Source organism: Siphateles boraxobius, unplaced genomic scaffold, assembly GCF_051911475.1.
Source record: "Siphateles boraxobius isolate OS27281-9 unplaced genomic scaffold, OSU_SipBor_1 25, whole genome shotgun sequence".
NCBI lineage: Eukaryota > Metazoa > Chordata > Actinopteri > Cypriniformes > Leuciscidae > Siphateles > Siphateles boraxobius.
The window spans coordinates 10,622,720-10,694,808 of NW_027508866.1; the positions used below are offsets into that span (position 1 = coordinate 10,622,720).

Here is a 72,089-nt window from a genome sequence, read left to right on the forward strand (position 1 = left end):
CATGTTAGCAGGATTTGTATGGGTGATGCAAATATGGGATAAGCTTTCAGTTCTCTTTCCCTCAAAGTGAAACCGAGTAAATTCTTCATTTCTTATTTATGAGGTTGCCGTTGTAGCAGGGTAAATGTGCTTAAATTCACACATGTGACACATGGCTAAACATTCATTTAAGTTTGAATGTATAACGGTAAAGAGGTTGACCCTGAATTGTGAGCAACGTGCAAGCCACCGATTATGTAACCTTTTTATGTTTAAGATTATTTAAAGTATAGTGATTTCCATAAATTCAATTTTTAAGTGATTCTACATACCAGTTTATGTTCTAATTTAATTCTGACCCTTAGAATCTGGTGAAAAATATTTTTCACTTAGCTGCCATTTTTGTGTGTTATTATTGTTGTTGTTGTTGTTGTTAATTTGCTGGTTCTGAAGCACATACTATATTTAGCCGATTTTATAAATGCTCATTACATTTAAAAAATGGGAAAGCAGTGATTATGTTTGTACATACAGTCTCTAGAATTTAAAAGAAACTAAATAATTTAGTTATTTGTACTGTAATAAATGGACATGTCATGGTATGTTCAATAACAAGAAATTACTTTTTACTCATTTACTATTTTCAAAGCAAAGTTCAATCAATGAGAAGATATTATAGATGGAAAAATAGCTTCAAATATTTGTCCAAAGAAAAAAAAAGGGGAACAAGAAAAACAGCTCTATTTAATGCATCCTATCTGTGGGACATAGAGGAGACACATACATTACTATTTGAAGATTAATACCAATGAAATGCATTTATGCATTGTTTGCCAAGAATTTTAAATATACATATAGGCTACAGTTTCTGCATGTATTGTATTTCATGACCAGGTCAATGGTTTTGTCCAATGTGGCCCTAAAGAATTGTTTAAATGAAGAACAAACACACGATTAAATGATGGATGTCTGTTTTCAGTCCGGTCAGTGTGTGTTCTATAACTATATGTTTATTGCTATGTGGATTGTCCTGTCTTAAATTGGAATATCTATAAATTACAATGGTTGATAATAGAAAATCTTTTATCTTTGTAGTTAAGATTGATTTTATGCATTACAGTTTTGGCAAAGTCTCTGAAAAGCTGATTTGTGAGGACCTGTGCTGCTAAATAACTGTGACGTCAATAAGTTAAAGTCTCGCTTTATTTTGTGGAAGTACACTTAACCAAATTATCTATCGTGTGGAGATACCAGGTTCCTGAAGCAGCTTTTTACAGGATATGGGGGGGGGGCTTTATTCAAAAGTCGGAACAAAACGTGAAAACAAGCAATTACTGGAATGGAACCGTGTCCTTGTTCACTCAGTGCAAATTATCTTCAGACTATGCATGATTTGACATTACTGTAGTAGTCTAGTAGTCCTGAAAGGCTTTGATTTCCTGTTTAAGTCTTTTTATTTGTTTCATATGGAGTGTGGCTTACTGTTCTCTTATATTAATGCTATTGTTATTTCCTGATTTGCTGGCTAATCGCGAGTGAGATCTAATGCCTTGCCAAGGGCAGGCTTGCTTGTAGATATGAAACTGCTCCGTCTGTATGGGCTTGCTTTGCAGGTAGTGTAAAAAAAAAAAGAGAAGATGAATAATGAAAGAAAAGACAATCTTGTCACATTTACTGACATTTTTTTCTTCCGTGCAACACAAAATGAAATCTTTAGCAGAACATCTGAGCTGCTCTCTTTCATACATTGAAAGTGAATGGAGACCAAAGCTGTACAAAAACATATTCAGAGAATAACGACTTAAAACTTTCATATGGCTTTGACCCTGGACCCCATTAACTTTCATTGCATAGAAGAAAGCAGCTCAGATAATCTGCTAAACGTCTACTTTTGGGAAAAGAAAAGATATAGGTGAGTAAATGATGAGCGAATTTTCATTTTTGGTTGAACTATACCTTTAGGTCTTGGCTTAGTGTGCCTGTTAAATCATACTGAAACAGTCTGTGGTCTCACCTCATTTAACCCCTCCCGTCGATGATATCACGTCAATACAGTTGATTGGTTAAGCCAGGCGGTTGTTTTCATTCAAAAAACGCTTTTGTGTGTGGTTCATTTTGTGCCTATTCAAATACAACTTGCTGTAAGAATTGTATTGATAGTCATGAACTCAGTATATGAGCTCAAAGTGAGTGTCGGCTAACTGATTAACAGAGGAATGCTTCCTTTCTAAATGCAGCAGCATACATTTCCATCTGACAGCATCTCCTGCTGTTCCTTAAGAACATTCGTGAATAGTCAGATTAAAGAATATGCAGATGACCCTGTTTTTTATTAAAGTACTTTAAATGTGACTGATGGTGACAGGCCAAGACAGATAAGAGAAGTAGAGAAAACAGTGGAAGGATGGGAAAAGAGATATTCCTGACAGGAGAAATCAAAGCTAAAGTCGACTAATGTGATTGGTCAACTCATTCCAGTGCTAATAGGGGACATTACTAACTGACCACCCTTGCTATTTCTGGTACGCTCACTGGCTTAAAATTGTGATTATAAATAACTAATTTGCTGTTGCATTCCTGGCATGGAGGAGTTAAATTCTTGTTCTTTTCTGGAAAAGCACAGAGGGCAAAGTCACCTGTTCGAGAGGCATCACCGGACAAAGACAGCATTGAGTAGAAGGTCTCAGGATTGAGTCCCCATGGAGGGTGACTGGGTGGCGATCGAGCTTTTTACTGGAATGTTAGTAAGAGCTGTCTTACTAATACTGACCATAATAATATGCAGGACAATAATCAGCCCTTTATTCCCAGTATTTATGAGTAGACAGATACTGGATTAGAATCACAAGGGGATGAATAAACCGATTGCACATCCAGTTGCACACTTGCAACGTGGCATAGTGCACTACAGAAACTAGGCTTTGTAAGTGTTAAACAGTGAACAAAGGTCTTTAATTGTCTTACTAAGACTTTAACCAGCATGACAGAACAGAATCTATCAATGACTTATTTCTTTAGATGTGAGCGAGATGACAGCTTTATCTGCAGCTGCTGCCCTAGGCCTCTTTTTGTGCGGGAAGCCGTGCGAGTCATTGCAGCCCCGTCCAGTTGACAATCTGAGTCATGAGCCTGTTTTACTGTCCTCTTTCAGGTAGACATGTTTAAACTGTGCAGGGGGGTCAATGTTGGTCAATGTTAGTGCGAAAAGAGGGATTTTTTGGGGGGCTGGGTTGTTTTCACGCGCAGCAGTTTGAATTTAGAAGAGTGTTGCACACCACGCAGGAATTTTGAACATTTGCATAACAATATATAGGTGCTTTTTTCAGGAGTTTTTGAACAGTTTGAGATAAATCAGAACCAAACCTGAATCACATGTCAGTATATTTTGTGCATTTAGGGGAAAATGAGGGGCATTTTGTTCAATTCTTCAGCTTAGAGAGCTCTAGATGCATGTGTTCTTTGTTCGTGCCATACAACTAAGTACCGTTAAACTAAGTTTTTTAACAACACCCTCCTTGTTGCATGACCCCACAAGAGTGGTAAATCCCTTTTCTCGCATGCAAGTTTATTTACATTGGAAGTCCATTACATTTAAATGTTTTATATCTGTGTATATTAAAGAATCTTATTTATTAGCTAATTTATCATCAGAATGACATGATTTTGGCAGGAAAGTGGAGGGGGAATGGCTCTGGAAATATGCTTTTTGATTGTTCCAGAGAAAGTATATGAATGCAAAGTGCATTTCAGTATATTACAAATTCAAATACATATTGTAATTTAATGCTAATGTTTTAACGCATCTGAAATGACAAAATAAATGAAAATAAATTAAATAAACTAGCGTCAGGCTCTTTTCTTACTTGAAATGAATAGTATGAAATGTATAAATGGTAACAATCTATAAATCTAAGATTTATATTTATAACTACATTCAAATTATAGTGAATTGTGCTTAAAAAAATAATGTGATTTCTTTGTCATATTGTTGGTTCATGATATCATATTGTTGGTTTAACAATAATTTTTTTGGTTTAACACATTTTCAATTATAGTTATCTGCTTTGGGTTCTGTTAATCTATTCGTCTGTGACTCGGGTGATTGGTTAAGTGACATCCTGTTGAAGGTGAGCACGGTTTACCCGCAGACCTAGAGCTCACCGGAGAACTCAACCTACAGCTGCCTCACTGTATGACTGTACAGAGAGCACCGTTCCTGTGCGGTTACAGCTCTGGAGGTGTGTGAATGCATTCGTCTCGTATAACTCTTCTGCATATTTCAGAATAAAAGTTGTGTGCAGACGAAATGTCATTATGACAACCTTGGCATGCTTCTGTCGCGAGCAACAATGCAGGTGACAATAGGCTGGATTTGGTTGGATTTCAGGAAACTTTCAGTTCTTTTAGACGCTAAAGCTCGTTGGCATGGACTTGAGCCTTTCCTCTGTATAGCTCAGCCCTCCATTCGACTCGGTTTTGCACTGCCGAGTTCCACGAGCAAGCTGGTATGCTGAAATTTATCAGATCTCTTTTCAGGACATCTTTATACCCAAGCTTGTACCCTCCTTAAATTCCTACGTGTAACCTTAAAATTGACCTAATTGGAAGCCAATTATTTTTCCTTCCTTTAGTATTTTCTCAGTAGTCCTCCTATCAGGTTATTCCAATTATTTTTCCTCCTGTGTGATATGCGACAGCAGATCTTCATGTTTGTGTTGATATATGTATGTTAATGCACCTCTGTTGCTGCTATCTTTGTGTGTGTGTGTTTCCGTTTCAAAACTCTTGTTCTTAATCATCACTCCCGTCAAATACAAGTCTCGAACCTATATCATGCGTCTGTAAGTTAGCTACTATGGCAGAGCAGCCGCAAGTGCGTCAACATTGGATGCCGTTCTGAGTGTTGCTCTGACGTTTAAATATCCTGTTTACTTGTTTGCATGATTTTCATTATAACTAAATTGACCTTTAATGAGCGTAATGTTTATTTATATGTTATTAATAGCATCATTGGTGACGTCTTTTCCACTTTAACTGTATAGTTATAGAGCGTCTCCAGTGCAGTGGTCAGCTAGAATAGGCAGATTGCAGACTCACCAGCCAGTGTGTCTCATGACCATGCCGAAGTGCCAGTGTTTTGTGATTGAGAGGAAGGGAAGGGCACTACAGGGTGGACTGTGGCAACACCATCGTCACATCCTCCTGAACTAGACACCCAAGCTTTACCCCAGCCTGGCCTTGCCCGCACAGTCATCCTGGGCATGTTTGGTCCTCCAGTGAGTCAGTAGACAGTCCACCCTTATGATTTTCTGAATTGTGTTCCTGTGTAATCAGAGCTGGCTTTGAAGGATGCCTGATGTCTGGTTGATCTCTCGTGCCCTAGCTTGTTGCATGGGTACATAGGAACGATTTATGTCAATTGAAAATTTCAGCTGATATTTTGGCACAAACAGCTTTCATCGCTGGTGCTCTCTTCCAAAACCAAGTGAGCAACAGAATTGGAGACAGCATTTTAGCCTTCACAAGGACATGTGACCAAAAATACCAAAAAGCCCTCACCAAAACTGAGAAACATGTTTTAACCAAATTCTAAGGCAGCGGTGAAGAAATCTATATATGGCTCAATGACACGACGTGCATATTTGTGTGTCCAAGTGCATCATTTCCTTTAAAAAAAAAAAGTGATGACTTTAGAAATGTGACATTTTAATCTATAAAACCTATTTAGTTTTTAGTTTTACGTTTTGTTATCTTAAACACCCAAAATGTCAGGTGATGCAATTGTCCGAAACAAATAAACAGACAAAGAAACTATTTAAAATGGTGTCTTAATAATAAAAAATGTAAAACTAAATACTATGGCATCATTTTGCATCAATTTATAGACAAGTAGTTTGTTTAGGCATGGTTTGTAAGGAATTACAAACCTGCGCACATATATTCAAACGCACATAACTATAGAATCAATTCTTAATGCGCATGTGAACGCCATCAGCGTCTATCACAGGTTCACGTTTAAAGTCTGTTTAGAGAGAACGGTGTCGTCTTAGTGGCCCCTAATTTAATAACAAATGATCATTTAGACGAAAGTGAATCAATCAAAACTAACTTTAGCTGGAAAAAACATTTTTCAAGAGCCACTATAAAACCGAACCAATCTCTTTTACCTTAAATTATATGTTTATCTATGTAAAGCTGCTTTGAAACAATCTACATTGTTAAAAGCGCTATATAAATGAGGATGACTTGACATTTTAGCGTTTGTAACCTTTCATATAAACCAATTCTATAGTTTAAAGCTGTTGAGATAATTGAATTGTATGTCAGGGCAGCACAACTGCAAACATGTCTCTTTTATTATGAACTGACAAGGTAATAACAGTAAACGTGATAATGCATCATGACCTCAACTGATCCTTGTGGCATGAGTGAAAAGGTTTGTAGATCTGCTTAGTGTATTATATCTATGTTAAATGCTGTTTTTAACGACTCATAGTGCTCTCTATTCCAGTGCTGTTGTCTAACTGACACCCTGTAGAAAGTAACATGATTTAGAGATAAAGAGCATGATAAAGTAATTTTATGCGAAACCATAACCCTTTGTCTACAGATCAAGTATATTAGGAACACTGAATCTGAATCATCTTGGAGAGAGTTTCATCGTGCGGAGGGAAGTGTTTACGGGAACTTGAATTTACCGACTAAAACATTCATTTCTACCTCACATTATACTATAGAATGGCTTCAAAACACTTATAATATAGTGCGCGAAAACTTTGTTGCTTTAAAAAGTTTTTGTGCCTTTTGTGGTTCTTAACAATAATAAAGAATTGTTTACGTGCAATATCGGATTTGAATTGGTCCGGTCTGACCAATACCCGATCCGGTAAAGAATGCTAGAGTAATGGATCGGTGCATCTCTAAAATGTTCCAAATTTGTTTCTTATGATGTTCCATGACAGTTCGGATGCATCCTTAGTAGACAGCTGCCTATGTATGCTGTAGGTTGCAAGGCAGGTCACTAGTCTCTGTGTCTTTTATCAGATTATTTCGGCCTTTTGATTGATTTCACAGCCTGTCGATGGATAAACTAAAAGTTTTTGGCTCTTTAGTGGAGGTGTGCGAGTTTGTAAGCACACTTGTCTGCTTTGTGTACGTATGTTTGTGTGTTCGAGGTGACGAGTATCTAGCCTGTGTGGTGGGAAGTGACACTTGTATGAGTTTGCTATAATTACTCATTTTTTTCCTCCTCTGAGCAGGCATAGAGCCCCAGAGGGGAAGAGATCAGTATTCCCTGTCTCCCAGTCCCAAGCTGATAAGTCTTTTCCAAAATAGGAGTGATCTCACCCCTCTCTTTCTGTCTTCCTCTTCTCCTTTGTTTAGTCTGTTTTTTTTTTTTACTTCATTCTTACTGTTTAAACATGGGACTGGCGCAGCTGGTGGAGAAACAGGAATGAGTGTGAGCACGTAAAGCAATGTATGTGTGTGTGTGTGTGTGAGAGAGAGAGAGAGAGAGTGATTAATACCCTGAGTTTGGGGATCTCCATTCAGAACGCGTCCTCGTGGTTTGCTCATGAGGTCATTGGGAAAGATCCTCATGTAACATGGAGCTAGTTTTAACTGACACCAAGAACCAGACCAGAGGTGAACAGCAGTGCAGTTATCAATTCCTCCTCAGAGCGATACCTTCTTTTGTTTTAAAATAACTGCACTGTAAATGATTATAGGACAAACTGATCGAGGCCTTTTTTAAAAACCGCTTACTCCATTAGTGCGTACAGATGTTGTCTATGTTGGGAAGAAGCTGTAAATGTCAGTGCTTAACGTACACTGGTGCATGGCCTCCACCCTTTATTTAAAAATGGCTGTCCTCATCAGCTGGCGGCAATGTTCCCTCTAATTTTTGTTCTTGCTGAGCACAGCCTGTTTTTATTGGGCGTGTCCCTCATCCACCTGAACAGAGAAATATAAATGATATAATATACATTTGAAATGAATTAAATAAATGTATATTATTAATCAGATTTTAAATAAAATATAAATGAATGAATAATCTAAAAATAATGAATTAAAAAATATATAAATCATGTGTATATTGAATTAGGACAAATTATTATTATTAATTAATTATTAATTGATATTATTATTATAAATTATTATTCATTTATATTATTAAATAATTAATTAATACAAAATCAGATGAATGCATATAGTATATACACAGGCAACATCTTTGGCTGTTTTAAGTCTGATTAATAATCGGAATAATTCATTCACTCCAACCTTTTTTTTTTTTCAAACTCTGTTTTCTTCAAGATAACTCATTTTGTCATGATAACATTAGCCAAGATCATAAAACAAGATAAAGAGCAATGATGCACTGCCTTTGCAGATGACATAAATTCTCTAGTAATGCAACCTTTATCTTGCGAATTAGTCAGCCCTGCATATTTACACATACAATTTCTCACAGCTTCAGTTCTGGACTGAAAATCGATGGTCTTGAAGTCGAAATCGCATCCATTTATTTTAACTCTGATTCCTTAAATGTCAAGGTTTTTCCCACTTTTTTTGTTTTGTTTTGTTTTGTTTAGTTAGTCTACATTCTATGCAGAATTTGTTCTCATTTGCGCGGGAGCGACATCAGAAGTGTGCGGCTGTGCACGAGCACAGCTTAGACGGAACATTGACTGGCAGCTTTAGAGGGGACCTGAGGTCAGAGGTCACCTGTGACTCAAGACTTGAGGAATTCAGTCTCAAGGAAATGAATAGCATGGGGGGGAAAATAAGAGACAGAAATTGTAACGGCTACAGGAAATGATAGCTCATTAGAATGTGGTCAGATGGTGACTGAGAATTATTAACTGTTTTATAGAGAGACGAGAAAAAAAAGGAAGCGGGAACCTGTTTACCTCCAAAAATCCCCATGTTGTTTGTCTGTTTTCACCTTCCTGCATCCTGATCCTATAGTTCTTCTTGCACGATGTCGCTTCTGAGTATGTTTTTTAGTCAACTCTCCAAAAATTACAGTGTGTAAAACACAAGTGTTGACAAGTAATTCAGTTAATGGTGTTACAAGACCTCTTTTTTATTTTTTTTGCTCTTTCCTTCATTTATTATTATGACCAAATTGAGCAAAAATTGTATGCTAATTTTAATACTTTTAAATTGGTAAAATATGAATTTGCTTAGTGCATTTGCAACAGAACATGGATAATTTTATTCATTCAGGCAGGGGATTTCTAGTTCCCAGTATGCTTTGCATTGGATTTAAAAGGCAGGTTTATTGTTAAAATTAAGTGTTTGGCCTATTTATGTGTTTTTGAGCAAAATGAAGGAAGGAAAGAGACTTTGTTAGTGTGTAATGTTCTGTTATATTAAAGGGTTAGTTCCCCGAAAAATGAAATTTCAGTCATTAATTACTCACCCTCATGTCATTCCAAACCCGTAAGACCTTTGTTCATCTTCAGAACATACATTAAGATATTTTTGATGAAATCCGAGAGCTTTCTGACCCCCCTATAGACAGCAACAACCTAACCACTTTCAAGGCCTCGAAAGGTAGTAAAGACATAGTTAAAATAGTCCATGTGACTACAGGGGTTCAACCTTAATTTTATGAAGCGACACTGACACCGAAGAGAAGAGATTGTTGAATAAAGTCGTTATTTTACTTTGTTTTTTGCGCACAGAGGTATTCTCGTCGCTTCAAAACATTAAGGTTGAACCACTGTAGTCACATGGACTATTTTAACAATGTCTTTACTACCTTGAAAGTGGTTATGATGTTGCTAGGGGGGTCAGAGAGTATCTTAACTTGTGTTCCGAAGATGAACGAAGGTCTTGCAGGTTTGGAACAATAGAAGGGTGAGTAATTGAGAGAATTTAAATTTTTGGGTAAACTATCCCTTTAAGATTTATAGTAGTTTTTGGTATGTTCTGGTAGCTTGTGTTAAGGTTGTATACACGCTAATGTAACTGAAAATTGAGCTGTTTGCATAGAATTTGCAGTTAAGTTTGTTGCTAAGAAAATCCATTTCCTACTGTCCGCAATTAAATTAATTTCAGCCAGAGAATTACAGCTTCGAGCGTACACTCATGCTAATATGTTTAGCTAATCCCACAGTCTTCCTCTCCTCCACCATGCCTCACTCCTCAATAAAGTGTGTCAGCCTGTCATCTGTTGCTCTCCCCGTTTCTTTATTTTTCTCGCCCGATCTTGTTGACATTAGCAAAGACTTGGAGCTCGCTGAGTCAGAAGTTTGTGCGGTCAAACAGGCTGTGAGGAGAAGTTGTCTGCACTGTCATGCTCTAGATTTCACATCGCCGATGACCGGCATCCTCATCATCCTCTTCTACAGGATCATCATCCTTCCCTGCAATGTGTTTGAATCATCTCCCATTTCCTGTCACTGATGTCACCCAGCAGAGAGATGGACAGACACATAGGAGCCAGTACTAATGAAATGACCTCAGTCTGCTCACCTGTGCTTTAATGCTGGCCGTGACATCCTCAGCATCACTTAAAAGTGACTAATCCATTCTAATCAATATGGTGAACCTTGATAACATTGTTAGCTTTCTGCAGTCATCCTAGGTGTGAGTGACTAGGCATTGTGGGAGGACTTGGGTCTTTATCTGCTGACACGCTCATTAGGTGTATTGGTCTTTGTGTGATTGCCGTGTTTTTGTGTCAGTTTTGAGTTTTTTTGGTGATTTTAATTGATAGAATAAATGATATGAAGAGTTCAGATGTAAAAGCCTCTAAGTGCCATCTGAAATTTTCTTCCAGAATGATCATTTTTATCAAGCTCGTATATTTAAGTTCAGTAATTTCACTTGAATGACAATGAAAATTACCTATTAATTGTAATTTAAGTGAAATTACTCAACTTAAATATACGAGTTTGATAACAATGATCACTTGAAGAAAATTTTAGATGGCACTTTTGCATCTGAACTCTTCTTATTATGATACAATATGTTGTGAATTATAAATAATTAGTGCTTAATTTTAAAACATATAGATAGATTATATAATATATAATCATATATTATGTATTTAACGGATATGTATTTTTTATATAATAAAACATTTAAAAAAAAAAGGAAATTCTTTTTCAAATATAAGTGTTTTGCTGGCTTTTCACTCAATGCAAGAAAGCCGCTTTGCGAACAGATTTGATAAACTGATGCATGGCTTTCCTGTAAATCCAGCATAACTGAAATGTTATTTTGAATTATTGACTCATCATCCCTGGTCATTTTTAAATACACTGAACACAACATACAATAGTTTTAATGATTGATTTTGAACAATAATTAATTATTGATCTGTTATTGCTTCAGTATTTTAGATAATGTAATTCAGTTGCATGTGTGTTGTGCAATGTTAAGCCTTTTACTTTCATGAAAAAAAACTCATAAAGGAATTTTCATACATTGAATGATGTAGATGGTTAAAAATAGAAAATATGATGCAATTGCAGAAAAACAAGTCTCAACACATTAAAACAGTGTAACACGCATTTCAATTAATACAATTATTAGGGGAAATTACATGTTTATCCACAATAAACATAGACAGTGTGCACTGTAGACTAGAGGTTTTTTTTACAAAGTTAAAAAGAGGAAATTACACCTTTAGTTTTTTTCCTTGTTAAGACACATTAAAACAGTTTTTGAAAAGCAAGCAGTATAGGCCTATCTAATTGACTTATTTGCACTTTGTTTATATATGATATTTTTTTGCCAAGTTGATAATTGGCTTCAATTTTGAATTTTCCATTTTAACCTTTTCATACAACCGTTACTCACAGTTGCAAACATAACAATATTTATTTTATTTTTACTCACAAACGGGACAGAAACAACTTTAGCAATTAATCAAAAATGTATAACTAGTGTGTAGTGTTGGAAATATCTGAGGTTTTGAGGGGTTCATTCATTTATAGCATTTAGTTTAACATGAAATACATTTTTAGCAGATTTTTATCAACTTTTATGCCCATTTTCATATTTTTATTAGCTAACACATGCTACTGAAAAACAAATGCATTCCATCTCTCTGCAGAATTTACGTTACATGTCGTAACAACTCGAAATTAATTTTCCTCCTACTCAGATATGCACAAGAATTGTTGTTGTGGCTATACGTTGTTTTTCTTCTGATAACCTCATGATATACACTTTCAGGGTTGTTGTTCAGCAGAAATAATACTTTCCCACCATAAAATATGTTTTCACTCCAAAACCATGCCAGATATAATTTTGGAAACATTTCAAGTACTCACTTTTATTGCCCCTCATTGTACAAATCGCATGGGTTCCACAGTGAACAAAATCTGCCTTGAAAAAAGCATTTTCCAAGACATATCACAAAACATTTTTTCATCTGAAAATGTAAATATGACCAGATCATGCAATGTTGACAGTGAATATCTATCTCTTAGTCCGGCATGTTTTTCCAAAGAGATCTCTGCCCTAGAAAGTTCCAGAAGCAAAATGAAAATCCTTGTTTTATGGACATGAAGATAGTCCTCATGTTTTAGTAGCGTGCTTCTGACTTGGTAGGAGTGTAATATCTGACTCGTACAGGCACTGACTCACCGTGGCTCATCGGACAAGGCTCGATTGGAGCCCGCCAATTTCTCAAACACAAAGACACAAGTTTTTGATCTGACTCTTTTGTTCTAGCGCAACAGCATTTCGTTATACCTGTGCTCCAAAATCCCACTGACAGAAAACAAAACTAATGAAGGTTTAGATCTGAGATTATACTTCAGATGTGCTAATGCTAGCTTCTCTGTGTGTTTACAGTTGGTTGGGTTTTGGTATGTTCTCCTCTGAGGTGTGTGGGTGTTGGTTTTGATGGTGGATTTTCAGTAACGTCCTTATAAACCTGCATCATTTTGCTTCTCCTTTTGTGCTTGATGTGTTTGCGCTTAGTTAACCCACATCATGGGTGGATAATGATAGTGCTTTTGGTTAATGATTTAACAAAATAACCAGTATGAGCTCATCTATTGTTTATCCGTGAAGTTGCACTTTCAGAAACTCGAGTGGGCAGAGGGTCCTGTTTGCGTCTGTGAAATATCGAGTTCAAAGAGAACGTTATCGGGCACATGACCGTGTAAAGTGATAAAACAAAAGTCCAAGTGTGTCAATAAGCATCAGGTCATGGAAAAAAAAAAGTTTAATTCTGACTCAAATGTCATTTTATCATTAAATCCCCTGAAGAATTTTACTTTAAGTTTAAAAAAACTGTATGTACAATTTTTATTTTTAATTAATTTCCTTGGCTTGCTTGCAATCTCCTTCTCTTTTCCTTTCCGTGTGTGTGTATGTGTGTGTGTTGTTGGGGTGGGGGTGGGGGTGGTGGGTATGGGTAGGTAGTGACTGAATCTCATAAAAGGGTTTCCTAATATGGGCTGTCTCTCACAAAGCCCCGCCTTCCTGCTTTCAAGTAGGTGGGGTTTACACTCTCTCGACCAGTAAAGACACGCCATGGACTTACTTCCTCATTAATTGGCTGAAACCAGTTCTTACAGGAACCGCCGGTGATAAATGTGTGAGTTCTGAGAAATCATTCATTTCTTCCTTCAGCCTGGCTGAGGGACATTACAGGAGAGTGTGAGTGAGGATGGCTCCCTGTGTGAGCATGCCTTCAGGACAAGCTTTTTTTTTCTTTCTATTTGTCTGCGTATCTCTGCGTGTTTTTTTTTCTCTCTCCGTTATTTTTATTGCTTAGGATATGTAGTTCCCAGAACAAGCTGTACTTTTACAGGGTTTTTTTTCCCCTCTCTTATTTGAGTTTCTGTCTTCTGGGATAAACTCCGTAACAGCTCGGTCTCTATCTCCCTCTGTCTGCGAGCGAAGAGAGAAAGGAGAGGCAGGGTAAAGGAAACTCACTGACCTCTCGAGTCGGTAAGTGAAATTTATGTGACCTCTCCCCCCCCCCCCCCTTCTTTCTTTCTTTCTTTCTTTCTTTCTCCCTCTCCTGTACCGTCCCCTCCTCCTCTTCTTCTTTTCTGTCACAGAGCTCTTCCCCTGTTTGGCGCCTCTCTACAGAAGTCTTTCAGAGAGTACCTTGAGGCCCAGAGGGCAAAATTACAACAACGGACCGGACGGGCGGGCGGCTCGCAGGAGAGGTCACCCCAATCGTAAGTCCCATCACTCATACAGAGTTTCTCTTAAATTTACCTCATTCACAGACGTGGCTTTAGTTTTTTTGTATATTTGCCCTCCGTTCCTCCTTTTAATTTATTTCACGCACCCCTATTTCTTTTTTGTTCCACATCCTAATTACCTCCCTGCCCTAATTACCGCTTGGAGACTGGTTTTATTCTACTGTGTGATTCCGGTGAGGTGTTATTGTTTGCATGTGGCAGACCGTAGTGTCAGGGGCTCCGCGTGGGCCGTGCGGTGGTTGGTCGCGGGGGCCTGTTCGGGGTCTGGCTGAGGAGGGATGCTGAGTCACACTCCGAGCTCTTTGAGTGAACCGGACACTCCCCCGCGTCACACTAACTCCCCCCTCTCGGCTGCCGAACCCTGTTGAACCCAGCGCAGCCGGAGACGGGAGGGGCCCCTGGGAGTAAAAGAAGGGGGAGAGGGGGGGGGCGTTAGGAAGGGAAGCGGGAGAGGGGGGGTTGAGGCTGTACTCTCGATTCCTGCCACTGATCCCTCACAAGTGCGCACGGAAACAAAGAGCTACACCTTTTTTTTTTTACCTTCATCTGCCCGTGTGCAATTCGTTCATTTTATCTAAAGCGCTTTTCCAGCTCGTGTGTGCATGCGTGTGTACGTGTGGGAGGAGGAAATGAAAGAGTGAGAGAGAGAGAGAGAGAGAGAGAGAGAGAGAGAGAGAGAGAGAGAGAGAGAGAGAGAGAGAGAGAGAGAGAGAGAGAGAGATGAAGTTGCACAATGAGAGATTACGGATGTTTCTGGAACAATGTTCCTTTTTTCTGGTAACTTGAACCTCCTGCAGTTACTTAAGGAAAGCTGTGGGCTTGTTCAACCGACAGGAAGAGACGATGCCACTGTGCACGTGTCACTAAAGTAAATCTTGTTGTAAAGGAACGGAGAGATTGGAAAGAAAAGCACGTGGAGATGAGTAATTGCTTAACCTGAGATGTTTCTGATGAGTTAATGCAGTAAAGATTATGCATAATTGACTGCCCCCCCCCCCCCCTCTCTCTCTCTCTCTCTTACTCTCTCTCTCTCTCTCCTTACAGGTTTCTGAAGATGGTGATCAGTGTGGTTCGTTTCTCGTTTGATGCATCTTGAACTTGTGGCATCTAACAGCAAACACAGAGCTAAACTAAATCAAGAAACCCAAAATTTGAATAGCCTCCTCAGTCTGATGAGAGTTAACGCTAAAATAGGTTAATTTTTCTCAATTTTTATTGAGGGTTTTTCTGTATCATGGTTATCGGTTAACATTTTTACTTTTTAATGTGCTTGGTTAGCTGGCGGATTGCGCGGAGATACTCATGTTCTCAGCTCTGTGTCTTGCAGAGGTTATCTGATCCCATTGGTGGGGATGTTAAGGTGCGCCGTGGCTTATGTTCTGTGTGGTCTATTACACTTAAGGGACCAACTGCATTAATTTAGCTTTAAAATTAGTTTCATTTAAAAATTTGCTTTGAATCGCTGCATATTCCAGCCTATAGTGGTTGTCTGATACTAGATTCGAAAATCGATTAAATTAAGGCATCACAGGAAATGAATGTAAAGTAATGCAACCAACTCTTAAAGTCATTAAAAGATGGTATGCATATTGACTGGTGCTTGTATTCCATTACTTTTGTGAGCGTAGATCGTCTGGTCTTCTAAAAGCTTGGTGAATCATAATGTTCCTTTCGTCTATTTCGTTATTGTTATGTTTCCAGAGATCCATATGAGAAGGAGAAGGAGTGTGTGTGTGTGTGTGTGTGTGTGTGTGTGTGTGTGTGTGTGTGTGTGTGTGTGTGTGTGTGTGTGTGTGTGTGTGTCTGTGTGTGTGTGTGTGTGTGTGTGTGTGTGTGTGTGTGTGTGTGTGTGTGTGTGTGTGTGTGTGTGTGTGTGTGTGACTCACTACAGGGCCACTCCACCAGATGCAATAACACATTCAATCAGATTAAGAAGTGCGTTTGTGTTCAGGCACATATGTGCGTGGGTGGCTGCCACGTTTCGCGCGTTTAGCTTCTTATAGCACGTATTCTATACATCAGAAGAGCATCCGGTCCCGCTGGAGGACTGGATGATGCTCGCTGCTGTGAGAGATGCTCGATTGGATTTGACTAACGATTGGATTGTCTGGCAGTTGGAAAGGTAATCATCTTCCTTCTTTTATAGTTTGAATAGTTTCATTTACATGCGGATATCTATCTTAAAACTAATGCATTGGTGGTTTCCCCAAACTGCCCATTTTGGATGTCTCCTTTATTTAACACACCTGATTTAACATATCAGTTGACTATTAGAGGCTCTATGTCCTGAAATGGGTGTGTCGCATCTGAAATGTGCAGTGTTGGGGGCCACAGAGACCAGATGAAGAACCACTGCACTGGTGGCATAACATCAGGCGGCTATGCAAACGTCTTGTCCATTGCTTATTTTTACATCTTTTTTTCATTTTAATTGCTTGTGAAATGTTTTTTCGGTGCCTTTTTGTAACGCTGCCCTGGTATGTGAGTCTGGAAGCTACAGCCGTATAAAAAAATGGAACAGTGTGGAGTTTCTTTTGCCGTTACCTTAAATGAACCCTCCGCTGAACTCAATGCACTGCGCGCTGCTGGCGTAAAGGATGAGGCAGTGTTGCCAGATCTCGTGAGAAAAGCAAGCGAACTCAATGGCTCGAGTTTACTGATCAGCATCAAATCATTTAGATTACAGAAATAAAGAAACGTTTTAAGCAACGCTAACCTGACTGCATTAATTAACAAAATAATGTTTTATATAAGTATATACTTTTGCTAAATTAAACTGACTATTTAACATAAGTGGATATCTAAGTTAATAAACAAATTGAAATGTTTGCACTTTTTAATTAATACAAAATGAATATAAATTAAAAAAAAAAAAACAGACCAAGGAACAAGAAAATACATGTAGGCCTATATGATAATTTGTATAAAACAACATAACATTTGTTTTATTTGTTGAATTCTACAGTCATGTAACGTTGAAATCCTAAACGCGTTTGTTTTCTAGAAATAAACCAAAAAGGGCAACGCGCAATTTCCCGTATTTCTAATCTTCTTAATGAAAAGTGTCTTATAATACGCGGATATGGCAACACTGCTGGTAGAGAGGGAGCGAGAGAAGGGTAGCGCGCGAGAGAGGATGTGTCTCAAAATCTAGCGAGATAGTCTTTCGGGCGTTCGAGCTTGATGCCCTCAGAACGCAGTCTTGTTAGGCACCTCGCTATGATTGGAAACACAGTCAGGCTGAGACAGATAGGAGAAGCAGCATTCGATTATCTCACACAACATCCGCTAAATGAAGGGAAAAGCTTTCGGTTCTTCCATAACGGGATTTAAATCATTACATTGTTAGAATTAGTGACCACGCCTCTCTTTCATCCCCACCCTCTCGTCTCATCACTGGTAAGTGAGTTAATGCTTCATTATGTGTCTTTATTGGTGTGGATAAGTCTCTCCCAGTGTGTCAGATAGCTTATCAGACTGGTGTTGGCTGTTACATTCGCCCGGCGACAACAGTCTGTAGGCTGTCTGACATTTTGGGCTTTTTCATCCCCTCTAGAAAACATTCTATTTTTAATCGCTGTCGATGTTTTTGTTATTTTTTGTTAATTTGTATAACTATTTTTTCTTTTTTGCATTAATGAACAATGTTTGTTTTTTTCTTGATGTTGGTGTCTAATTTTAGTGTGGTCTTTATGTATGGGGTCGAAATATTTCCAATGTGTGTGTGTTTACAGAGAGCGTTATTGACGTGTTTTTGCTTGTTCTATAGACGTACGTGCATGTGAGTCTCTCCGTAGCCCTTCTCTTTAAAGGGCGTGTGTGTGCGCGCGTGCGCGCGCTCAGCACTTGGTTTTGTCCACTTGAATTTCTTTAGAATCCAAAAAGAACACACCTTATTGCATCACACTCTGTTATGACAGATCTTTTTGCCCATTTGCACTTGCTCTACAGTTTTTCCCTTTCTCATGCAACTGTTCAGTCGTTATCTAACATGTGCAACTGGTATTTGTTATTAGATTAAAAAGATGTTCATTCAGCAGTCCACCCCCCCTTGGCTTCCACAGTCGAGTCGTATCATTTCCTCTGTAACTGTTCAGAACATCCTGTACTTTTTAGGGAACCCCCTCTGCCATTCATGTTTGACTGTGTATGTCCTGTGTGTAAATCAATAAAGTTTAAATGAACTAAATGTCAGTCTGTGTCCTGGTTTTTGTGATTTCAGTTAATGAGTTTTATATAGGCCTATTTTTGTTATTTGAGCTTTATTATAAATTGTGCACACATCGAAGTTTTTGTTATGCACAGCAATACAACATTTCATTTTAAAAAAAATAATAAAATTAAAAATGTAAAGTTAAGATAAGCTATATTTTTTTTTAAGTAAAAATGAATTTAAATCAGTTAAAAAAATACTGGGCTATAAAATATATGTAAATATACATGACAATGAAAATAAAGATCAATAAAAAAAAGAATAGCCTAAACACTTAGCAAAGTGACAACTGCAAAAGAAATGGCGCAAATGTCATTCCCTTATGCGCCAATAAGAAGCGATAAACGGCTCAGAAAATGTGTACTGTATAATATCATATTCACATTTTCATCATGTGTCAGAATGAACTAGTTAAATCACTCTTCCTTCAGTGTTGTGATTCACTCAGTCACGCGCACTACAGTTACGGCCTTTGCTTGAGGGTTCGCCATTATGCAAATCGCTCATTCAAACAGGTTTTAATATTCAAATAAGGCTTGACATGTTCAGTTGTAGTTTTTAACAACCCCCCTCCTCCTCACCACCACTCTTTTGTATAGGTTGCACAATAAGGTGTTCTTGTTTGGCTTGTGACCAACACAACACCACACTTTTGAGGGATTAGTTAGATTTCCAAACGTGCATGAATAGTGTGCACTACCTCTAGTAACCAGTAGGGGACACACTCGAACATTTTGAATAATTTAAAAATACATTTAGCCTACAAAAACATTTTCCAATATAAAACGGACACATTAAAAGTATTATAAAAAATAATTATAAAACATATAGTAGTGTTCTCACACTTTATTGTGTTTTGTGACAAGAAGCTACATGTTAATGATCATTTGACACATTTTGTTAGATTCTGGGTGAAGAAAAACCCATCACAGTTGTCAAAAGAAAGTGTATTCATAACTAAAAGTCTGATGTCGAGGTGAATCAGGGGATTTAACTGTCACATGGATCAATGATGTGTTGTCACCGAACAGGAGAACACTGGCACACCCAGGTTGAGTCAGAAGAATGGTGTAAATGTAACCCTAACTGACGCAGATCCTAGGTATCTTTACCCAGGAAAACTCACATATGCATGAGCTTTGAATATCTGCACATGCCACAGAAACCCACAGGTATGTATCATTAAAAATAGCAGAAAAATTGAGAGTTTTATAACTCTTAACTACCTTCATCTCTCTCATTCGAAATTGCCACATTTTTGGGGGAAACATTGTACAATACAATCAACAACAGGAGGGCTGTTTTTAAAACGAACAATAGCCTACAGCTTAAAATAGCTTGATTGTAGTTATCAGCATCAACAACCTACATTGTGATCCACATTGTTTTTGTGTCAGGTTGTGTAAAGAATGAGTTATTATGCCTCTTTTTGAAAAAATACAACTTTGGAAATTCCCTGTAGCTAATTTGCATAGTGATTTTTTTTGTCTTTCTGTTTGAAGCATATGTGACACAAAGTGCCCATTGTGATCCATTCATGTGGTTTTATAAAGTAGGGAACAGAGAATTTTGGCTACCCAGCACTTTGTAACAATGTATAGTGTGTGAGCTTGCATCTTTCTTCTGAACATGCCTTTTGGCGAGCTTGCTGACTTTTGAACATTTTAAAGTAAAGGATAGGATAAAAGGTTTGAAATGAATTCCCCTCCATTCAACAGAATTACCTTTCACGATCACAAATAATCCAGTAGTGGCAAAAGGATTTAACTTTTCCACATTTATCACTACTGATCTCAAAATTCAAACAGAGGTTAGCCTACACTTTTTTTCTGAAAAACATATCTGATCAAGCAAAACAAAATACATGTGTCTCTTAACACAGATTATATTCATAATATTACAATCTGAAGATGATCACACATTCTATGTTACTGCCCTGTTGAATAGGCTAGGCCTACTATACAAAATACCTTGAATGCATGTATTATATGCAAGTCTAATCTACAGTAGCCTACTATACTTATATATTTAAAATCAGATAATAAAAGTGCAGTTATTTTATTATTAAATCAATTAAACGTGAAACACATGGGCAAATCACTGAAAATGCAGTAGCGGTGTGTGTTTGAGCTGTAACAGCACGAATGTTGAAGCTGGACAAAAGCAAAACATTGTCAGTCTTTTGTCGACACCTACTGGCAGTGAAGCGGTACTAAAAGTAAAACTGCTTCCTATACACTGGGAGTGACGTGTATTTCTATCTATACACCCACTTACCTCAGATACAAAACGACGTGAGTAAAATAAAAGATATTCGCGTGTTTAAATGAATACAAACGCTAATTAATTTATTGGCATTTGTTTTACACATTCAGGGACATGCGCACAGACGCTCAGTGAAATTCGCTGTTAGCCGTGATCGTTTAATTGCCGGTATTAGTTAATCTCTGTTATGTTGCGTAATGCGTACTGGACACGGTTATGGCGTCTGTGAGTCGTGTGGGAACATGAGGCGTCGGAATACAACATTATTCCGGTATTGGTGCGTGTAAAGAAACTGTTACCATGGCTGGTGTGTTTGATATCGACCTGGACCCGGTGGAGGACAGCGTGTCAGATGAGGAGCTCCCTGACGGGGTATGTAACCGGTAACAAGCTCGGTCCAGATTTTCCGCATCGCTTGGACCGGCCACAGAATCGAAACAAGCGTTTCAAAACTCGGCATAAACGTACTATGTTAAACTATTAGATGACAACAATGGTACTGTTAGATTTACAATACTACTGAATTATCTATGTGATGTGCGGGTTTTTAATTTATTTATTTGTTTACAAACGACCAATTTAAGGTGCTTTCCGTGTCTGTGTGTGTGTGTGTGTGTGTGTGTGTGTAAACATATATGTAATTGTAATTAACCATGGTATTTTATTATAGGTGGACATGTCTGTTTTAATAAGATATATTTTGTAGTCTAGTTTAAGCTGGTTTCTAGTTGGTCTAAGCTGGTCATTAGTTGGTTCAGGCTATTATAACCTTAAGTTATTAAGATGGTGGACCAGCAACGAACCAGCTACCAGTTGGTTAAACTGAAGATATTCCAGTTGATTTTTTTTTTTGAAAGGTCAACCAGTTAATGACTGACTCAGACCAGTTAGAAACACAGCTACCTGCTTAAACCGGATTGTTGGATACCCAGCAGCATCACTTCAGGTGTATGATGTTGACTGGTTAATGGGCTGTCAATGACTAACTTTTATGTCTAGGCAGACAATGGAATCAAAACTAATGAGAAATATTAACTTTTAAAGAACTTAACATGCAGTTAGTTTATGTAACACTGAAACTAAAGCAAGATAGAGTTTTAGTGTTCAAAAGTTTGACATGTTCTTTGTCAGATTTTTAAACTGGCCTTTCTCCTGAATTGCCTCTGAAACCAGAAAAAAAAACGTGTAGGTCTGGCTTACAGTGGGCTGACACTCTCTCTATTGTTAGACTGGGTCCTGTAATGTGATAATAGCGATCAGTGACCTTGATAGTCTGGTTGATGGAGGAGAGCCAGTGCGCATCAGTCATTGGTATAGATTGAACTTTAATGGCCGTGTCAGATCTGCACACTTGGCAATTGGTGAAATAGCTGCAGAGATACAAAAACTGCAGTCCACACCTAAAACTCCCTGTAAACCTACCAGAAACACAACAAGTTTGTTTTTATTCCACAGGCCAAGATTAATGAATACATGGATCAGTGCAGCAGCTTTGAATTGTGAGTATGTCATCGTGCACTTTTGGACTCACAAATTTATATTTGTGTATTTTGAAGTTACCTTCTTCAAAAGTGAGTTGTCTTCTCCTTAAGGCAATTGCCTTATTTATATTTTAATGTACTTATACTCTACATTTTAGTATGGAGGACTGCGAGAAGTTCGAGATCTCTGAAAATAGTGTGAATCAAGGCACGGAGCAGATTCGTCCGGAATGTTTTGAGTTGCTTCGTGTTTTGGGTAAAGGAGGATATGGAAAGGTAAGCAAGACTAGCAGTGCTACTCCGTGTTTCCTCCCTGCATGTGGCGTGTTTTGGACACATATTGTGGGCTGCTTAATAACGCACTCCACCCTTAAATGTTTGGGGTCAGTATGATTTTTTTGAAAATAGTCTCTTATTCTCACCCAAGCTGCGGTTGTTTGAACAAAGTAAAGTAAAAAATACATACATATTGGGAGATATTACTACAATTTAAATTATTTCAAATGTAATTTACATTTAATCTTTTACCACGTTGGTCTTCATCCCTGCTCTTGGAGGCCCACTGTCCTGCAGAGTTCTACTCCAACCCTAATCAAACACACCTGAACCAGCTGGTCAAGCTCTGCAGGATCGCTTGAAAATCACAGACTGAAGCAGGTGAAGCAGGGTTGAAGACCTCTGATTTAGCAGACGCTTATGTCTAAAGCGACTTACAACTGAGGAGAACAATAGAAACAGTCAAAACAATAGGACAACAATATGCAAGTGCTGTGAAAAGACCCAGTTAGTCTAGCTAAGCACAGTACACATAGCAAGTTTATATATATAGAATAGAACTGTAAGTGTTAACGGGTGCATATTGTATGCATATTGCTGATTATTGCCTTTCAGTCATTTGTTAATTGTGTTCAGTTTCATTCGTGGATCCATTTCGGATTTGACTGACCAATAATATTGGCTACGTTTACTTGCAACCAAATAATCCATTAGTAATCTGTAACTGAACAGCTGAAAAGTAACTAAACAGTAACTGAAAAACCTTCATGTAAACACCTTAAACGATCCGACTAAGCTCGATCTTGAATAAAATTTCGGATTGAGAGGGGTGGTTTATTCCTTTTCTAATCCGATCGAGAGAACATGTAAACACTTGATCGGATTGAAAACCGAAACTGAAAGGACTGCGCATGTGCAATGATGTTGAAATGGCGTAATGACGTATGACCCGTGGAACAAGCTGTTCTTCCTGTTGAATAAAGTGTCATATAAATGAGTGTCCCGTCATTCTAAAATTCTCCTGGGACAACATCCCACCTGCCCTTGTTTCGGATTCTCATCCATAGACGACTGGTTTTTGGCACGGGAGGGACATTTTCACAGCGTTATAAATGTAAGCAGCATGGCGCGATGGTTCATATGCTAATTTTCTCCAAATTATGACCAGAAATGGATCAATATTAAGTCTGCTGTTTAAAATAAATAAAGAACCAATTTAGGAGAATGGTTATTATGCACAAACAGCAGGAAACTTTGTATATTCGTGCAGTGTGCGCATGTCAAAAAATCGATTCCGATTTGAAGCTTGTGACACGCGCACATCAACCCGATCACATGTTTAGTGTTCATGTAAACACTACGTTCGGATTCATCAATCGGAATGAATTCAGTCCGATTGAAACAAAAGTTGTGCATGTAAACGTAGCCATTGAGTAGCCTACATCTTAGATAAGACTCCGTAAAGTTTTGCACCTACAGCACACATTACAGACATTGATGCACAAACGTGGATATGTTCTACTTGTCTAAAGTATATAGAAAGAATAAACCAGTCTTATAAACTCCTTGTTTTTCTCTTAGCAACTCAAAATATAATCTGCATGCACAATAAACTATAGTAAAATGTATTTACATCTCTCAACAGAAAGGTTTTAGCTGGTTTTAATAAAATGTTATTTAATAACAGTAGTCATAATAAGCATATTTCCAGTACGTGCCTCAGGCTTCCATAATAACTCACGTCAACTTACTCATAAGAATCCTCTGCAAACTTTGACAGCTGGTTTTACCGGCTCATTCGGTTCTTTTTGAGTCCTTGGTAATCCTTGGCCAACTTCGGCAGTTGGTTGAACCAGCAGAATCGGTTCTCTTTGTGTCGGACACGCTACTTCGGCTATGCGTTCGGCTATGCGTCTAAAGTTCGATTTAGTTCGATTCGTAAACCAGCTCGACCGGTTACTTCCTATGAACCGGCTCAAAAGAAAGATTTGTTCAAGAATCAAACATCACTGTTTGCTGTTTCTTGAAAGTGGCTAAAGACTCAGCTACTCAACATCTCAAGTGATTTTGTGTCTCTTTGGATGCCACCACAAGGTGCCGTTCACTTGCAGAACGAAAGATTCTGGAGGGCACATAGGTCTGAAGTAGTGAGTTTAGGTTTTGGGGTGCAGAGCCAGTGGTCGTTCTTTAGGCAAACATCAGTGCCTTGAATTTGCGAGGGGCTATTGGCAACCAGTGCAGATTGATGAATGTGACATGCGCTCTCTTCGGCTTGCTGAAGACCATTCTTGCTGTTACGTTCTGGATCGGTTGCAGAGGTTTGACAGTATATGCTGGAAAGCCTGCCAAGAGAGCATTACAATAGTCCAGCCTGGATAGAACAAGAGCTTGGACAAGGAGTTGTGTTGCATGCTCCGATAGGAAGGACCTGATCTTCCTAATGTTTTTTACGGCAAATCTGAAGGACCGGGCTGCTCTAGCAATGTGGTCTGTGAAGTTTGACTGATCATCAATCACAACTCTGGGGTTCCTGGCTGTCCTGACAAACCTAGCTGAGCGGAGAAGTTGTGATGAAGTGTTGAGTTGGCCCTTCAAAATGTATTTGTTGTTATCAATGTTGAAAACATCTTTGCTGCTTAATATTTTTTTTGTTGAAACCATGATACTTTTTTCAGAATTTTTTTACTTAATAGAAAGGTTAAAAAAAAAGCATTACTTTGGAATATTTTTTGTAACGTTATTAATTGTCTTTACTGTCACTTTTGATTAATTTAACGCTCTTTTGCTGAATAAAAGTATCAATTTCAGTATCAATAGACTTGACTATTGTAATTCTCTTTATATTGGAATGAGTCAATCCAATGTTAGTCGTCTTCAGATTGTTCAGAATGCAACAGACAGACTTTTGACTGGCACAAGGAAGTTTGATCATATTTCCCCAATACCGCGTTCGTTGCACTGTCTCCCAGTTTTTTAAAATTCTGCTTTTTGTTTTTAAAGCCATGAACGGATTAGCTCCAAACGATCTCTCTGATCTTTTGAAATTAAATAACTCTGCTAGATCATTAAGGTCATCAACAAAGACTGCTGATGGTTCCGAGATCTAGACTTAAGACGAGAGGTGACCGTGCTTTTTCTGTTGTTGGTCCAAAATTGTGGAAAAGTCTTCCTCTAACCCTAAGATAAAAGATCTTAAGACGTTAAAACCCTACCTCTTTCACAGGTTTACAACTCTCCTTGATTTTAATGTTGAATTTTCGAATTGGTGTTTCTGATGTAAACTCTCTTTATCATTTGTTTTGCAGTCTGTCTTGTTTTTTTTTAGATATGTATCCTGTTGTACAGCACAATGGCCAACTACTGTTGCTTTTCTTGTGCTATATAAATAAAAGTTGATTGATTTAATTTCTTTAAAAACAAATTATACTGACCCTAAACTTTGAATGACGGTCTACATAATACATGGTCTACATAAGCACTGAGGTCTTTAATGCTGTTTTTGTTTGCAGATTTGGATTGCAGATCTAACCATTTTTAATTAGACTTTCAACTTTTGTATGTTAACAGTCCTCTTGTTTCAAAACAGGTTTTTCAAGTTCGCAAGGTAACTGGGGCAACTCCTGGGAAGATATTTGCCATGAAAGTATTGAAAAAGGTATGGCCTCGCATATTTCCCAAATATTCCCATTAATTAATCTTTCCCTGAAACCAGCAAGGGTTTTCCGCAGTTTCGGGTAAGTTACTCTTACAAAAGTAATCATTACTAGCTACTAATTACATCTTCAACAGTGTAATTCGATTACTGTTCTAATTACTCTATCTAAAAAGTATCAAAGTATTGCATTATTAATTACTTTCTAAATCCCATATCAACCCCAACCATAAATGTATATAGAATATGAAACTGCTCTTTTCAATTAAATAATATAAAATTGCATAAATTGTTCTTTAACTGACCAAAGTATTTAAATGGATGTTACATTAAAAACACATTTTTACATACATGTTACATTACCCCTATTTTTTTTATATAGAATAATTGTTCTATACGGTATTTAATGCAAATACATCAGAAGTAATTAAAAGTAATCCCATACTTTACTCTTTCAAAGAAAAAACTAATTCAATTATAGTAATGAGTTACACCCAACACTGGTGTTCCATAATGCCTCGTCCTGCTGGTTAACAGGTTGTATTGATGTAGTTTGCTTCACATCTATGAATAATTTCTAAGGAACATTACCTATGAACAGTTTCAGTAATGATTGCTTGATTGTGTAGTTTTAGTGTGTTTTTCTTCTTCACAACAGCTGATAGTTTAGTAGTAGAATCACATTTCTGGCTCTTAGTAACTGTAAACAAGTAGATAATTACACAGAAACAGTTTCAGTCGAAGGAATATTGCTTTGCTCGAAATGCCAAGTTTAACATATTTAGAACACAGGGCCTTTACAATCGAATGCTTTACAGGGTCTAATTTTTCAACACCCTAGATGAGTGGCAGACATGGTCATTTATCAACATGGTCGAAAGATATTATGCGGTCACAATAAGATGCATCATCAGGATGTGGATCTGTTATTATCAACACCTTGTGGACTCTTCTTTGACACTTTTGACACAGTGGACACTGAAGCAGTTTTAGATTGAAAAAAATCCTTTAAGCTAGTGGTTCTCAATTGGTTTAACCTTGGGACCGCCCCACTTTACTTAACACAAATAAATGTTACGAATATCATTAACAGTGATTAGTAAACTGTATTATTAGGTAAGGCTGTTAAATATCAGCAATTGAAGAGTGCGTGCCGCGAGCACAGTATAACATCTGACAGGACTATCAAGTTTGTTATTCTATAAGGTTGGAATAATGGCATGCAGCCTGACAACATCTCATCTGACAGCTAATACTGAATCAGGACAATGCGTTTTTCTCAGGCACTCTTTACTTAAACTGCGTCTGACAGAAGAGCTTTCATGCACATCTTTTAAAATAAGTCTTGCATCAGAACAACATTTAGAATTACATTTGGTTTCTGTGGTTGTTTCTTTTATTACACACCCCGTGACCTACTGGTTGAGAAACACTCCTTTAAACCATTCTAGGATGGAAGGAGAGAAAACAGTGTCTGTGTACCAAGGCCATGGACACAGTTTAATCTTTCTGAGACTCATGCTGCATTGTTCTCTGTGGTTTGCATTATTGAAATGCTTTGGATTCCATTCCCAAATTAGATTTGCACACATCTGTTTATTGCAACAGCAATAAAAGCATTAATGACACCGGCCTGATGACAGTCACAAGTGCTTATGTCTGCTGCGAGTTTTGACAGTTGCTTAAAAACACAGCTTTTCTTAATGGATTATGTTGCTTTTGTCTGGTTTAACAGGCCATGATTGCACGCAATGCAAAGGACACTGCTCATACTAAAGCAGAAAGGAGCATCCTAGAGGAAGTTAAGCATCCCTTCATTGTGGATCTCATATATGCCTTTCAGACGGGGGGCAAACTTTACCTCATCCTGGAGTACCTTAGCGGTGAGTAAAGCACAGCTACTGGTGCTTTTTTTTTTTGGCTCAAAAGTCAACAAATCCTTTAAAAAATCTTTAATTTTTAATTAGTCTTGGTAGCAATATAGCATGCATGTTTTTAGAGAAAACATGTTTGATCTGAATCAAGGTCATTTTTCTCTTACAGGTGGAGAGCTGTTCATGCAGCTGGAGAGGGAGGGGATCTTCTTGGAGGACACAGCCTGGTGAGTGAGGCTTTGTTATACAGTACTCAACATTTGAAGTGGATCAAAACCTTTCATCAAAGTTATACATGAATTTTGAACAATACCCGTTCTTGTCTTAGGACAACTTTGATTGACTTTTTTGATCCACCTCAAATATTTACTAGTGTAGATCATTCATGGGTCAAGATGACCTGTCTGCTATCTGGATGCTACTCTTCTGTTGTGTATAAACATTGATCTCCTGCGGGAGGTTTCATTGGCTTAAGCATTAACCTTTGACTTAACAGAAAGTTGCTTGTCAAATTATTGGAAACGGTGACCTTGAAACATATACAGGTCCTTCTCAAAAAATTTGCATATTGTGATAGTTAATTATTTTCCATAATGTAATGATAAAAATTAAACTTTCATATATTTTAGATTCATTGCACACCAACTGAAATATTTCAGGTCTTTTATTGTTTTAATACTGATGATTTTGGCATACAGCTCATGAAAACCCAAAATTCCTGTCTCAAAAAATTAGCATATCATGAAGAGGGTCTCTAAACGAGCTATTAACCTAATCATTAGATTCAACTAATTAACTCTAAACACCTGCAAAATATTCCTGAGGCTTTTAAAAACTCCCAGCCTGTTTCATTACTCAAAACCGCAATCATGGGTAAGACTGCCGACCTGACTGCTGTCCAGAAGGCCATCATTGACACACTCAAGCAAGAGGGTAAGACACAGAAAGAAATTTCTGAACAAATAGGCTGTTCCCAGAGTGCTGTATCAAGCCACCTCAGTGGGAAGTCTGTGGGAAGGAAAAAGTGTGGCAAAAAACGCTGCACAACGAGAAGAGGTGACCGGACCCTGAGTAAGATTGTGGAGAAGGACCGATTCCAGACCTTGGGGGACCTGCGGAAGCAGTGGACTGAGTCTGGAGTAGAAACATCCAGAGCCACCGTGCACAGGCGTGTGCAGGAAATGGGCTACAGGTGCCGCATTCCCCAGGTCAAGCCACTTTTTAACCAGAAACAGCGGCAGAAGCGCCTGACCTGGGCTACAGAGAAGCAGCACTGGACTGTTGCTCAGTTTTGCATGTCATTCGGAAATCAAGGTGCCAGAGTCTGGAGGAAGACTGGGGAGAAGGAAATGCCAAAATGCCTGAAGTCCAGTGTCAAGTACCCACAGTCAGTGATGGTCTGGGGTGCCATGTCAGCTGCTGGTGTTGGTCCACTGTGTTTTATCAAGGGCAGGGTCAATGCAGCTAGCTATCAGGAGATTTTGGAGCACTTCATGCTTCCATCTGCTGAAAAGCTTTATGGAGATGAAGATTTCATTTTTCAGCACAACCTGGCACCTGCTCACAGTGCCAAAACCACTGGTAAATGGTTTACTGACCATGGTATTACTGTGCTCAATTGGCCTGCCAACTCTCCTGACCTGAACCCCATAGAGAATCTGTGGGATATTGAGAAGAGAAAGTTGAGAGACGCAAGACCCAACACTCTGGATGAGCTTAAGGCCGCTATCGAAGCATCCTGGGCCTCCATAACACCTCAGCAGTGCCACAGGCTGATTGCCTCCATGCCACGCCGCATTGAAGCAGTCATTTCTGCAAAAGGATTCCCGACCAAGTATTGACTATTTAGTGCATAACTGAACATAATTATTTGAAGGTTGACTTTTTTTTTTTTGTATTAAAAACACTTCTTTTATTGGTCGGATGAAATATGCTAATTTTTTGAGACAGGAATTTTGGGTTTTCATGAGCTGTATGCCAAAATCATCAGTATTAAAACAATAAAATACCTGAAATATTTCAGTTGGTGTGCAATGAATCTAAAATATATGAAAGTTTAATTTTTATCATTACATTATGGAAAATAATGAACTTTATCACAATATGCTAATTTTTTGAGAAGGACCTATATATATATATATATATATATATATATAATTCTAAAAGAGTCTACATTGGTGTTTTCAATAAAACAAGTGTTCTAAAAAGGGGGGGGGAAAGCACTGTAAAAGTACCTTAAATGTGGTCTTTGTGACTCTTGTACTTGCACTATATATTATAAATGTTTTGAACCCTCAATTATATAGGATTTATATATTTTTTATTAAACCCTAAATATAAAAATAACAATATAAAGGTTTAAAAATCACTTGAATGTGAGAAAATAATACTAATACATTTTGGGTTGAACTATTTGTGTAAAAAAAAATTTAAAGCATTTACTTTTTTAATTTAGTTTATTAATTAATTTTAACTTTTTATTTGATTTATAATTTTAATCTTTTTTACAAAAACTCCTTTTAGCTTTTATCTGGCAGAGATTTCCATGGCCTTGGGTCACCTTCATCAGAAAGGCATCATCTACAGAGACCTGAAGCCAGAGAACATCATGCTCAATTACAATGGTAATAAAACACACTCACCCCTGTCCTTTTTATCCCAGACAGTCCTCAGGCTTGCACCACATCCTGTTCAATAAAGACTGTACTCCTATGGATTTGCTCATTTCATTCTCGTCTTAGGTCATGTGAAGTTGACGGACTTCGGACTGTGTAAGGAGTCGATCCACGATGGTACCGTCACACACACCTTCTGTGGAACCATAGAGTACATGTATGTACAAACTCACATTTTCACCAACTTAAACATAATTTTTTATGCATAAGACCAGTGTAGTTCACTCATCAGAGTTAACTCATTGCTGAATATTGATTTTTTTATTTTAATATACTCATGGTTGTGACGTCAACACCACAATGAAGGTTTCTGAGCAAACTGCTGTTGCATCTTAAGACTGGAATACACTACATGACTTTTGCTCAGATTGTTGACCTGATTTGCAGATTTATGTGTTGACAATAGTTGCTGAAAGTTTGTACCAGTTTGTAGATTTTTGGGCAGTTGGAGTTAACAGATTTCACAGAAAGTTGCGTAGTGTATGATGGGCACAGACAGATTTTTTTTTTAGCCTCAGACTATGTTTCCATCCAGTCAGAAGATATCAAAACATGTTTGATATTTTGAGCCAATTTTAGAATGCATATCGTATTGTTTGATGCGTTGTACTGAAACCGAAGCTTTCCTCTATCTACCAGTGTTGCAATAAAATACAATACAAATACAATAATAATACAAAAGTAAATTTACACGCATTTAAACTTAAATTTAAACAAAAATGATAACACGCATGACAAATTAGCCTCAATATTTGTCTCATCTGTGAACATAAAAAAACTGAAGGAGCGCCCCCCTGTCTGCGCGAGTTTGTTGTGTTCGGGATGTTTTGAAAGTCGGCTATTGTATGAAGCCATTTACAAAGTCAGCAAGTGTATAATGCCTAGTGTTTTGAAATCTGTTCAGAAGTAGTGTAATGTATTTGTGGCTAGCAGGATGAGGCCGAGGGCCGTGGGAGGATGGCGTGAGGCCGGTGGCGTGATTGCTGATGAGCAACACCTGCTTGACGCACCGGTCTCGTAGCTCTCCGGCAGCGTGTTCCTACTTCCTCCTGGGTTTCGGCACCAGTGTAATGAGGTTACACTGGACCAGATGATGTAGGAAGAAGGAGGCGGGAACCAGCGAACTTTCAACAAACTTTAATTCTAAAATAAACAAATACAAAATGAAAGTGAAAGACAGCCCCTTGCGGATGACTGCTGTCACATATAATAAAACAAGCAAAACACAACATAAATCTAGGCCTGGCCTCTCTCGATCTCCACTGTCGTCACTCTTTCTTTTATGCTTCCGCTCCTCCATGAGAGATACGAGACCGGTGCGTCGCGCAGGTGTTGCTCATCAGTAATCACGCCACAGGCCTCTCGCCGTCCTCCCACGGCCCTCAGCCTCGTCCTGCTCGCCACAGTAATCCAGCCTTAAAGGGTCATGAAACCCTAAACCAAATTTTCTGAGATTTTAACAGAGGTATGTGTGTTGAACACCATTGAAGACAATGTTAGCATCTGTTAGTTTTAATAGTAGGGTGAAAATGGTTAAATTTTAGTTTTTCCCCGCTATTTTCGTCTTCCGGGTTTAAAATCTTCATCGCAGGCTGTGACGTGGCAGAGCACAGTGTAGTGCGTTGATGACTCATCGGTCTCTCATAATTATTAATGAGACACTGTCTCTTAATTATTCATGACACCACGTGGATCTTTCCACAGACATGTCAAAATGTGATATCGCGTAGTAAAGGAGAGACAATCATGGGACGCAAAATTTTCGTGGTGCAAAAGTCAAAGTGGGTTGAATATATTTCCCCGCGATGCTGCCAGGGCTAGACTCTGGCTCCGGGCGGTTGGTTGGCCATCAACCACGGACACTTCTAATACGTGTGCCGCAAACATTTTACCCAAAGGAGCTTCGAGAACTGGAGAATGGTGGACTTTGGCCTTGTCGATGACCAATGCAAGTTACGTCTTGCGAGTAATGCGGTACCAAGTCCTGAGGACTTTTCTATCCCTTCAGAGGTAGGCTATGTGTGTGTCTAAAATGTAACCCTGGTCATTTTACTTGCCTTTTGTTAAATAAGCGGTCGTTATGAACATTTTAGATATTTCGATAATATATAAATTGTATGCTTAATGCGGGAGACTTGTGAATGTGTAGTGTTGACGAGGAGGCCGGGGGACACCGTGTGGTGCCTGTGTGTGTGTGTGTGTGTGTGTGTGTGTGTGTGTGTGTGTGTGTGTGTGTGTGTGTGTGTGTGTGTGTGTGTGCAGGCAGGCGAGCCTGCGAAATGATTCGGGGTCAGAGAGAGAAGCGGTAGGATGTGTGTTTGGACGAACGACTGAAAACTGAAATTATTGTTCATTATTGATCGTACATTGTACAGAGGTCAAAATTATTGTTGAAATACGATAATTATCGTACATCTGGCAACACTGCTGGCTGATGACAGTTCCCCCTCTCCCCTGCCGTGCCACACCCACTCCCTCCCTTCTTCTCACAGCCATCCACGCCCATTTAAGTTGCATTTTTCAAAAAGATTGTGAGCTAGACTTGAGCAGAAAGAGGGGGGTTTCATGACCCTTTAAGTTTCAAAAATGGTCTGTGTAGGCTAGAAAGCTTTGGGTTGTGGAAGTTGAACAACTTGAACTTTGAAATCCAATAATGTCACGTTTTCCATCATGTGGCCTCTTTAAAAGTCTGTCCAGTTCATAGAGGCCAGAGCCTCCATCAATCATGCCTACTGAAGGCTTATTTGTGGCCTCCGGTGTCAGTTAAGGTCAAAGTAAAAATGACATAAGCACAAAAAATGGTTGGTGCGTTGGGCTTTCGTCTATTCACTTATTCATTCATTCATTCATTCTGTCTGTCTTTGTTTCTCTTGTTCTCTCCCTCTTTCAGGGCACCAGAAATTCTCATGAGAAGTGGCCATAACCGAGCTGTGGACTGGTGGAGTCTGGGAGCCCTGATGTATGACATGCTAACAGGAGCTGTGAGTGCCCCTTCTCACATCTCTTCTCTGCTATGTTGCTTCTTATTAAAGTTTCACATGAAGGTGGAAACAAAATAGGTCCATAAGCTGTAGATTATATCATTTGATAAATATAGATTATGCTGTTCAGTAAATGCTGTACTCTTAGAATGTACTCTTAGTGTGTGTGTGTGTGTGTGTGTGTGTGTGTGTGTGTGTGTGTGTGTGTGTGTGTGTGTGTGTGTGTGTGTGTGTGTGTGTGTGTGTGTGTGTGTGTGTGTGTGTGTGTGTGTGTGTGTGTGTGTGTGTGTGTGTGTGTTTTGTGATTCAATGACAATGTACATTGTCATTGAATCATTTAGGGTAACTAAACCCTTGGTCAGAGCCTGACTCCACCCACTGGCAATATTTGTAAAATGCTGGAAAAGTGGGCAGAGCCCAGCGGAGATAGAGTGGACGAACCGCATACAATTAAAAAAAAAAAAACCTTTTTCTTGTAATCTTCCCTTATCTGGTTTATGCTACTCTGAGCAATGTTTGAACGTGCACCTGAGACCGCCAGTGAGGGATTAATTGACAGCTGCTGTCAGACTCTGAGGGTGCTTTCACACTGGCAGTTTAGTTCGGAACGGGGCACGGTTCGCATGAAAAATCGCTAATGTGAACGCTGTCATGTGGACCCGGGTGCGCACTGGGGTACCGAACTCGAGACTACCTGGAGGAGGTGATCTGAGTTCGGTTGCTCCCGAACCGTGCTGCAGTTCGCGTGTATGTGAAAGCAACACGGACGTGGGTGCCCACTTGTTCAGGAATAAAAGTATCCTGCGCATGCGTTTTAGCCGATTATGATGTATTTAGTTAAATAAAGCACATGTAAGGGATGATAGTGTTGATGATTTACCTTGGATACGAGCAAGAGTGATCCCTTTAGTGTATTCGCGCGTAGTGCGGCAATCAGGGCAACAAAGTAATGGAAATCCACTATCTCCTTTTGCAAGCAGCGGAAAGACAGCATATGCGACAAACACACACACACAGTAAACCTGTGTTGTTTACTCAGCTATGTGTATAATAGCACCAAATTAATAAAAAAACACAATATATTGACCCGCGTAGTGTTTTCTGTCATGCGCTGTGCACGTTTGCGATGACGTAAGATGCACACAAACGTTGTTTTAGGGAGATACCCAAGGTATAGTTATGAAATATGACAAGACCAGAGTGTTAAGTCCAGTTAATTCATTAATTCATCCTGATTGTTTTCAATATTTGCAATTCCTGGCTCGCTCGCTACAGTGATTTTGACGAAACAAGATGGTTTTTATACCGCCAAGGGCTTGGTAGCTTGTACCAAGGGCGTGGTGAGCTGGAACCTGCTTGCATCACCTGCAACTGCTACGTCACGTACCACCGCAAACATCCAATAGGAAAATCAACTGCAGTAGCCACCGTTCAACCTGAAGAGGGCAGCACTCAGACGTTTTTACACGATATATTGTAAAATTAAAACACTTTATACCCAAATGTCAAAAAAGTTACTCGAATCAATGAACAGCACTAATAAAGCCCCATTCTTACAGTTCATTAACTAAAAAAAGTCTCTTATGCTCACCAAGGCTGCATTTATTTGATTTAAAAAACTGTAAGTTAAATTGAATTAAAGTTGAAATATGAATACAATTTAAAATTCTGTTTCTGTTATTTAAAAATGTAAATTATGGGTATAACAGTCCCCTTGTTTGTCCGGTGAATATTCGGTAGGTGCCTTTCAGTTCGGTACACGTGTACATGACAAACACAGCATTTTACCATGAAATTCACACAATACATGCCGTTTGACATTCTTTGATGAGGCGCGACAGATCGCTGTATATAGGAGCTACTAGTTACTGAATAAACATGAATCAACATCTGAAGGTATGTTGAAAGATATTATTGACTTACTGAGACTTAAAAGTGGTATAATTGCCCAATCAGTGTTTCAACCATGGAAAGAATACCAATCAATAAAACAGCTTGTAATTGTAACAGCAAAATGTCATTACATTTACCTCAGGCAAGTCATTCAGTCTCCACAACCTAGTTCGCTAGAGAAATTAACTCTAGAGAGAGCATTTCGCTAAATATGTGCATTATGTGACCCGTGCTGACAAAATGAGTCAATGAGCTCATTTCAAAAATGAGTTGGTTATTTTTATAAAGTATCCGTCCCCCTTAATTTTTTCACATTTCATGTTGATGCTTTATGATAAACTGCTTTAAATTACTTTTTTCACATCAATCTACACTCCATACACGATAATGACAAAGCAAAAAACTTATTTCTGACAACTTGCAAATGTATTAAAAATCAAATACTTAAATAAATACATTGGATAAGTATTCGTTCCCTTTTCTGTGACACTAGAAATGTAGGAGCATTCCAATTTTGCTTGTAGATATTACTACACTTCAGATTGAGTTAATTGAGTGGCAAATTCAATTGAATGGAGGATGATTTGGAAAGGCACAAACCTCTCACTAAAAAGTCTAACAGCTGAAAATGCATATCAGTGCAAAAACCAAGCCATGAGAACTCCCTATATAGCTCAAAGACAGGATTGTGTCGAGACGCAGATCTAGAGAAAGACTAAAAAAAAAATCACAGACGCATGTAGCCTCCATAATCCTTAATGGAAGAAGTTCTGAACAACCAGGACTCTGCTCAGTTCTAGAAAATCAATGGAGGCCGGCCTTGTGACCAAGCTTGTCGTCACTCTAGTTTCAGTGGACATTAACAGAAGGACATTTTCATTTTTATTTAATAATACAAAATGATTTTTTTTTCACACAAACTTTTTTTGAGGTGTCTTGTGTATGTTTAAAATATTATATTCAACACTGAGAAAGGCTCAAGTTTACCTTTTTAAGGTAAACATTTTAAAATGGTTAGGCTTTTTAAAATGTCTCAACAAAATGTTTTGACTTTGATTTGGCTTTTGTTTGACAGAGGTTTTAAACTCATAAACCTCCTGTCATTCATCAACTCTAGTTTTCAGTTAATTCCACTGAAGACAGACCTTACACCTTATTGCCAGACCTCGGATAAAACTAATCTCTGTTGATGTGTTCTATTGACAGAGCATTTTACCAATAATTCTGTTGAACTAGTTTATGGCCTCTTTAACCCCCAAAATAAGGACAACATAAATGGATTCTTATACAAACAATTAATGTAAATAAAACCTGAAACCTACACCACATGGCCAAAAGTATATGGACACCTAAACTTGCATGTGCTTGTTTGACATTAAATTCTAAATATTTTGCATTAACAGGGAGTTACTCCTCCTTCCTCCACTTTTCTGGGAATATTTTCTACTAGATGTTGAACATAATTTACTTCCATTCAGACAAATTTCAAAACAAAGAAATCATTATTGTGAAGATATCAAATGTCTCATGAATAAGTGTATCCTCTTTAACCTCTTAAACTTCTCACCTCCAGCCGCCATTCACCGCAGAGAATCGGAAAAAGACCATTGACAAAATCCTAAGGTGCAAACTGAACCTTCCACCTTACCTCACCCAGGAAGCACGGGACCTTCTGAAAAAGGTAGAGGTCTTAGGTCAATCATGTTTCACAGCAGTGTGGAGTTTGGTCTTATTTCTCAACTTCTGGGGTTGTGTGTGTTTGTTCCGCATCCAGCTGCTGAAGAGAAACGCATCAGTGAGGATAGGAGCTGGTCCTCGAGATGCTGTAGACATCCAGGTATCTGCCCTTCTGACGTGGTGAACCCCATTATCATAAAATCAGGAAATGACATACATATATAGTAGAGTTCTGTAGATTATAAAAAGAGATTGTATTTTTTAGACCCACTCCTTCTTCAGACACGTAAACTGGGATGATCTCCTGGCTTGTAAAGTTGAACCTCCCTTCAAGCCTTTTTTGGTATGAGTGTTTTCTCTCTCTGTACAATCAAATTGTGGTGTATTTCGAGCTGTTATTATCATTATTATAGATCTCATTATGACGTATCCAATAATAACTCATCACGGATCTCTCTTTCTGCAGCAATCAGCAGACGATGTCAGCCAGTTTGACTCAAAGTTCACTAGTCAGCCTCCCGTGGACAGTCCCGATGACTCGACGCTCAGTGAAAGCGCCAACCAAGTCTTCCTGGTCAGTTTTTCTTTTTGGGCTAAATTTATTTCTAAACTCTTTTAAATATATATTTTTTGCTGCAACACTATACCTCTGTGGTGATTCCAACGTTAAATTTATAATCATGCATGTAGCAGATGCCTTTTCCAAAGTGCACCAATAGTGAACATATTTATTTTTGTGTTTATCAGCCAAAAACAAATAAATAATCTGATATTATGGGCTACGGTTTTGGATGCACTACAATTCAGGAGTTTGGGTCGGTAAGATTTTTCAAAATGTTTTTGAAAGAAGTCTCTTCTACTCATCGAGGCTGCATTTATTTGATCAAAAACAGTACAAACAGCAATATTGTGAAGAATTATTACAATTTAAAATGACTTTTATATTTGAATTTATTTTAAATGTTATTTATTCCTCTGATGGCAAAGATGAATTTTTAGCATCATTACTCCAGTCTTCAGTGTCACATGATCCTTCAGGAATCATTCAAATATGCTAGTTTGGTGTTGAAGAAACATTTGCTTATTACTATCAATGTTGAAAACAGTAAATTACTGGTTACTGATGCACCCTTGCTGGAAAAAAGCAAAAAAACAACCTTGCTGAACAGTAGTGAAGATAAATTCACTAATATTTTTATATGCTACAAGTATAAAAACATGCATTGTAAAAGATTAATTCATCAGATTGTCGCCATGATTTACCAGATGAGCTACATGGGTAGTAAAATACCAAACAGATTTTTTTTTTTGCATAAACATAAAGATGTTCATAAGAGAAAAAGAATAGTATTACTAGTCTGCACTAAGTCCTTGTTGTACGTGACACAATAGTCCAAACATAACACGAGACCAACGAAAGCCTCAAAATTAGTTTATACGCCATTTGAATTTAATTATCATCAGCATGCTATGTTGAGCACTCAAGAATGCATATGAGATTAATTTCTGACTCCCGACCTACATTTGTGAGTGTGTGTCAGCAGTGTGTGTGGTAAATTGGTTATTTTTGTAGACAAGCTTACGAGAAGGGAATAATGTCTCTCATCTGGTCTGTATTATTACTGTTTAACTGTTTTTTCCAGCTGTTAGTGTTTTTGCTTCATCATAATTGCACATCCTCTACACTCATCTATATTTTTTTGTCTACCCAAACTCTTTTTCTTCTTATTATTGAATCTTTTCTCGGATGTTGTCTCTCCTCAGGGCTTTACGTACATAGCTCCATCTGTGCTCGAAAACATCAAGGAAAAGTTCACTTTTGAGCCAAAATCCCGTTCGCCTCGCAAGCTTCTGGGAAGCCCAAGAACACCAGTGAGGTAATTGTTCAAACCTCAGTGGAATGAGAAAAACATGATCTTGTAGGGCTGTGTAAAAAAAAAAAAGAAAAATCTTCATTTGATGGATTATTTAATTATCTTTCACTCTATGCTAGTTTTTCCCATTCTGCCAAATCATATTTGAACCAATTTTGCGTCTCAAATGATTTTGAAAAGATAAAAATTGTATGTTTTGCAAAACAATGACAACAAATGAATACTTTTATGAACACTTTATTTTTTTCAGTGAATCAAAAACAAAGCTCATGACCGTTGTGGTCTGATTCAAAAACGGATGACTCTTATGACCTGGTCCTTTTAGTGAAACAAAATTACTCTTCTGAATATGTTCTTTTTAGTTCATCTAAAACTTACAGTGTGTCCGATCCATATTTTAAAGGAACCATTCAAAATAGACGTGCAGATTAAATGACAATTTGAATCAATATGACGAATCCTTTATTTAATTAACTGACTGAATCTGTCAGAGTGGCTACTTAAGGAAAAAAAAGTTGAATAATATTTAGAAAATGAAGAATATATACCTAAACAAAACGTGTATTAATTCCCAGCCACATGATCTTTTAGGAAAGGGCATTGATTTAATTAATCTAAGTTTTAAGTGTATCTAAGGTTGTGCATGCCGGAACATGCTTATCTGGTCATGTGTGTACTGGTTATGTGTTTGAAACTTTGCACGGATAGAGATCAGTAACCCGTGATCCCATACTCGATTTTTCCAGCCCTGTGAAGGTTGACGGGGAAGACCGTTGGTCTCGAGGTCCACCCTTCCCAGAAGTGAGCAGAAACACCTCGTCTCTCCTGCCGCGCTCTGATCCGCCCATGGAGGTGTCTAATGTGGAGCAGCTGGACAATAACAGCAGCATGGAGGTGTCAGCTCCTCTTCCCATCAAAAAACCACTGGGATCCAATGTAGGGTCTGTCGTGAAACAGGCTCACCCAGTGGGCGGCAGGAGACCCAAGCATTTGAGAATGAAACTTTGATGAACGCCTTGAGTTTTGCACTTTAGGAACTTATTAAATTACCCAAAGGCCTTTCTGCACCTAGTTTTCTTCACTTAAACACTTGCCGCCTCAGCATACTTCATACAAGCATGCAGAGCTTGCTCAGAACAAAGCCTCTACTTGCACCGTAGTGAGTTGGTCTGCTGCTTGTTATGAAAGAGAAGGACTGCACTTTAGGTGACTCTTGAGCATGAATTTCACAGTTTTTCTTTTATATGCCATGCTCATGCAAAAAAGTAAGGAAGAATGCATATCTTCTGTTCTGTATTTGAAGTTTGGTCTGAGAGACTGAGGTTGAGCTTCTCGTGATAAGTAATAAAGCAGTGATTAAAGAGATAGTTTATCCAAACCTATTTGACTTGCTTTCTTCTGTTGAACACAAAAGAAGAAAATTCTCAGTGTTTTGTTGTTTTAGACCCGATTGACTTCCATTTATATGAACAGTTGAATTATTTTTCAAAATGTCTTGTGTTTCACAGAAGAACAGAAAGTCAAACAGGTTTGGAACAATGGGAGAGTGGGTAAATAATAACAGAATTTTCATTTTTGGGTGAACTATCCATTTAAAGTAAGAGAAGATCCAGGTCTCCATTCCAGTGGAATCTGTTTATTTTGCGGTGTATTTGATTCTTAATGCATCAGTAGTTATTAGGACTACTAGAACCACAGATGTAGAACACTTCTGGAGAGACCGTTGTGTTTACCAACCAATGATAAACTATAAAGTTAAATATAAGCTGTTTTTTGTGCAATGCATCAGGCAGTGTTGGATGACTTCAAGACATTCTTCCCCTGTTTTGGTCTATTTACATTTAAAATTCATACTATTGAGTATGAATCTACCTGCGTTCTGGGCATCAAATCACTGTTTTTCTTTTGCACAGTATGCATTACTTTGACCAAAGAGTATTAAAAAATACTTAATTACCAGATAACTCTTAATCTAGAGTACAAGTAGTTCTTTCTAAGCCACATCTATTGCCACTAATACTAATATGATGTCATCCTTTTGTGAAAACAATTGGTGGAACGTCCTTTTTCAGTTTTACTTTTCACTTTAGTATTGAAGACGGCAAGCCAACAATTATGAAATATTTTCCTAAACATTTTTTTTCATGTTTCTTTCTAAATGTGTGTTTTGCATTTGTTTTAACCAATTTATTTTCCAAGTGCCATATAGGTTTTAAACTATGCAAATTAATTATTCTTAATAATAAAGAGTGCCCGTTCGAGATTTAGCCGGATTAGTTACATAAAGATGAGCCCCCTTTATTTTTTATTTAGTACTTTTTTCTTTGGGGATCTTGGAGTCAAAATAATTGTATTATTATTAAGGATAAAAGTAAAAATCTTGAGATTTAAATATATTTTCAAGATGTGCAGCGTGTATAAATACACCAGATAAAGGGAAAACCACTGGATTATGTATTGTTCCATTGACTTTTGATGAAATAAGCTTACTGTAGATATACAGTATGTGGTTGAGGTGAAAGAAAAATCTATTCTAGTAAACCCAGAATGATGTAACATAATAAAATAGTTAATCCTTCAAAAAAAAAATCTGTATTATTTCATTGCTGTATATATAGACATCGTTCTTCATGACTGTTGGTGCTCTTTCATTGTATTCTTGTTCATGTTCTTATAGATACAATAAGTGTCTGGTCGATACAGAGTCTGCTGGTTAAGATTGCGCTGTCTATAAGACGGGGTCATTTAGACAAAGTCAACAGTGATTTCACGTATCTTGTTTCACAGGCATTCCTGTGTTCATAGTACTGTTATTGTTATCAATGAACGTCTGCGTCTGAGGCTGTGTAACCGCATTTAAACCATTTCTAAATAACACTTTTTTTTTCCCATGGGAATGTAAAATAGGCTTGTTTTCTGCTTGAAAACATTGTTTTGTTGTGACATTGTAACTCACTGATTGAATGTGATGTTAACCTCACATCCTCAAACTAATTTCCGTGGTGTAGATTGTAATTGTGGTTGGACATTAGAAGGCCATTGAACTGTCTGGACTTTGCAGCAGATTCCATCAAGCCAATAACTGCCTGTACTCACTATGCACAGGAAGCATGATTGTGAATATATTACGCTTAACACAGTGCCTACTGATAAACAACAGCCTCCTGCGCCGTGGCAGTTAACAGCCCGTAATGGCTTCATATGTGAAAGCCTTTGATTTTGAAATCTGTGCAAGACCAGCAGCTTAATTAAATTGGTACTTTGACTATGGGAGCATCGCATTATGCCTTTGCATACACAAATATAGACCGTTTATTCAAACTATGCAATGCTAGCTGAGAGGGGAGCCTGTAATGTGGCGTAAATGGCTTTGTGTATCACTTTTGACAGTCTGTTGAGTTGGAAAATTTCCATAAGCCCAGTCCCTGTAATCACAAGACTCATGGCCTGGGTTTAAAACCTTTCAAACTGTCTCCCACTGATTCTTACAGTCGTGTTGGAATATTAAAACACAACTTGGTGCTAAGTGTTCATTACTATATGTTCCTTATAAAAAATGTAATGTGGTGTTCAATCGAGCTTCAGAACGAGTAAAACAAAACCTGATCTCGAAAATGTGTGTACTTCATTAGGAACCAGGGTTGTAACCAATTCTGAAACTTTCTGGATTATAAAGTCCAATAGAAATATGCCTGTAAAAAGAATTGAGATGCAGATAAGATTTAGCATTTTGAATGCAAGTGCTTGAAGTGCTGTGTTTATTAGAGCGGCACATTTTGGTTTTAAAAATGAATGGATTTAAAATACCGAATGACATAAGATTGTTTATAATGAATAATCTGGTGTTCTGTGACTGTTCATATTTATTTTAAAACTCATTTTAATCCCTGGAGAATTCTACATCATCAATAAAATTGAACTGGAGTGTTTAACAAGCAACCCTGGAATTTTATATTGCATTTACTCCGCAATAATTTCAATGATGCTTCTTAACAGTTTGAAAAGATTTATTTTCGTCAATTGTTGAAAAATGACTGGAAAAAATACAACTGCATACTGTATAATGGTACTAAAATAGATGTGTTTTTTTCTTCAACTCTTTGGTTTATTACACTAAGTGCGGCATTAGAAAAATACCATGTATCTGTGAAGGGCCTGAATAACAAATGCATTTAAGCATGTACAGCAATATAATAGCTGTTACTTTTCAAACAGCAAAATATGTTGTTCATTCTCTAAAATCACATAGTAACAAAATTCTAATGCTACATCGTTTGATAAATCAGCAGTTCATGTGCGATTACCTCGCATTCAGATTATTACAGAACTAACCAGAATACTTCAAACGGAGCAAGTTTCAGAATTTTTTTAAACTCCTTATAATTGGATTAATAAATGTTTGAGACAAGTTCAGTTACAAAAGCCTTAGTCTCTGACAGGATCATACGGGAGGAAAAACCCAGTATCTATGTAAAATTATACCAAAATTTTTCTTTTTTAAATACATTAAGGGAGACAAACATGAATTTCTAATACATCATTTCTGAGTGTTTTCTCCACAAATACAATCAGGAAACCCATTTGTCCTCTATATCCTCCTGCTTACACCCACAAGGAAATTAGTAAAACCAGAGATGGCATGCAAGAACACAAAGAGGAATATATATTATAAACATTAAAAAATAAGGGAGTTCCAGATACAATAATAATAATACAAGAGCTGGTGAATGTACTTGTCCTTCTGACAAGATTTATATATATATATATATATATAAACAAACCGGCGATTTTTTAGTGCCTTATAACAAGTGCTGTTTGCTCGACTGAGATCTTTAAGAGGAACAATCCACATATTCTGTGAATCCACTGCTGGTCGACGGTTTCAACATGTCTCAACACTGTCTTCAACTTTTCAGTGAGCATCATGTTCAGTAGATTTGTAAATAAGCTGATGTTGCACCATCTTTCCACTTATTCACCTTGTCTGTGATAACAGTGCGGCAGAGGGGGCAGGTCCTCTCCTGGTTAAGCCACTGGGCTATACACTCCTCACAGAAGATATGCTGGACACAATCAAATGGGAAACAGTTTACATTTAAGCTCTTGGCAGGTGGCTTACAAGAAAGTACATGCATTATGTGACACAGGCTGCATCCGAAATTGCATACATCCCTACTATATAGTACTCTCAAAACAGTATGTGGCAAAAGAAGTGTCTGAATTCACAAGATTGTGAAGTGCATAAGAGGGACACTTCACTATCCCATGAGGTCACGGGAGAGGATTTCTGAATGGCAGTGAAGCGACGCAGATGACGCTGGAAGGTCACATGATAAAGTCTAAATGGCGAATGTAGTACGTCCGGATTACATTCATATTATATAAAACATTCTTTGAGTACTAAAAAAATAATTTATCAAAATAAATACCAATTCAAGTATGAGAGTATGCGATTTCGTACGCAGCCACTGTGTATTACTTCAACAAGACCGTGATGATAATAGAACAAGAACAAGCTGTTCAAGTTAATGCAGGGGCATAGAAGTTTTCTCAAATTACTGTCAACACGTTTACTTACAGAGAAAAAAGTTAAAGAAAAAAAGCATATATTTTATATATCTGGGTTTCCCAATCTGGGGTTTGTTAGTTAAATTAAATTTAAAAACAAAAAACAATTTTAAATTAAAAGCTGTGAAAACAAAACTAAAAAGATATATTTTATTGTAATATTTTATAGGTTTACTTGCATGTCATTTGACCATTAACAAACATCAGAGATTTGTGAACATGCAAACGTGTTGTTAAATTATTGAAATATTAACTTAAACCTCACATTTTAGGTTGAAGGGGTTTGGCTGACAAAAATAAGAGGAATTCCTTTTTTATATATTTTAAAGATATTTTTTTTTACAAAATCCTTAAAATATATGATAATTTTGTTGCTATAGAGCTGATGGAAAAAATTATAAAAACGTCAGTGCTCCGTGTTAAAGAACACAAACTGTAATAATGAGTTAACAACTTGACAAGAATTATATAAGCTAATTTGTCTTTTACATGACAAAGACAAATTAGTTTAAGTAACACTTGTCAAGAATGAGGCTGAGCCTAGCTTTGTCGTAAATCCTATGCTCGAGAAGCATAACAGTTTAGCCTGTGAATGAGGTTAAGGGGGCTTGACATCAGAGGTCAAACTCACCTGACACACGAGGACCCGAGGCTGCTTAAAATCTGCCTGACAGATCGGACAAATGTCACCTGCCTCTCTAACCTGAGCTGGACTGGCTGGAGCTCCGTTCAACTTTAAAAACGGGTGAGAAGAACATGAAACAGCACATATATTACAGATTACACACCAAATATATACGGAGAGGAGCATAAGACGGGTAAAAGCAAACTTTTGTACCTCAGAACTGAAAAAAGTCTGTAATGTTTTTTGCAATGATCCTGACAGTCCATACAGTGCCAAAAGCTAACAAAAAAGAGAAAGGTAATAAGATCAGACTGATGAATGTCTTCTAATACCATATTCATTTCTTATTGTGATGATTTTGCAAACCTTCATTATGAGGTAGAGCAAGGCTAGCAGGATTCCCAGAGTCAGACCCACTGAGGTTTCCATCTCATCATAGCTGACCAGATAGCGGAACCAGAGTGGGACAGGAGCAATCACCTGATACACCTGACCCGTCTCCTCTATGAGCATGTACCACTGACCCTAAGGAAACAGGATGGATACGATGAAGATAACGTTCATTTTGATTCAGAGCAGAGAATTAAATAATGTTACAAATCATGCTCACCCTTTGCCGGTATGTCATGAGTGGGGATGGGACGAGGAGAATAAGACACTTGAGCCCCATGAAGAAAAACTTGACGATGAAGTTAGTCACACCAACGCTCCATAAAACCTCCCAGAAGTTTTGAGAATCTATCGTAGCGTTGGCAAAAATGAGACTGAGGGACACAAAAAAAGAGAGCCAATGATCTCCATGGTACGTATTTGTCATTTAGTGGACATTTGGTCTTTTAGTTGATGCATTAAACATAGTACATTATAGTTTGTGGCTAAGTGAGGTTTGGTGACACTGTAAAGCACTAACCAGCGATAAAGTGACTGAGTGTGAAAAGTGTAGAACACAAGGAGACTGGAGGATGTGAGGAACACCAAGAGCCAGGCACAATGCAACTTCCTCCTTCGGTCCTTTATACAGGAGACACAAAACAAAAGAGCCTTCAGATTATATATACACACTACTATTCATGGCTCTTTTTTTATTGTTTTTTTTTTTTTAAATAAGAGAAGTCTCTTATGCTCACTAACCCTGTATTTATTTGATCTAAAGTGCATTAAAGAATATTGTGAAGTATTATTACAATTTAAAACAACTGTTTTCTATTTGAATATATTTTAAAATGTAATTTATTCCTGTGATGGCAAAGCTGAATTTCCAGCATCAATACAATCTTCAGAATTGCATGTTCCTTGAGAAATCATTGCTGATCATATGCTGATTAGGTTCTTAAGTGACATTTATTATTATCAGTGTTGAAATTCAGGATTCTCTAAAAGAAAGTTTAAAAGAACATTTATTTGAAAATCGAAATATAACATTATATCTGTATTTACTGTCACTTTTGAACAATTTAATGCATCCTTGCTGAATCAAATTAAATTCTTTCAAAAAAATATTTAGTAAACCGATCGTTATTAAACGTACATCTCTATTGCCATTATGCATCATATTTCTATATTCGCCATGAAGACATGATTGTGAATTACAAAAAAATTAAAAAAATATTAAGAAACAAGTGATTATAAGTATTATCAGATGGGTGGTTTTGTGCAACAAACTTGAATGACCCGAGTGGTTTTAAACATTGCTTGCAAACAATTATCATAGTTCACAGATTAACCTATAACCATACTAGAGGAGTAACAGGCCCTGCTCTTTAACCCAATGCCAAGCCAACCTTGACGTAACATGAAATAATATGGTGGACTTACGTGGAAAAAAACTTGCGTTTGAATGCTTTTGTTGACATACATAAAAGTGGTAAACAGACCCACTGCAACAGCCAGACCTACAGAGAGAAGACATCAACAACACAGACGTGTGACAGAGGTCATGAACTTTACACATCATAACCACTGCATCACCAGCTGTTCTCACCTAGGGCGTGCTGAATGACTAGTTTCGCAGAGAGAATAACTATGAAAGGAAGACTTTTCTTGAGCCAGCGGAGGAGGTAGCGCAGCTCAGATAACGAGCTGCTGGATTCTCCGGATTCCAGGTCGGACTCGCCGCTGTCCGACTCGTGCTCGTGACTGTGAGTGTGTCCGTGAGATTGGGAGTGGCCGTGACTCGCAGTCCTCACCCTCCGCGAAGTAGCACCTCGTCCACTCGCAGACCCCGATGAGCTGCCGATAGGAACCCGGACGTCGTCGCCTGTTTCCGGCCCGCTGGAACTTCCAGCCCCCGGCATTCGGGCGAGCAGCTCCGGCTGCAGGGTTAATGACAGCCCGTTCCTTTCCTGAGGGCTCGAATTGGGTTGCATCGGATCAGGTGTATCCCTCAATTTAAACGCTCTTCTAGTCTCGCAATTTGTTCCTCTGTTGAAAAAATGAACCAAAACAATAGATCAGAAGACGCCAAACACAAAACATTAAAAACTCTATTGTTGTTTTTATATCATGTAATAATACATTTTTTCAAGCTTCATGATCGCTCGGAGGGGGTTTCCTTCACTAGCAAGCATCGAGTGTAAAAAAACAAAAACAAAGAGCTACTGTTAAAACAGGGATCTTGTGGGTGGGATCTGCTCTAGTCACACGTTCTTTTACTGTCTATGGTCACACGGTCCAATCCGTCGCGTTTAGCATTTGCAACCAATTCCGTCGACTCCGAAAAACTATACAAAGTAACTAGCAATTTTTTGTCAAAGTTACTTTATTAGGGCCCAAGCCATGAAAGGACGAAGGCCCTGTTTTTTTCTTAGGATTAATCTATAATATTATTATTCTAGAAAGTGACCTATGACATGATATTCTTTTAGGGTGTATTCACAACAGGAAAGTCAGCTAGTTCACTTGCTTTGGTCCGGACCAAATACAATGTTGATTTTTGTTTTGTTTTGTGGTTCGCTTTCACACGGCCCTTTTTGCAAGTTAAACAAAATTTGTAAACAAAACCAAACGTGTGCTAAGGTCATCCATTCATTGGACAGAAATTCTCAAGCAGGGAAACCGTACCAGAATTCGTTTGGCACCGGACCGAGACCACATCTTCAGCTGGGTCTCGGTACGGTTGTTTGGTCCGCACTGGAGTGTGATTGCTGTATTCACACCTGCCCAAAAGATCCGCACCAAGGGGGGAAACGAACGGGAATTTGATTCAATCAAACCAAACAAGACAAGTGTGAATACACCGTACATTTTAATTATCTCATGGATTTGGTTGTTGTGGTTCACGGTCACAGTGGCACCAGCTGCTGTAATAAATGTGGCGTATTCAAATGACTTTGACATAATCCTTCTACATTTACCCAGTTTAAATGCATATTGCCAGTCATGCACAGTTGCCCTAACGCCACCAGGGCTTGTGCCTGGTATCGCTGCTTGCAGCTATATTTTTAATTGCTTAGGTCTACTTATAGAATCGTTTGTTTTATAAAAATTTGTATCACATTTATTAAAGCCATTATGTTCTAAATATCAACACCTGCCTCATTCCGAACCAGCTGACACCCGAAATCTCTGCTTACATAATATTTTATGGTAACACTTTATTTAACAGTGTCATTGTTACATGTTACATGTAGTTACTAGAGTAATATATTAAATTATGGATAATTAGCCTAAACAAGACCCTAATCCTATAGTAAGTACATGTAGTTACTTAAATGTATAATTACAGTGTAACAAAGACACCTTGAAATAAAGTGTATCCATTTTATTTCTGTGTTAAAAAAAGATTGCACTTTATTTTAAGGTGTCTTTGTTACAAAGTAATTATACATTTAAGTACAGAGTAATATTAAATATTTACATGTACTTACTATAGGTTTAGTTGCATGTAATTATACATAATTTATAGTTATTACTATAAAAGCTACTATGGGCAGCCTGGCCACTGGGAGAACTGGGAGAATTCAATAATAAATAATCAATTGGAGAGACTCGAGAAAGGATTGGAAGCACCCAGTTGGAGCAGAGAGGCAAAACGACTGGCCTGTTCAGGACTTTAAGTGCAGGGCAGTTTCATCTGTAATTATAAAATAGGCTAGTTTTGTCTTTTTTTATTTAGTCAAGCATTAAACTGCTAGCAACTGTTAGCAGTAGTAGCACCCCATTACATCATCGCTCAAGATACTGTATGCTAAAGGACATCATTATCTATTGTTAAGTTACAGTAGTAATTGAGTAGTAATACTCACATCGTTTTATAATAGGTTTAGAGCGAGCTAGGGCAGCCAACAACACAACCCTCACGAAAATGGTTACTGGTTAAACCGTGGAAACCACAAATTAACCATAGTTTAACCATGAGATTTGTAGTAAAACACTGGTTATACAAACGGTAAGTAATCCGCCAAAAACCGTGGTTACTTTATAATTTTACGAAAACCATGGTTAATTTTCATAAGGGAAAAACATGACGCATGATAATGCAAGAACATGTTCCTATTAGGATTTTTCTATAAAGATATTTTCATTATGCAGTTATTATTGTACTAATTTTGACATTTAAGCAATTTAGAAAATATAGTTTTGTTAAACCTAAAGTATTTAAGTCATTTTAAGATAAAACTAAAATGGTCGTAATGTGAGTCATTCTACGAAACGGGTGCCATTTGGGTCCACAACGTTTGATGAGATGCATAAGGCACAAACATGTCCCAAAATGTGTTTACAAATATTAAGGTTATTCATTCAAGTGTTCTTGTTAATATGATATATGATAAAAACATTTTTTTAAAAGAATAACATTCTATTTTAATAATTTTTCATTAGTTCATAGCTGATTTCACATGTCCGTGTTGACCAACATGACATTTGCATCTAAAATATCACCAAATAAGTTATGTATTTTTAAAAAACATTTATTATTTTTAGGATTATATGTGTGTTCCTTTTCACATAAGATATATTTTATTCAAAATAAACCTTATTTTTTTGTAAATATTTTGTAATTTGTGAGCGTCCCTCAGTTTGACTTACCACCCCGTCACACTAACTTGTTTTATCTATAAATAATGTACTGTTGCTTTAAATGACATCACAAAGCGGAAGTGACATCATTGGAGCCTTTTTGCCACCAAGAACAAAAGCAGGCAAGTACTGACATTTCTCTACATTCTTTATTTGTTGATTTTTCATGTTAGGCAGGTTCCGTCAAGCTTAAACCAACCACCCTGTCACGCAAAATAGAGAGGGAAAACTGATTTTTATTTTTTATTTTACATTATTAATGCAAAAATATATATATTTCAGATAGAATGCATGTATGCTAGGTGAGGAACTTAACCACATGGGAGATCTGCGGCCATTTTGGGCTGAAATTTACCACCCCGTCACATACCACCCCGTCGCATGTTTTATTGTGACGTGGTGGTAAAGGATGTGATAGGGTGGTTCTGCTTCCTATTTGAATGTGAGGATGTGAGAAATCAAGGATTATTATATAGGCTAATCATTATTATTAATATTATTATTATTATTAGTAGTATTATTATTATTTTTGTTAACTTAACCCTGTTTTGTTCATTCACTCAATCACTAAATCATTCACACACTTATTACTCAATATCTCTTTCACTCACCATGTCACTCCCTCACTCAATCACTGTCACTCCCTCACTCAATCACTGTCACTCACTCACACACTCACTGTCACTCACTCACTCAATCACTATCACTCACTCACTCAATCACTGTCACTCCCTCACTCAATCAGTCACTCACACACTCAATCACTGTCTCTCCCTCACTCAATCACTGTCACTCACACACTCACTCACTGTCACTCCCTCACTCAATCAGTCACTCACACACTCAATCACTGTCTCTCCCTCACTCAATCACTGTCACTCACACACTCACTCACTGTCACTCCCTCACTCAATCAGTCACTCACACACTCACTGTCACTCACTCACTCACTCAATCAGTCACTCACACACTCACTGTCACTCACTCACTCAATCAGTCACTCACACACTCACTGTCACTCCCTCACTCAATCAGTCACTCACACACTCACTGTCACTCACTCACTCAATCACTATCACTCACTCACTCAATCACTATCACTCCCTCACTCAATCACTATCACTCCCTCACTCAATCACTGTCACTCTCAATCACTGTCACTCCCTCACTCAATCACTGTCACTCCCTCACTCAATCACTGTCACTCCCTCACTCAATCACTGTCACTCACTCACTCAATCACTGTCACTCCCTCACTCAATCACTGTCACTCACACACTCAATCACTATCACTCACTCACTCAATCACTATCACTCCCTCACTCAATCACTGTCACTCTCAATCACTGTCACTCCCTCACTCAATCACTGTCACTCCCTCACTCAATCACTGTCACTCCCTCACTCAATCACTGTCACTCACTCACTCAATCACTGTCACTCCCTCACTCAATCACTGTCACTCCCTCACTCAATCACTGTCACTCACTCACTCAATCACTGTCACTCCCTCACTCAATCACTGTCACTCCCTCACTCAATCACTGTCACTCACTCACTCAATCACTGTCACTCACTCACTCAATCACTGTCACTCCCTCACTCAATCACTGTCACTCACACACTCACTGTCACTCACTCACTAAATCACTATCACTCACACACTCACTGTCACTCACTCACTCAATCACTATCACTCACTCACTCAATCACTATCACTCACTCACTCAATCACTATCACTCCTTCACTCAATCACTGTCACTCTCAATCACTGTCACTCCCTCACTCAATCACTGTCACTCCCTCACTCAATCACTGTCACTCACACACTCAATCACTGTCACTCTCAATCACTGTCACTCCCTCACTCAATCACTGTCACTCCCTCACTCAATCACTGTCACTCTCAATCACTGTCACTCCCTCACTCAATCACTGTCACTCACTCACTCAATCACTGTCACTCTCAATCACTGTCACTCCCTCACTCAATCACTGTCACTCACACACTCAATCACTGTCACTCCCTCACTTAATCACTGTCACTCCCTCACTCAATCACTGTCACTCACACACTCACTGTCACTCACTCACTCAATCACTGTCACTCCCTCACTCAATCACTGTCACTCCCTCACTCAATCACTGTCACTCACACACTCAATCACTGTCACTCTCAATCACTGTCACTCCCTCACTCAATCACTGTCACTCCCTCACTCAATCACTGTCACTCTCAATCACTGTCACTCCCTCACTCAATCACTGTCACTCCCTCACTCAATCACTGTCACTCTCAATCACTGTCACTCCCTCACTCAATCACTGTCACTCACACACTCAATCACTGTCACTCCCTCACTTAATCACTGTCACTCCCTCACTCAATCACTGTCACTCCCTCACTCAATCACTGTCACTCACACACTCAATCACTGTCACTCTCAATCACTGTCACTCCCTCACTCAATCACTGTCACTCACTCACTCAATCACTGTCACTCTCAATCACTGTCACTCCCTCACTCAATCACTGTCACTCACACACTCAATCACTGTCACTCCCTCACTTAATCACTGTCACTCCCTCACTCAATCACTGTCACTCACACACTCACTGTCACTCACTCACTCAATCACTGTCACTCACACACTCACTGTCACTCACTCACTCAATCACTATCACTCACACACTCAATCACTATCACTCCCTCACTCAATCACTGTCACTCACTCACTATCTCTTTCACTTACTACCTCACTCACTCACTCACTCACTCAATCACTGTCACTCACTCACTCACTATCTCTTTCACTTACTACCTCACTCACTCACTCACTCACTCACTCACTCAATCACTGTCACTCACTCACTCACTATCTCTTTCACTTACTACCTCACTCACTCACTCACTCAACTTTTTTGAGGCAAGCCATGGCAAGGGGGCCCCTGACGGTGTTGGGGGAACCCTGAAAAGAACAGCGGACAAGCTGGTGACCAACGGCCGCGACATACCCGATGCCCATGAGCTATATAAGGCCCTCTCTGAAACATCTACAACTGTTAAGTTGTTTTATGTAGCATCTGAAGCAGTGGAGCAGGCAATGGAAAAGATGCCAGGCCAGATTCCACCAGTGCCATCCACAATGAAAACCCACCAAGTGGTCACATTCACTCCAGGAGAAATCCTTTACCGGGAAGTTAGTTGCATGTGCTCCACGCAAAAGCAGCTGAGATGTCAGTGCTTCAACACACTGCATTTCACTTTTAACAAAACAGCCCAGAAGGTGCCAACAGAAGCAATTGCTTGGGGAAGTGGAGATCTCATTGGGAAGTGGTGCGTTCTTAAATATGACAGTGACCTTTATCCTGGGATCATCATGGAAACAGATGAAACACATGCCCTTGTAAAGTGTATGCACCGTGTTGGTGCCAACAGGTTCTTCTGGCCTCCAAGAGATGACTTCCTGTGGTATCTCTTCGATGATGTGCTCGAAATCATTCAAGCACCACAGCCTGTGACATCCCGCCACATGGAAATACAGAGGGATGTGTGGATGCGACTCTCCCTGTCACTGATATGATGCTCTGTTTTTTGTTTTTCAGAGCATGACCAATGTTTTCCATTAAATCTCCTATTTGAATAATTGCCCTCCCCCAGTTGTATAAAGTTTAAAACAAGCAAATCAGAAACAGAGAAACAGTGTGTCCATACCACCCTGTCACAGTGAACCACTCCGTCACATCAGTTACCACCCCGTCACGGGGTAATGTTGTTAAAAATGTTTGTAAAATAAATTAAATTTTACATAAATTAATGTTTAATAATGTTCGTGTTGTGTGAACTAATAAAATTAATGAAACTTTATTTTAATTATTTTAAGTGTATTTGTTTTTTCAGTACAAACAATGAGGCCATTGAAATGTCGAATTCATATTTCAAGATAAAAAAACTAAGAATACAAAAAATTGATTACATTTCAGACATTCTATTGATGGTGTACATAAAAGGGACATTTTACTATTAGGAAAACATTATATTTAAAAAATAAATTTCTTGTTTTACAACTCTACTGGCACACATTTTGTCCGTGACGGGGTGGTACAAGAAAGACTCCCTTGCCTTAATAAAAAGCATAATATTACTAAGGATTTTGTGCCTGAGGTGGGAAAATATGTTTTTTTGGAAGATTAATATATCCTTAAAGTTGTAAGTAAAAAAAAAAAAAGTTAGTTCTTAATGAAAATTGGGAAAATCGCAACGTGGAAATGGCACCCGTTTCGTAGAATGACTCATGTACTTTAAATTGAACTGATATAAATGTATATTATGTGCAAACAAATTACAATGAGGTGGTTGTTTTGCAACAAGGTGGACGTGTAACGTTAGATGAAAAGAGTAAACACACACACCCACACAAGTGAGAGACAGACAGATATCAGGGAAAATGCTAATGCTACCATCACTCTTATCTATGTTATGTTCTCAATTTAATATTGCAAATCATCATATCGAACGTAATATCATCACTACCACTCCACTGTAAAATTGTAGCCACCCCCAACTTTTTGGCCCAGCCAAAATGGACATCCTTGCTCCGCTTATAGTTCTGAACAGGACAGCAGTTTTGCTCTTGTCGTGTTATAATACTTAGGCTACGTACACATCTGTTTACATGATTATTCAAGTGCATAATATAATATATGAACTGACCAAAAAAGCGAGGTTAGACAGAAAATATTCCATGACTGCATAACATCAAAGACAATTATTATCTCTAATGTTTATTAGGTTCGTGGTGTTTTTCTTTCTATAATTGAAGCCCTGAATTGTTTTTTAGAGGTTTCAGATAAATACCTGTCATACTGCACGCGGAGTTTCATGACAAAGCACCGATCTCCATTCTACAGCTTATGGTGGTGTTTAAATTATTAAAAAACAACCAAAATAACTCCAAGAGATTGTAATCAAAACAGTTCATCGGCTAAAGGAGTTTAGTTTCAGCTTGACATTGTTCCGGGAGCCATCTGGCCTGACCTACTAAAGGAACCCGTGGCTCTGCTGTAAAGCAAAAGAAAAGTCCTCAATAAGGCTGCCCCGTGCTTTCAAAATTAAAGTCCCATTTAGGATTTAAACTTAGTTGACCAAAAAATTAAATATTCTGTCTTAATTTACTCACCCTCATCTTGTTTTAAATCCATTTAATTATTTGAAACACAAAAGAAGATGTTAAGTACAGTGTAAAGAATGTCTCAATCACCATTTAGTCTTAATCCTACATCTTTTTTCCCATATAATGTGAGCGAATGAACTTGGAGAGTGAGGCTGTCGGTGCGCCTAATGTTTTTAATGTTGGTACAGACAGCGCTGAACTCTCACCTGCATTCAGGTTTGTTGATAATGCTCTGGATGATTGATAATGTCCACAGATACATCAGCTGGGTACTGGGGTTTATGGCTACGCAATCCAGTTTGGTTCAGAAAACCCATTAACAAATGAAAACAAATGTTTATTAATGCTGTAATATATGTCCCATAGCCTACACAGGGCCTCTTAAACAAGGCTCTTGGACTATGAGGGCTCCCTGGAACTTACTGTTGGGCCCCATGTGAATATGAAGGCCCCAAAACCTCTTATAGAGCTATTGTCCCATTCTGTTTAAAATTATATCTATTAGAACCACTTTGAGCTTATTTTTTTGTTTGTGTGTGTGTGTGAAAGATATTGGGAATATAACTATTTATTATTACAGCATAACTGCCCATTTTCCCTAGTTAAAGTGTGACTAAATTTTTAAACATTGGCTAATTTTTTATTTGCCTCATTTGCATATTTTTTTCTTGCCTAATTATAAATGATCCAACAAAATGGGCATAGAGAGAGCAATAGAGTATGTTTTAGCATAGTTATTAATTAAAATTTGAACTGTAAAAAGTAAAAACGTACACCCTTCCCTCTACAGTTGTTTGAACGACTGTAAAAGATGCACCTTCAAATAATAAATGCAATTAAGCAGAGTGGATATTGCAAATTACAGATTTTCTTTTTTTTACTGGTAAAACCAAATTTTAGTAGCTACAGCACTCAAAACAACTGGTCCAATCAGATTGTAATACCTATTACCAATAGACTAGTGATGTCAAAACGATCCACAGGATTTTGTGAGACTATGAGGGGTGGACCTCAGTTCTTCTAGATCTCCTTTGGAGATAACATGGCCCCTGGGCCTTTACAAGTCATAATCCGTCCCTGAGTGGTTCAGTTTATCTAAGATATTTAGCAATCCAGGTTTTACAGTTCTCTTACGAGAGGTTCTCTCGTATTGCGTAAGTTAGCTATCGCTACGGGAAAGATTCATCTTCTCGAGATATTGAAGCCAAAAAATTATCCTTAATTTTTGTATCCATTGTCAACGCAGTGCAGCAGCTAGCAGACCTAGAGCAGGCTGTCTAGCGTGCTCATAGGCTGCCCTGCGGGAACTGCAGCAGCCTACCACTGAGCCCGACGTGACGTCACGTCCAATGAAGGGCGCTCGCGCCTTCACAGTGTCAAAGCCCGCCAGAATGGGCGTGGCTTAGCGTATATAAGCAGGGCTAGTAGGCTGTATTCTCTGATTTTCATCTCTTCAGCGAAGCTCTCCGCATCACTGGATCTAGAGAGAAGCCGCCGCCGTCGAGGAAGCGACAAGCCAGCTTATGACAGCGCCTGAAGAAGTCGGCCGTCTTCGCCACCTTCAGCCATCCGTGCGAGCTACGCTATCCGGCGACGTATCCTTTTCTTGCTAAACTTACTGTCTAAAAGAGCAGCGACCGTCTTTTTCAAGATGCCTCGCACGTCCTGCCGCTCGTGCAGAGACCGCCATGTGATCTGCAGCTCTGCCTGGGCCAGGAACACGCAGCTCTGCCCTCTCGGGGGTTTGTGAGCTCAGCGACGCACTTCCGATGTCGACCCTGCGGGCTCGGCTCGAAGTGTTCAATCCTCAAGCTGTCACTCCGCCCTTTGCAGTACCGCGCAAAGATGTGCCGTTCTCAAAGGTCCACAGCGACGCGCTCGCCGGACTCCCTCCCTCGAGCCTCGCTCTCGCCTTTCCCGCCTCCCCTCACAGACGCGCAGCTGCCGCTCACGAGCCGCTCTGCCGTCGTTTCTGATGCAAACACTCGCCGGAATGACTCCCTCGAGCGTCTATCTCTCCTTCCCCCCTCCTGGACAAGCAGCCGCTGGCTTCCGCCCGCGCTGCCGCCGCCTCAGGGGACGAGGCGCTTGATATGGATGAGGACGCGCCGCTGACAGCTGTTCTAACCGCGGCTAGCTTTCTTTACGCACCTCCCCTCACAGACGCGCAGCTACCGCTCACGAGCCGCACTGCCGTCGTTTCTGATACAAACGCTCGCCGGAATGACTCCCTCGAGCGTCTATCTCTCCACCCCCCTCCCGGACACGCAGCCGCCGGCTCCCGCCCGCGCTGCCGCCCACGCTGCCGACGCCTCAGGGGAAGAGGCGCTTGATATGGATGAGGACGCACCGCTGACAGCTGTTCTAACCGCGGCTAGCTTTCTTTACATTACAAGAAAGCTATCCCATCCCGCATGCGTCACCGGTGAAATAAGGAAAGAGTGTGTTAGTCCCGCCGAGGCCGGACTATCCCCCATTTCTCAAACATTTCTCAGCTCCTCTTAATTTGAGCGGCTGGTAATGTCAATATTGCAGAATGAGCCTGTTATATAACACGCACGCCTGCAAACAAACGCCGACACACAGAAACTGTGATGACGCTCTCTTTATACTCTCGCGCTAACTGAAACTGATGTCATTCTCCCCTGTGGCTCAGTGGCGAAATCCACAGCTTACGCGCCAGAGACCCGTGTTCGATCCCGGCTCCGGCAGCAGATAAAAATTATGCGGCTCTCCTCAGCGAGCTGCCGTATTCAGATCAGGCTCTCGCCGATGGTGTTTTAGTGTAGAAAAGGTGCCCACACCTCAGTGTTCACCCCTACACACAAGCACAACACTTCCCGTGTCACTCAAAGAGCCCACTCCCATAAAGCGGTAAATAGCCACCCAAGTGTTAAACGTAGGAAATGTGTCCACGAGTCCGTGCCCACGCCTACTTTCTGCCTGCTCTTTCACACGGCCATTGAAAATTATATCAGTCAGAATATAAACGTAAGTCCTGTGCCCGCCCACGAGCGTTCACGCTTACTAACACACATCCCTCCCCAAGCGCTGCCCGCGCATTCCAGAGTTGTCACAAAACGCCGCCCATCACGGCGTCACATATAACTGTAAGTCTCGTGCCTGCTCACGCTTACTTATGAACACTCTGCTCAAAGCGCAGCGCGCGTCACAGAGTTATCATAAAACGATCCCCATCCAAGCGATCGGGACGTCAAATATGTATGTAAATTTCGTGCCGGCTCACAAGCGCTCACGCTTACTAATAAACATTTTGCCCAAAGCGCCTTGCGCGCGTCTCAGGGCTATCATAAAACGCTCCCCATCCAAAGCAATCGGGACGTCAAAGTTTAGATATGCCCGCACAAAAGCGCTCACTAATAAATAAAAGCCCAAGGCTCCGCTCACGCATCACAAAGTGATAAAGGGCGCTTCCCATTCACGGAAATCGGGACGCCTCTTATGTATCAGCCTGTCACGGCTGTCAGCGAGCTGCCGCTTGCAAGCACCGAGGGCGTGCGCGCCGCGCCCACACATCCGGTTCAGTTCTCGACCCCGCAGAGCGCGCCGATCAGAACCTGGAGACCATTCGCCCCCTAGCTACATATATAAAAGCATGGGAAGCCATTCCAGGGGTTTCAGAATGGGTGCTGAGCACAATAAGGCACAGCTATTCGCTACAGTTCGCTCGCCGTCCTCCGCGCTTTCAAGCACGGACCGCGACATCTGTGAATGCAGAAGTAACACATCTACTTCGCGCAGACATAGCGAAGCTGCTGTGCAAAGGGGCCATAGAATTGGTTCCGCCTTCTCTGAGCGAGTCAGGCTTCTATAGCCTTTATTTTCTCGTACGCAAGAAGGACGGAGCCCTCAGACCCATCTTAGATCTGAGATGTTTGAACGAGGTGCTTATGAAAAGACCGTTCAAAGTGTTTACAACCAGAAAAATCCTCGTGCACGTTCGCCCGAGGGACTGGTTTATTTCTCTTGATCTGAAAGATGCCTATTTCCAGATTCAGATAATACCCCGTCACAGGCCATTCTGGAGATTCGCCTTGGACGGTCAGGTTTATCAATACTCCGTCCTGCCGTTCGGCCTGTCCCTGGCACCCCGTACATTTACGAAGTGCATGGACGCAGCTCTCGCCCCCTTGAGAAATCAGGGTTGCGAATTATGAACTATCTGGACGACTGGCTGATTTGGCACAGTCAGAGACAGAACTGCTATCTCACAGAACTGTGCTCCTCAGTCACATGGAGAGCTTGGGTCTCACGGTCAACTGGACCGAGAGCTCATTACTGCCCAGTCAGTCAATTTCCTTTCTAGGAATAGAACTGGACTCTGTGGCCATGACGGCTCGTTTATCGACACAGCGCGCGCGCCGTGTTCGACACCTAGCCGCGTCTTTCCAGAAGGGCAGCATCATTCCTCTGAAGACATTCCAGAGGATGCTGGGCTGTATGGCCTCAGCTGCAGCAGTGCTCAAGCTGGGCTTACTGCGCATGCGCCCGCTTCAACGCTGGCTCAATGCTCGTGTGTCTCGCCGAGCTTGGGCTGCTGGCTGCGAATGAATCAGAGTGACTCAGACTTGTATTAGGGCTCTGCAGCCCTGGTTAACAGCCGGCTGATATCAGCGGGGTGTGATGATGGGAGCGGTCTCGTACTGAAAGCTCATCTCGACAGATCCGTCCAACTCAGGTTGGGGTGCGCTCTCCGAGGGCACACCGGTCTTTGGCCTGTGGTCAGACCAGGAGAAGCTCCTTCACATAAACTCTCTGGAAATGATTAGCGGTCGAGAACGCTCTGAAGCGCTTCCTCCCGCTCATACAGGACCACCATGTTCTAGTCTGATCAGACAACATGCGGTTTCCTAAGTGAACCGTCAGGGCGGCGTCAGATCCAGGAACCTCTGCGATCTGACAGAGCGTTTCCTCACGTGGTCTCAGCATCACCTGCGCTCGCTGAGAGCTACACATGTGCCAGGCCACCTGAATGACGGCCCAGACAAACTATCCAGGGACAACGTTCCCCCGGGGGAATGGTGCCTGCACCCCCAAACGGTCCAGAAATTATGGCGCCTGTTCGACAAAGCGGAAGTCGACCTATTTGCGTCAAAAGACAACGCTCACTGCCCAATGTTCTTTTCGAAGAACGAGGACGCGCCGGCCCAAGTCTGGCCCAGCCGCCCTCTGTATGCCTTCCCTCCGATCTCACTGCTACCGCAGGTAATCAAGAGGATCAGGGAAACGCGCCACTCGGTGCTCCTCATAGCCCCGCGTTGGGAGAATCAGATTTGGTTCCCGGAGCTGACGCGGCTGTCACTGACAGCCCCGTGGCCGATTCCGGTGAGAACGGATCTCCTCTCACAAACTCGCGGCTCGATCTGGCATCCCCATCCAGAGCGCTGGTCTCTGCACGCATGGGTAATCAACGGGTACCCGTTGCCCTGCCAGAAGGAGTGATGAACACGATCACGCAGTCTAGAGCTCCCTCTACTAGAAAGCTTTACGCGTCTAAATGGTCAGTGTTCTCCAAATGGTGCACTGACAAAAACCTGGACCCACGGACGTGTGAGGTCTCGCGGCTGCTCAGTTTTCCTACAAGAGCTGTTGGATAAGGGGAGGTCCCCATCCACGCTCAAAGTCTATGTGGCGGCCGTTGCAGCGTTCGCTGAGTCGACGCGCGGCCGGTCGCTAGGGAAAAATGAGCTTGTCATCCGCTTCCTCAGAGGAGCCAGAAGAATGAACCCTCCGCGCCAACCGTCGGTTCCTATGTGGGATCTTTCATTGGTCCTCGAGGCCCTGAAAGCTTTCCCCTTTGAACCACTAGACTCCGTGGAGTTAAAGTACCTATCACTCAAAACCGTTTTCCTGACAGCACTGTCATCAGTGAAACGTGTGGGGGACTTACACGCGCTGTCTGTCAGCGCCGCGTCTCGAGTTCGGGCCAAATGACTCAAAAGTCATCCTCAAACCTAGACACGGTTATGTTCCTAAAGTGATTGGCACTCCATTCAGAGCGCAGGTCATTTCTCTATCGGCTCTGCCTTCATCCGATAATGAGAGCGACGTTAATCTCCTCTGCCCATTCAGGGCACTGAGGATTTACACTGCGCGCTCCGCCCCTTTCAGGTGCTCGGAGCAGCTTTTCGTTTTGTTGGTGGGCGCACCAATGGTCTCGCCTCCTCGAAACAAAGCCTATCCAGATGGATTGTGGACACTATAGCAGCCGCTTACGCGTCGACAGGTCTGCAATGCCCCTGGGCATCAGGGCTCATTCCACCAGAGGCATGTCCTCTTCGTAGGCATGGTCCAGCGGAATTTCTATTCATATGTGTGGCAGCGGGCTGGGCCTCCCTGTCCACCTTTGTCAGGTTTTATAACCTAGAAGTTCCCGCTCTGCAGGCAAAACTTCTGTCAGTTTAAGTGAGATGTACGTTCTGTCCACAGATGTTCGTGCGCAGGCTACTCCCCGTATACTAGCTCTTCTGGTTGAGCTGCACTATTGGGTATGTGCTATATGCTTATAGAGACCGGCGACACCGCTCTGTATTCCCTATCAGTGCTTATGTACAAGTGCTGACCCGCGTTGCTGGTGACCTTATTTCCCACTTATTTGGGTGCTAGCTGCTGCACTGCGTTGACAATGGATACAAAAATTAAGGATAATTTTTAGGCTTCAATGTCTCGAGAAGATGAATCTTTCCCGTAGCATAAGCTAACTTACGCAATACTCGTTCCCTCTTCTAGAGAGAACCGAGGTTACGTTAGGTAACCGATACGTTCTCTTTCGAGAGGTCTCTCGTATTGCGTAAGGTTGCTTACACTATGGGAAAACTCCTTTTCTCGAGAATATTGAAGCAACATTTTTTTAAACGCAGTGCAGCTCCACAGCAGACATATAGCTGAACGTCTAGCGTGCTCATTGGCTGTGCTGTGGCTACTACACGAAGCTATGGTAAGTCGGCTAAGATGCGCAAACCAATAAGGTCGCTTTGCGCAAGGGCCCGCCAGTATGGGCGTGGCTTCTAGCTATATAAGCCCCCATTTTCACCATAGAATTCAGATTTAATCTCCTTCAGCAAGTTCCATCTCCGGGCCGAAAAGCCTTCAGCAGAACAGAGCGACCTGCTAAGCAGTTCTGAGGACGCCAGCTTCATAGTCTTCGACTGGACGCCGCCTTCAACTCGCCGTTCTGCTGTGCCATCCGGCGCGCACATATCCTTTTAAAAGCAAAACTAGTGTGTTCGCCGTTGCAAACTCACTATTTAAAAGAGCAAGTTTCCAGATGTTGTTTCAAATGCCTCGAGACACCTGCTCCTCGTGCAGAGGCCCTCTCTTCGGCGCGGATTTTCACATCCTGTGCGCTTCCTGTCTGGGCTGTGACCACCCTGGAGCTGCAGGCGAATGGGACGATCTGGCATCCTCGTCCCGACTTGTGGGCCTTTCATGTATGGCCCCTCAACGGGTATCCGGGAACCTTCTGGAAAGGGTGCTAAATACCATTACTGAAGCAAGTGCGCCTTCAACCATGCGTCTTTATTCTCTAAAATGATCAGTGTTCTCCGGCTGGTGCACAGCACGGAGCCTGAACCCCTACTCATGCGGAGTGACAAAGGTACTTTCCTTTCTACAAGAGCTTTTGGACGCGGGTCGGACAGATTTTACACTTTCTTTTACTGTCTATGATTTTACATCGGCGGCAACAAAGGCAGCGCAGAGATAGGCGGTGGTATGTTCCATGGTATGTTCGCCCTTTAAACCGAAGAAGAGATCAGGATGGGGGGTTTGTGTCTCTGGTGCCTCCCATGCGAAGCCTGGACGAGGAGAGACATTTTATTGGAGTGTAATTGCGATGAACTGTCATATAAATGCGGATATATACGTATAAGCTGTAAACAAACTTCTGTAAACATAATATACTTTAATTAATGTACAATACTTGCAATGTCGCCCCCACCGACAACGCATAGTATTGCGCGCATTGGTGCGTCACGTATCAAAAACTAGGATGACACATTGGGCTACTGTTACGACCCTATGATTTGTATTTGGTTATTTCTCTGTTGTTTTGTGAGTCTCTCAGTGTGTCTGTCTAGGAACGTCATCTGATTGGTTCCTGCAGGATGATTGGAACGCCAGCTGATTGGTTCCTGCCCAATGATTGATGCTCGATCCTGATTCGTGCAGCGTGTTTTAAAAGACACGTCATCACTTTCCTCTACAGAAAGGAGAGATCTTTTTGAGCAGAGAGAGTTTGTGATTTGAGTGTTAAGAGTATTTGAGTGTAAAGAGTATTTGAGTGTTAAGAGTATTGAGACTGTGAGTACTGTTTGTTTGTTTGTTTGTTTTGAAAGCTGTTTGTATCTGAATATCCTCATTGGTATATTTGACCCTTTACCTGTTTACCGACGCTGATTTGGACCGCCCTTTTCAGTTTGTTTGCCAGATTGTAAATATATTGTAAATATAGATTTTTGGGAAAGTAGGGAGCTTGACGCCATTCTTTTGTTTTATTGTAAACTGTTTGAACTCTGTTTTGGTTAGGGAGTTAGGTTTAGATTGTATTCTCATTTTCTTTTCTTTTTGGTTAGGGTTTAGGAAAGAGGTTAAAAGACAAGGTTGTTTTTGTTTGTTATTTTGGCTTGGTCAGCTCCTGAATCATAAGTCCCAAATTAAGAAAAATAAACAACTTTTTGTTCTAAATTCTTGCAAATCATCTGTCTCTTTCATATTGCCCCTTTCCCCCTAGATGGGGTGTAACAGCTATGCATCAACGCATAATGGCGGCCGAAGCATAGCGTTGTGGACGCGTATGCGTACCGATGTGTTGACTATGAAAGGGTTCTAAATCCGCCTCGACCCCCCTCTGTACCTATCTGGGACCTCTCCACGGTCCTGGAGGCCATGAAAGGGGCCCCTTTCAAGCCTATTCAGTCTACTGACCTGAAGCCTCTTTCGCTGTTCTCTTGCTAGCACAAAGCATCAGTCAAGTGAGTGGGTGATTTGCAAGCACTCTCAGTGAGCGCCTCCTGCCTTGAATTCGGGCCCAACGACTCCAGAGTCGTCCTTCAGCCATGGCACGGGTATGTTCCTAAAGTGCTCTCGATTCCATTCAGAGCGCAAGTCATTTCGCTGTCAGCTCTCCGCGTGTCAGAAGACGAAAGAGACGCGAACCTACTCTGCCCTGTGAGGGCTCTCAGAGTCTATTTGGAGCATTCTGCCCCCTTCAGGCAGTCAGAACAGCTCTTCGTATGCTTCGGAGGCTGCACCAGAGGTCTCGGGGTCACGAAGCAGAGACTGTCACGTTGGATAGTTGATGCTATCTCGCTGGCTTATGAGTCTAAAAGGCCTCCGTTGTCCCATAGGCATGAGAGCTCATTCCACGACAGGCATGGCCTCGTCATGGGCATGGTCGAGTGGAATACCAATTGAAGGTATTTGTGCGGTGGCCGGCTGGGCCCCACCATCCATATTTATGAGGTTTTATAACCTGGACATTTTTTCCGTATAAATAGTGTTTAAGCACAATTTCCACAACTACAAGGCCCTACGTCTGTATGCTCCTGGGTGAACCTGAACTACAGTTCTATTTACCATATAAAGAAGGAGCATGACCCTTGATAAGGCCCATTCCTATATTTTCCCTATATGAGGCTCATTACTGATCTGGCCTCTATTAGGACTCATAACTTTACTCTTCTATGAGCCTCGGGCGCTTGGCCCTAGGCTATAGTATGGGGCGAAGTTTTTAAACATGCACAGCGTTTTTAAAGGGGTTCCCATAGCTCAAGCTAACTTTAATACGAGAGACCTATCGAAAGGGAACATCCCGGTTACTAACGTAACCTCAGTCCCTGAGAGTAGGGAACAAGTATTGCGTAACCCGCCGTGCTACTGTACTTCGATCAGAGGATCGTTTCAGTCAATTTAACCTGAATTAATTTTCCAGTTTACTTCCTAGTTGACCATTTCTCCCTCCTCCAAATCACTAATAAAAAAGCTTGCACTGTATTCACTCCATATCAGAATTATTTTAGTGTGCTTTTAAAAAATGCCAATCTCTAGACACACAATGTATTGAACGAAAAATAATAAATAATATTACAAACAATAATTTAGTTTTTTTTACTTTCAGTAATGCAACACCAGACTATTATTTTCTTTTCCAATAAAATATGATTTATTAAAACACTTTAATTAGCCCATGTCCAAGCATATATTAAATGTTTGTTTCATAATATTACTTAACATTGTCAGAAAATTAAATAACAAAAACATCACATATTAATACCTTTTCGTTACATAAATATGAATTTAATAAACCTTGCCCTAATTCTGTAAACAAAACAAAGGCTTTAATGACATTATCAGTATGTTTTCAACTTTTTTTAGAGTTCAGTTCAATTTATGGGATAAAGCACAGCTAAGATGGCAATTTATGCATTGAAAAATAAATTAAAATATTTCATATGAGATAGATGTTATATTACTGACATTTAGATTTTATTTTCTCCATGTGAATGGCACATTTTCGTGTTTTCTGGAAAAAAGTTTATTATTATTATTATTATATTATTATTATGTTATTATTCTGCTGTAGCATTATTCATTTTTAAAATATATATATATATTTAATATACACAAAATACTTGGATTTCTGAATGTCATCTTTCTAAAAACATGAATAAAACATTATGCCACTATTCAGCTGCCTAAATGTATTTAGTACATGGTGAATTTTCGCTAAAATGCATCGTTGTTATGTCAAGCCACCCTATAGGCAACCGCCTAGTTCACCTACCCCGAAAGGACCCTGCATATCTACATTAGCAAATCAAAGTCCGGCCTATCTGAACTCCTCTAGTCACATCCAATGTCCAGCTTATTTGACCGTAGGGCATGGTATCTGTCTGTCTACTCAGGGTGTGAACATAGCATACTATACAACACTTCACAATAGAGTTTAGCCCCTCATGTGCACTTTGCTGTTGCTCACTGTAGGTCTTTGTGATAACTACTGCTGTTGAAAGTACTGTACAAATAAACCTCTAAATTCATGTTTTGCAGTGTTTAGGCTTAATATAATATTCTGGGTTATATACAAGTTGTTTAATTCACAGCATTTGTGACAATGTTGATTACCTCAAAAATGTATTTCGCCTCGCTCCCAGTTTTCCTTCTTTATTTTACTCGAAATGTCACAAAATGGCAAGTTACTAATACTGACAACAAAAATCAATGATAAAACAGTGTAAATACAGCTGGAAACCATTGAAAAATGAACCTCATTAATTATTCAATGGTCCAGTGCATGATGGGAACCCCAGTATCAGAAAAGTTGAGTAATTTTTACTTAATTTTATTGAGTTGATATTTACACTTTCATTTCTACTCGCTTGAATTAAGTACTGATATGGAATTTACTTAGTTTTTTTAATTCTTGCCTGAACTAACTTTTTCATGTAAATTGCATTGGTGTTTTTTTCAGTAGTATTTACTTCACCAAAAAATCATTTTTTACAGTGCATACATGTGAAGCTTATACATTATTTAAAACACATTAATTCATCTGTTAAAACTTGTATTTTGAGTTTTAAAGTTCTTTTTGTTAGTTTTATGAAATGTCATGGGAACAAAGCCATTTAAACTATACCAAACAATTTTTTTTACACTAAAATCATGTTAACTTCAATATTGTTTATATCTTCTGGCTTTACTTTTAAAACTTAGTATTTTAAAGAGTCGGTCCCATTCACTTAAATTGTAATTGTCTCAATGTAACCCAGATTGAAGAAAATGAAGGGGGAAAAAATTATTAATAAGAAATTAATTTAAGTGGTAATCAACAGTATGCCACAAATGCTGTGGACTGAGCTTGACTTGTATTGAAACAGAAATATTCCTTCAAATGCTTGACCTGACCTCAAGACATTACTTCTGTGTTACAGGATAATTGGATATCAATGTTACTAGCATGCTTTCTGTTAAACTACAGTGGGGTCCAATAGTCTTCTTAGACCATATTGAATATGTAGGATTCGAAATATAATTTATAATTTTTTTAGAAAGAACCCCCCACCACCACAGTCTTGTTTAAATTCAATTTAATTCGTCTGTTCATGCCGATAATACGAGTAAATTAAACTGTGAAATAAAATTTAAAAAATCAGTAAGCATTTTGAGTGGTTTCAGATTCTTGGATCCCTCTGTACTATGAGATGTACTGTATGTTGTGTTTTAAGGCCTGTTTTACTATACTGAAAATATATATAACACAATAACTGTAACAATAACGGCACAGATAAATTATATCGTTGGAATCACTTTCAGAATGATTTTTTTTTCCAGCTGATGAAGGATAAAAACATTGGCAGCCAATCAGAATCCATCCTGCTTTAAAGAGCTGGAGCATTTAAAGCGGCAGGCGACAAAACGACTCGGTTACTAACGTAACCTCGGTTCCCTGAGAGGAGGGAACGAGTATTGCGTAATGCTTACGCTATGGGAAAACTCCTTTTCTCGAGAAATATTGAAGTCTTTATGTAAAACGCATTGCAGCTGCACAGAATACAGCAATGAGCGAGGCAGCTCGGTCATTGGCTGTGCTGCGGCAACTTGCACGAACCAATGACGGGGCGACTCTGAACCCGCTTCCAATGAGCGTGCTTCGCGTCCACGCGCGTCAGAGCCCGCCAGGATGGGCGTGGCCAAGGGCTATATATTGGGCGCCCCGTCGTCTGAGTTCTTTAGGTTCAATCGACTGAAGCAAATTGACCAAGCACAAGCACGGCAGATTACGCAATACTCGTTCCCTCCTCTCAGGGAACCGAGGTTACGTTAGTAACCGAGTCGTTCCCTTTCGAGAGGTCTCTCCTATTGCGTAATGCTTACGCTATGGGAACGCCATGTAAAACGCCGTGCGTGCTGACTTCGCTTCTATTAAGCCGGAGGCCGGTGCCTGAGCTTTTGAGCGAAGTAATTATCCAACGAGCCAGCCGAAGGCGGGCTTTATAAAGGGACAACGTGGAACGGCCCAAAGGGTGTCCAAATATACACACAAGCACATTTCTATGTACTGTTATGTATGAAAAATCCTCCACATCAGATGCAAAGATGTGATTTATGAGGGAGGAGATAATGCTCAGCATGTACACACCTCAGCCTATGCATAGTTAGACCGACAGTATGTTAGAGTGCAATGAGGGGACCTGTAGGTTATAAAACCTGATAAATGTGGACGGTGAGGCCCAGCCTGCAGCCGCACAAATATCTTGAATGGGTATCCCACTCGACCACGCCCACGGGGAGGCCATGCCTCTCGTAGAGTGAGCTCTGATGCCCAAGGGGCACTGAAGGCCCTTGGCCTCATAAGCCAGTGCTATAGCATCAACTATCCAGCGCGATATTCTCTGCTTTGATACACACAGACCCTTAGTGCGGCCGCCAAAGCATACGAACAACTGCTCTGTCTGTCTGAACGGGGCAGAACGTTCCAAATATACTCTGAGTGCCCTGACCGGGCAGAGTAAATTGGCGTCACTTTCGTCTGCTGGGGACGATAGCGCGGCCAAAGATATCACCTGTGCTCTGAAAGGAGTAGAGAGCACTTTAGGAATATACCCGTGTCTTGGCCTGAGGACAACCCTGTTGTCATTAGGTCCAAACTCCAGGCAGGTAGCGCTTGATGACAGCGCGTGCAGGTCGCCCACTCTCTTGACCGAGGCGAGAGCCAGCACGAGAGCAGTTTTGAGCGAGAGCTGTTTAAGGTGCACAGTTCGGAGGGGTTCGAACGGGGCACGCTTAAGTGCGTCCAGGACCGTGGTCAGGTCCCAAACTGGCACCGAGGGGGGGCGTGGGGGATTTATCCTCCTGGCGCCCCTCAGGAAACGAACAACTAGGTAGTTTTTCCCTAGTGTGCGTCCTTCGACCGGCTCATGTGATGCCGCTATGGCAGCCACATATACTTTGAGCGTGGAGGGGGTGCGGCCTGCCTCCAACAGCTCTTGTAAGAAAACGAGCACACTCGGTACTTCGCATGTGTCAGGATTCAGGTTCCTGGGCTTGCACCAGTCACTGAACACCTTCCATTTCTGGGCATATAAGCGCCTCGTAGAGGGCGCTCGTGCCTCAGTGATGGTTCTCAACACTCCACGGGGGAGGTTCCCGGGAATCCGTTGAGGGGCCACGCATGGAGGGCCCACAGATCGGGGCGGGGATGGAGGATCGTCCCGTTGGCCTGCCTGAGGAGATCTAGCCTCAGTGGGATCGGCCATGGGGCAGATTGTATCATCTGCATCAGTTCTGGAAACCACGTCTGGTTTTTCCAGAGTGGGGCTACCAGGAGCACTGCACATTTCTCCTCCCTGATCCGACTGATGACCTGGGGTAGCATCGCAACTGGAGGGAAGGCATACAGCGGGCGGCTCGGCCAGACTTGGGCGAGCGCGTCCGTGCTCTTTGAAAAGAAGAGGGGGCAGTGCGTATTCTCCTTGGAGGCAAAGAGGTCGACCTCTGCTCTGCCAAAGGTTTGCCATAACCACTGAACCGTCAGGGGGTGGAGAGACCATTCTCCTGGGAGAACTTTGTCTCTGGACAGCATGTCCGCTCCCTGGTTCAGAACGCCTGGCACATGCGCTGCTCTCAGCGAGCGCAGGTTGCGCTGGGACCATAGGAGGAGCTCCCTGGCCATCGAGTGCAGGGAGCTCGATCTGAGTCCACCCTGACGATTTATATGCGAGACTACCGTCGTGTTGTCCGTTCGGACTAGGACGTGCTCGTCCTTCAAGTACGGGAGCAGGGCTCTGAGAGCCAAAGCGACCGCTTTCAATTCCAGACAGTTGATATGTAGGCGCTTCTCCGGGTTTGACCACAAGCTGGAGACAGGCCTGCCCTCGTAAAGGGCCCCCCAGTCTATTTTGGAGGCATCTGTCGTGATCATTTTTCTCCTTGTGTTTACACCCAAACTCACGCCGGACTGATACCAGTCGACAGCTTTCCAGGGCGTCAGGGCTTTTATGCAGCCGTGATTTGCCCTGATTAAAAAGTGGCCCGAGCACCACGCACGAGTGGGGACACGGCTTTTGAGCCAGCGTTGGAGAGGACGCATGTGCAACAATCCTAGTTAAAGTACAGCTGATGCTGAGGCCATGAGACCGAGCATCCTCTGAAACCGCTTGACGGGGGCGCGCGCGCCCGCTCTGAACGATGTTGCAAGGCGCCGGATAGTGAGCGCGCGCTCTGATGAGAGGCGCGCCGTCATCTGCACTGAGTCTAGCACTATTCCCAGAAAAGAAATATTCTGGCTGGGTTGATAGCATGCTCTTTGCAAAATTGATTTTTAGACCTAGGCACTCTAGATGACTGATAATCCAAGACCTGTGTGTCACTAACTGGCTCTCTGATTGTGCTAGTATTAGCCAATCGTCGAGATAATTCAGTATTCGCACTCCCCGCTGTCTCAGGGGGGAAAGTGCTGCATCCATACATTTCGTAAATGTACGGGGTGCCAGTGACAGGCCGAATGGTAGTGCTGTGTACTGGTATGACTGTCCCTCGAAAGCGAATCTCAGAAACGGCCTGTGATGAGGCGCTATTGGAATGTGAAAGTAAGCGTCTTTCAGATCCACTGACAGAAACCAATCCCTCGGGCGAACTTGCGCGAGGATATGCTTGATTGTTATCATTCTGAACGAACGAATCATTAAAGCTTTGTTCAGATGTCTGAGATCTAGAATGGGGCGGAGACCGCCATCCTTTTTCGGGACGAGAAAATAGCGGCTGTAAAAACCTGCCTCGCTCATAGAGGGGGGGACTGTTTCTATAGCGCCTTTCTCTATCAGTTTGAGCATCTCGGTGTGTAGAACATGTGAAACATCTTTTCTCACTTTCGGTCTCTACCACCGCTGTGAAGCGGGGCGGTCTGCGAGCGAATTGAAGCGAGTAACTGTGTTTTATTATGTTCAAAACCCACTTCGGCATGTCTGGGATATTTTCCCAAGCTTTCGCTCGCACAGATATGGGCTGACTGCTGGCTGGGGGCTTGTCGTAGTGACGTATGGCTCCCGTCAGCGAATCGTTCTGTGTTAACACCGAGCTTACAGCTCTCAGCGGCGCGGACGCGCGCTGAGCAGCTCTGCTGAATGCCGAGTGCAGGGGTGCGTGTGAGATTACAGGCACGCTCGCTGTAATGCTCACAGAGTGAGATGGGGCAATGTTTGACACTGTGTGTATAGTGCTTATGGGTGGGGGTGCATATACTGTGGTAGGCACGCGCGCCACTTTCATAAAACTTCCCGCTCGTGGCGGGGGGTTTTTGGCCATATAAACAGTGTTTGTGAGTTGGGGTGCGTGCATAACAGCGGGCACACGCGCTACTCTTATACAACTTCCCGCTTTTACTGGGGAAGTGTTTATAACTCTGGGAACAGTGCTTGTGTGTAGTGGTGCATACGTAACAGTTGGCACACAATCTACATTTATGGGGCGTCCAGCCTGAGCTGGGACAACATTTGGCACTGCGTTGACAGTTTTGAAAAGTGGGAATGCGCACTTTGGTGTGGACACGTGACCCTTTAATGACACAGGCAGAAAATAGCTCTTTATGTGATTTCTGTGTGTCGCCGTAAAAACGGCGTTTGTTTGCAGGTGGGCGAGCTGTGTGGCTGGCACA

General features: G+C 40.4%; 3 protein-coding genes across 6 annotated transcripts in view; 2 read left to right on the forward strand and 1 right to left on the reverse strand.

Moving 5' to 3' along the window:
* LOC143749886 (vacuole membrane protein 1-like) overlaps window positions 1-17,052 on the forward strand; it is a 60,018-nt gene extending 42,966 nt beyond the window's left edge. For 2 of the 4 annotated variants that reach the window (XM_077242556.1, XM_077242553.1), the window contains 2 exons: window positions 14,019-14,141; window positions 15,213-17,052. The gene's annotated coding sequence lies outside the window, so the exon portion shown is untranslated. Of the gene's footprint in view, window positions 1-14,018; window positions 14,142-15,212 lie in introns of those variants that run through there. The other 2 variants (XM_077242552.1, XM_077242558.1) reach the window with 1 other exon arrangement.
* Window positions 17,053-20,616: 3,564 nt separating this feature from the next.
* Window positions 20,617-41,618, forward strand: rps6kb1a (ribosomal protein S6 kinase b, polypeptide 1a). Its single transcript, XM_077242561.1, has 15 exons — window positions 20,617-21,018; window positions 22,102-22,145; window positions 22,286-22,403; window positions 25,990-26,058; window positions 27,791-27,938; window positions 28,099-28,156; window positions 30,453-30,553; window positions 30,671-30,761; window positions 33,495-33,585; window positions 37,052-37,159; window positions 37,253-37,315; window positions 37,421-37,498; window positions 37,622-37,729; window positions 38,920-39,032; window positions 39,776-41,618. The coding sequence occupies exons 1-15, from the start codon at window positions 20,947-20,949 to the stop codon at window positions 40,035-40,037; spliced, it is 1,524 nt and encodes a 507-aa protein (XP_077098676.1). The 5' UTR covers window positions 20,617-20,946; the 3' UTR covers window positions 40,038-41,618.
* A 1,400-nt stretch (window positions 41,619-43,018) lies between these two features.
* Window positions 43,019-55,286, reverse strand: rnft1 (ring finger protein, transmembrane 1). The gene is made up of 9 exons (XM_077242562.1): window positions 55,102-55,286; window positions 47,204-47,643; window positions 47,038-47,114; window positions 46,133-46,233; window positions 45,833-45,986; window positions 45,589-45,747; window positions 45,436-45,501; window positions 45,229-45,330; window positions 43,019-44,092 (listed from the first exon to the last, which is right to left on the reverse strand). The coding sequence occupies exons 1-9, from the start codon at window positions 55,125-55,127 to the stop codon at window positions 43,958-43,960; spliced, it is 1,260 nt and encodes a 419-aa protein (XP_077098677.1). The 5' UTR covers window positions 55,128-55,286; the 3' UTR covers window positions 43,019-43,957.
* Window positions 55,287-72,089: the final 16,803 nt, after the last annotated feature.

Bases quoted from the DNA above. Each gene is read 5' to 3' on its own strand.
- rps6kb1a (XM_077242561.1), top strand. From the start codon at position 20,947: ATGGCTGGTGTGTTTGATATCGACCTGGACCCGGTGGAGGACAGCGTG. The intron at 21,019-22,101 runs GTATGTAACCGG...TTTATTCCACAG, and splicing joins ATGAGGAGCTCCCTGACGGG to GCCAAGATTAATGAATACAT. The intron at 22,146-22,285 runs GTGAGTATGTCA...TCTACATTTTAG, and splicing joins CAGTGCAGCAGCTTTGAATT to TATGGAGGACTGCGAGAAGT.
- rnft1 (XM_077242562.1), bottom strand. From the start codon at position 55,127: ATGAAACTCCGCGTGCAGTATGACAG. The intron at 45,987-46,132 runs GTTAGTGCTTTA...TGTGTCCCTCAG, and splicing joins ACTCAGTCACTTTATCGCTG to TCTCATTTTTGCCAACGCTA. The intron at 45,502-45,588 runs GTTTGCAAAATC...CTTTTTTGTTAG, and splicing joins TGCTCTACCTCATAATGAAG to CTTTTGGCACTGTATGGACT.